Source organism: Chamaea fasciata, unplaced genomic scaffold, assembly GCF_029207755.1.
Source record: "Chamaea fasciata isolate MVZ Bird 193981 ecotype frontalis unplaced genomic scaffold, bChaFas1.0.hap1 SCAF_29, whole genome shotgun sequence".
Classification (NCBI taxonomy): domain Eukaryota; kingdom Metazoa; phylum Chordata; class Aves; order Passeriformes; family Sylviidae; genus Chamaea; species Chamaea fasciata.
Window position 1 is genome coordinate 2,676,158 of NW_027094114.1, and position 69,808 is coordinate 2,745,965.

General features: G+C 51.3%; 4 protein-coding genes and 2 pseudogenes across 4 annotated transcripts; 3 read left to right on the forward strand and 3 right to left on the reverse strand.

Annotated features, from left to right (window-relative positions):
* Positions 1-11,965: 11,965 nt before the first annotated feature.
* Positions 11,966-12,781, reverse strand: LOC136302595 (olfactory receptor 14J1-like). The gene has a single exon (XM_066206062.1). The coding sequence runs from the start codon at positions 12,779-12,781 to the stop codon at positions 11,966-11,968; it is 816 nt and encodes a 271-aa protein (XP_066062159.1).
* Positions 12,782-22,220: 9,439 nt separating this feature from the next.
* On the reverse strand, positions 22,221-26,184 carry LOC136302458 (olfactory receptor 6E1-like; the record flags this gene model as incomplete). Its single annotated transcript, XM_066205945.1, is given in 5 exon segments — positions 22,221-22,666; positions 22,669-22,699; positions 22,701-22,803; positions 22,805-23,161; positions 26,156-26,184. Coding segments are annotated over 5 exon segments (966 nt in total), but the record flags the coding sequence as incomplete, so codon positions are not given.
* Positions 26,185-36,697: 10,513 nt separating this feature from the next.
* Positions 36,698-43,219, forward strand: LOC136302459 (uncharacterized; annotated as a pseudogene).
* Positions 43,220-43,224: 5 nt separating this feature from the next.
* Positions 43,225-43,812, forward strand: LOC136302460 (olfactory receptor 14J1-like). The gene has a single exon (XM_066205946.1). It carries the CDS (start codon positions 43,225-43,227, stop codon positions 43,810-43,812), a length of 588 nt encoding a protein of 195 aa, XP_066062043.1.
* An 11,541-nt stretch (positions 43,813-55,353) lies between these two features.
* Positions 55,354-59,229, forward strand: LOC136302461 (serine/threonine-protein kinase pim-1-like). Its single transcript, XM_066205947.1, has 6 exons — positions 55,354-55,627; positions 55,695-55,807; positions 55,935-55,979; positions 56,185-56,551; positions 57,193-57,290; positions 59,134-59,229. The coding sequence occupies exons 1-6, from the start codon at positions 55,354-55,356 to the stop codon at positions 59,227-59,229; spliced, it is 993 nt and encodes a 330-aa protein (XP_066062044.1).
* A 6,523-nt stretch (positions 59,230-65,752) lies between these two features.
* On the reverse strand, positions 65,753-66,705 carry LOC136302462 (olfactory receptor 14C36-like; annotated as a pseudogene).
* Positions 66,706-69,808: the final 3,103 nt, after the last annotated feature.

Below are 69,808 nucleotides of genomic sequence, written 5' to 3' on the forward strand. Positions count from 1 at the left end.
ATGCCAGACCCCAAAACCCCAGACAGTAAAGGAACTGAGAACCTTTTTGGGCCTGACAGGCTGGTGTAGACTGTGGATTTACAATAATGGGCTGTTAGTCAACCCCCTGTATGTCTTGATTACACGAGGAAACAAAGACCTCCAATAAGTGGAAGAAGCAACATGAGCCTTCAACCAACTAAAGAAGGCCCTCATGTCAGCTCCAGCCCTGGGACTTCCAGATGTGAGTAAACCATTCTTTTTGTTTTCTCATGAAAAGCAGGGGATTGCTTTGGGAATACTGGCACAAGACCTGGGCCTGTATCACAGGGCAGTCACCTACTTTTCCAAGCAGCTGGATGCAGCAGCCAAGGGATGGCCAGGGTGCCTCAGAGCCACTGCTGCAGTGGTGATGAACATTCAGGAAGCACACAAGTTCACCCTAGGCCAGAAGATGACTGTGTCCCACAGTCATGCTAGAAGATGCTAGCAGATCTAGAAGATACTAGTGTCCCACACAGTGTCTGCAGTCCTGCAGGTAAAAGGCAGACATTGTCTTTCCCCACAGAGGTTCCAGAAATACCAAGCCATAATGGTAGAGCAAGATCATGTAGAAATTGTGGTAACTAATCTTGTGAACCCAGCTTTCTTTGTCAGTGGGGATACGGGAGAACCAGTGATCCATGATTGCCTGGAGACCATCAAAGCCACCTACTCCAGTCACCCAGATCTGAAGGACACCCCTCTCGAGGACCCTGAGACTTGATTTACTGATGGAAGCAGCTGTGTGATCAGTGGAAAAAGACATGCTGGGTATGCTGTTACCACGAGCAGAGAAGTAATAGAGTCTGGACCATTACCAACCAACACCACTGCACAGAAGGCTGAAATAATTGCCCTAACCTGGGCTTTAGAAAAGGCAAAAGGAAAGAAAATTATTATTTATACAGACTCAAAGTATGCATTTGGGATGGCTCATGCTCATGGAGCCATCTGGAAAGAAAGAGGACTGTTGAACTCACCAGGGAAAAGTATTAAACATTCCCAGGAGATAATAAAACTATTGGGGGCAGTCCTGCTACCTGAAAAAGTAGCCATCATGCACATCAAGGAAATGAGCAGGTGGACAGAAAGGCAAAAGAAGCAGCTAAAGGTGAGGTGATTATTGAGACAGTTGAGGCAGCCTTAATTCCAGATGGACAGATTTCTACTGAAGGTAAGTCAAGGTATAGCAAAAAAGAACAAGATGCTAACTGAGCAAGAAAATGGAAGTTATAACCAAGAAGGGCGGCCAATCACAGATGAAGGGAAAGGAAGACTTGTGATTCCCTATTACATGCCATGGTCGTTGGTGAAAGAGGAACATGAGAAAACACACTGGGGAATAGACACTCTGTATAACTATTTGAAGGACAGAATCATTTCCAGAATTTTGCAAACAACAGTAATTCCAGTGACTCGCCAATGTAGCCTTTGTCTCCAAACTAATCCCCAAACTATTCCTAAACCAAAGCTTGGACAAATCGGGACCATTCCAGGTGCTCCTCACCACCTTTACTGCAATCAAGATCTAAGAGCAAAATGCCTGCATTCATCACACTCGAGTGAAGAAGGCTCCTGAAGTGATCTGGAGAGCCACACCAGGTGACAATGAACTAAAACTGAAGCTTATTCGGGAAAGTGAATGGTGTGTGTGTAAAATGTTAGAATAGGTCAATAACTTTTGAAGAATAGAAAGATTTGTAGTTATGGAAAATCAAACAGGCATAGTTTGGAGAATTGTGGCCTTTGCAACCATCGTTATAGCCACCGCTGGGGTTAAGGCAACACCACGCACATATAATGTGACAGGTATATAGAGGTGTCAAGGAAAAGCCTATGATTTTCACTCCAGTAGGTTTTTGGGGCAGATGTTGAAGGTTACAAAGGCAATTTCTGGGAAAGGAAGAAACATTTGGGGATATGAATACATGTGCTCAGGACAGATTCCATTAGTCTTAGCAAGAACCCATGAAACACATCCAAATTGGTCCTGAATGTTGTGACAAATGTTCAGGCAATGGCAGCCTGGGCATCCCTGGGAGGGGGGGAGGGGGGGAGGGAGGGAACGACTACTACCCAAAAAGCTACTGGGCAAGATAATACTGGGCAAGAAACTAATCCCCAAGAAACTAGTCCCCAGGAAACTACTGACCAAGAAACTACTCCCCTAGGAAGTACTGGGCAACAAAGTGTTTGAAATGCAATCACTGTGCTGTATGGCAAGACTGAAGGAAAAAGAAAGAAGCAGAGAAGGAAGGATAGAAATGTTTGTCCAGACTGTGAAACTATCACCCTTGTTTTTGCCATGTTCCTGTCTCAGCACGAAGAGCTGGAATTCTGCACCAGAAAATGCAACAGCAGTTACTGAGTTCATCCTAGAGGGTTTCCCAGAGCATGATTCAAGACTGCAGCAGTTTTTCTCTCAAGTCCTCCTGCTCATGTACCTGACAACAGTGATGGGGAATGAAACCATCCTTTTCCTCCTGTGTGTGGATCACCACCTGCAAACCCCCAGGGACGTTTTCATCTGCAGCCTGGCCTTCCTGGAAATCTGGTTTACATCCTCCACAAGCATCAAATGGTTTGTGATGCTGAGTTCTGGTCAGAACACTCTCTCACTAAGCAGCTGCTTTGCCCAAAACTATTTTTATTTTGCCCTGGGCTGCACAGAGTTTGTCCGGCAGGTTGTCATGTCCTTTGACTGCTGTGTTGCCATCTGCCACCCTTTGCCCTATGCTGACATCACAAAGCCTCAGCTCTGTGTCCACCTGGGTGTTGCTGCTTGGGTCTTCGGCTTTGTCCTGCTGAGCTACCGCTGCTCTTCCTCTCTGAGCTGTCTTTCTGTGGCTTCAAGATCCCCCATTTCCTCTGGGACAACTCCCCCTTGTTCAAACTGTCCTGCTCTGACACCAGCCTGCTTTGGGAAACAGACTCTGTCTTCTTACCGTGTGTCGTGCTGGGCTCCTTATGTTTGACTCTGGCATTTGACATCTGCGTCCTTTTCTGTGTTCTGCATCTTCCAGCAGCCTCTGGGAGGAAGAAAGCTTTGACCACGTGTTCTTCCCATCCCGTCACCTTATCCATTGCCCGTGGGAGCTGCATTGCTCTCTGCACGTGTCCTGCAGAAGATGTTTCCTTGAGGACCAACAGAACTGGAGCTCTGCTGAACACAGTCCTGTTCCCATTCCTAAATCCATTCATCTGCAGCCTTGGGAACAAATCTGTGATCCTGGCCCTGAACAAATCCATTGCCAGGCCAAGAACAAAGCCTTTCCTCTAAGCATGGTGCATTTCTGGAAAGCCATCCCAAGGATCTGGTATCATCTGTTACACAAAACCAGTGCCTGTGTGTGCAGCCTCCAAACACGGCTGCCTCAGGAGATTGAAGCTCCTGCTGAGTTGTGTCAGGTTAAGAGAGAAGAGACTCATCTGCACACCCAGACAGGGCACCAACAATGGCAGCAGGACAAACTCAGTTCATTCTCTGCCCGGGCTGCTCCCGGGCCCATCTCAGGAGAGCCACCAGCTCATTAAGAGCCCATCTCTGGAACAGAGAAGAGCTCAGAGGAACAGTGTGGCAAGTGACAATCCAAATTACAGCTCCTGAGCGATGGACACCTTGTCCCAGCTCCTTTCCTGGGACAGCCATCAGCCCTGCTTTGAAACCCCAGAGTCTGAAACCCCAAAGTCACTGAGAGCAGGTCACCATTTGGACTAAGGGGATTGCCCTGGTGTGTAGGAAACATTATGGGATGGAGGGGAAGAGCAGTTTTGGATAGCACAGGACTTGTGGGAAGGTGAGGCGAGGAGCCCAACCAGAGCAGTCTGTCCTGTGCTCTCATTAAACTTAAATTCTCCCTCCTGTGTGAGAAAATCTCTGTTCTGCCTGAGCACAGAGCCTGGGGCTGTGAGGGCAGCAGCTGGAGGACGGCACCAAACAGCCCATCTGCCCATGGTGCCGCCACGGAGTGACCGGAGGGACTGGACTGAAGGGTTTGGGGCTGTGGGGTGTGTCTGGTCTGCACCAGCACCTGCAGTGGGGCTGTGGCCTCGGGGCTCAGATGTCCAAATGCCTCAGCTGCTGAGACTGGAATCCAGGGGAAGCTGCTGAGCAGACGAGTGTCTGAGCACAGCTGCTGCAGGGATCCATGTGCAGCTGTGACCGTGGAATGGGATGGGCTGGACCAGGATAGTGCCGTTGGGAATGATCTGCAGGTCAGAGCAGAATGATGGTCTGGTCCCACTGACCGACCCCTCCAGGGCTGACCAAAACTTCAAGCAGTCATTAAGGGCACTATCCAAATGTCTCTGAAACAGTGAAAGCCTGGGGCATCAACCACCTCTCCAGGGAGCCTGTTCAGTGTTTGAACACTCTCCCAGTAAAGAAAGACTTTCTCCTGTGCAGTCTAAACCATCCCTGGTACAGCTTTGAACCATTCTCACACGTTCCATCCCAGGATATCAGGGAGAAGAGAAAGGGAAATGCAGGGCAGAGCCAGGGGGGCAGCGAGATGGGAGTGTGCAGCCTGCAGGGACACAGCAGCAGCTGTGGGACAGCGCAGGACAAGCTGTGCTGGACGTGGCCAAGGGCCTGGCAGGGCTGGCAGTGCCCAGGAGAAGCCAAGTCTTGGTGCCCTGGGGCACAGCAGGGTCTGTGCCACCAAGGGCTGGGAGGGGACACCTTGTCCTGAGGCCCTGGGGCCTCCTGGCACAGCCCCAGCAAGGCTGGGCACTGTCACCCCCTTGTCCTGCCCTCAGCATCCCCCCACATCCCAGTGGCCCCAGGGATCTGCTGGGACCAGTCCCTGGGGAGCCTTGGTCAGGAATGGCCCTGGGAAGCTCCTCAGTGCTCCCAGGGACTGCAGGTTTTTCAAAGCACTTTGGGGTTTGCTTTTGCCTGGGAGTCTCTGAGGGGTTTGTGCAATCACGGCCTCCAATTGTCTGCTGTAATTAGTCCCTTGAGATGTTTTGTCACTAACAACACTCAGTGGGGCTCATTAATGCCTCAAGTTACTCAAGAGTCATTAAAGTACTACTTTCTGACACTGAATCACTCTGAGAGGTTTGTGCAGTCATGGCCTCCAATTATCTGCTGTAATTAGTCCCTAGAGAGGCTTTGTACTGACACTCAGTGGGGCTCATTAATGCTCTGAGATACTCAATGTCTTTTAAGGTACTTTGGGTTTTCCTTCCCACACTCCGTCTCTGAGAGGTTTTTGGGCACTCTTGGCCTCCAGTTCTCTCCTCCAAGGAGTCCAGGAGGAGCCTGTGTTGGGGATGGACCTCAGTGGGACCCAGGAATGCTTTGAGACACGTTGGGATTTTCCTCTGACTTGGACTCCTGGAAAGGTTTGTGCCATCTCCTCTCAGGCCCTGAGGGCTCAGCACCAAATGCACCACGGGGCTCTTTGGGATCAAGCAAGTCCTAACAAACCACGGCTCTGCCTTGATTTCCCTCTGCTCTGGTGCAGTTCATTAGGAAGGTTTTGTACTGCAGTTATGGAGAAAGATTTCAAAGAGCTTCTAAGAAATTCACATTCCTGTTATAAAGAGTGTGTTTTATTACTGTTCTCTTTAGAGGAGAGGTGATTGCAGCATTCTGTGATTGATATTGATACAGGGCCTCTCCTCAGAAGGCCTGGCCTGGTCAGAGAAGCTGTGCCTTGAGGTCTGACCCAGTATGGATAACATTCCCCAAGCCCATCCTGCCTGTCCTCACTCACCTGGGACCTGCTTTGCTCAGAGAGCTGCCTGCACTCAGGCAAAAAGGGCTTTTCTATTTTTGAAGCAACGTAAAACTTGTAATTTTCCCCACTGAAAACAGACACACTCCTCAAGTGTGTGCCAGCCCAAGGGGCCACCAAAACCACTCCAGCCCTGCCCTGGGCCGGCTGTGAGGGTGGATCAGCATCCCAACCTGCCCTGGGCCACTGCAAGGGGCTGTGGCCATGGACACACTGGGACAAACTAGGGACAATGGCAACAGTGTGAGGAAGACTGGGGGATATGGGGGCATGCTATGAAAGATATTGGGGGGAATTGGAAGGGAAAGGGAATGAACTCAGGGGTATTGGGAGGGACTGGGCTGTACTGGTGATGAAATGGGCTGTAAAGGGGGGGACTGAAGGGGCACTGGGGCAGAACTGGGCTGTACTGGGGATGAACTGGGCTGTACTGGGAAGGACTAGAGGGGTTGAATCGGCTGTTCCCGCCTCCGCAAACTCCCATTTGCCGAGGCTCCCGCCCGTCAAAGCCAGCACCCAATCAGTGCCAGGAAACCGGGGCCTCGGGGCGGTGCCTGGTGTCGGTGCCACGTTTCGGTTTTGCCTTCAACTCCCGTCATGCACCGCGGCCAAATTGAGCCCCATTGCACCCCGGACTACACTGCCCGTCATGCCCCGCGCTCCACAGAACCCCGCCCCCGTATCCCCCCTCCCCTCCCATGTGTCCCCTAAGTTTCCCCCAGACCCTCCAGGATCCCTAAGTGCCCCCTCAGTATTTATTTGGAACCCCCCAAAATCGTCCCCGACTCCCCTGAATGCTCCCAACCCCAGAGATGCCCGTTAGAGCCACTTCTGGGAATTCATCTCCGATCATCCCCCGTGCTCTCAGAGCTCTGCCGAACACAGTCTCGCGCCGAAAATTCCTGCTGTGCCCCGTGTCTTAAAGCGCCCGCTTCGAGCTCCCCAAGTTCCCCCCAATTCCTCCCGAACCGCACACGTTTCCCCCGAGGGCCTCAAATCGCGACTCGGACGCAGAAGTGTCCGCCAAGCGCCTTCCGGGACCCGCCACAGCTCGGCTTTATGCACTCCCGGGACTACAGCTCCCAGCATGCTCCGCGGCGCACACAGAGCCCTATTCCAGCCGTGACTCCATCTCCCATCATGCCCCGCGCCCCTCCGACAGCCATAGGAGCTGCGCCTCGAACTCCCGTGATGCTCCGCGGCCCAGTTACACCGTGTTCTACCCGCGCCTACAACTCCCATCACGCCCCGCGCCCCAGAGAGTCCCCTCAGGGCCCCCGAAGTGCCCGCCCGGACCCCGAAGGGCCCCAGATTCCCCTCCCTGACCTCCAAGTTCCCACCCGGCTCCCCCAGATGTCCTTCAGACCCCCAAATTTTCTTCAGATTCCATCCCCAGGTCCAGAACTGCCCCAAATGTGCCCCAGAAATGTCTCCGTGGACCCCAAAGTGGCCCCTTTTACTCTGTCTGAGAAAACGATAAAGAAGATGACAAAAGGAATAAAAATAGGACTAATTGGCATAAAGAGGGAGGAATCAATAGCCAGATATTGTCAATGAATTAATAAAGGGAATTGTATTACTTAGAACCAATGACCCATTATTTTTGGGGGGGTGTAAAAATGTAGCAATTTGAGTTTTTTTAAATAGATGTCAAACTTAGGTAAAAAACATATATAATAGTGTTCTATATATTTATAAATATTATTATGATTTCATTATAAATTTTATATTTAAAGAAAATTTGCTAATTTACAAAAATTATTTCAGATGTCAGTCCTTGGTGGATGATTTCAGACACGGTGAGGTTGGGGTGAGGAGCAGGTTGTCCAAACAAGGTCAGCCTGCAAGGGGCTCATTCTCCATGCCCAGACCTCCTAAGGAGACATTCAGCATTAAGATCAGTTGGAGAATACGTCTTTCATGTTGGCAATGATCTGAAAAATTAAAAAAAATGCACCCTGGATTAGAAAAAAAATCAGGAGGTGCACTTTGAAATCTTCCTCCATAAGAGAACTCCAAACTGGCTCCAAGCAGCTGCACAAGCCCTGGAGACTTGAAGACAAATGAAGGAAGACAAGGAGATCCTGAGACCTTTCTGGATTTTCATGAGCACCACGGTGGGTTTGGGGCTGAGTCCAGAAGCTCCAGGCACTGAGAGAAGGTTGAAGAAGCTGCTCAAGGAGGCAGAAGCAAAGCTCCAAGTCCCTTGGAGCATCCCTGGGCCCCACTGAGGGCAGGGAGTGCCAAAGGCTCCCCAGGGACTGCTGAGAGCAGATCCTTGAGGCCAGGATTGCAGGGAGCCGCAGGCTGTGAGCAGGGAACTGCAATGCTGAGCAAGGCCTGAGCTGGTTGGAGGGAGCAGAAAGGCCAAGCCCTGAGCCCAGGCCTGGCACAGCAGGGCCTGTCCCTCCCAGGTGGCTCGGGGCTGGTTGTGGGGCAGTGGGATGGGAGGGGCAGCAAGGACAAATGGCACAAAGCTGCAAGCCCTGCCAGCCTCCTCAGGGAGGGGCCGGGCAAGAGCAAAGTGCAGCCCCTGAAAGGAAAGTTCCTTCTGTGAGGCCTCCAGAGGCGCTGGCAGAGCCCAGGGGACAAAGGCCTGGGTGCCTGTGGCCCTGCCAGCCCTGCCCGGCCCTTGGCCATGTGTCCTGCAGGCTGTGCCCCCTGTGTGTGCTGCTGCTGTGCCCTGGCCGGCTGCACACGCCCATCTCGCTGTCCCCCCAGCATTTCTCAGCCCAGCATTTCTGTGCCCTCCCTGGGCTCCCTGCACCCAGCGCTGCCGGCTCCTGGCACACAGAGCCAGGCCATGGCCCGGCCTCACGCTGGGACACCTCCTGCACCAAAATTCTGCCCTGGAGGGACTTTTCTTTTTGCTCAGCTCCAGGCTGAACCTTTCAAGCTTTGGGGAGGTTTCCTTCTCTTCCCACTGCCAAGGAAAGCTCTGTCTCTTGCTGTTCAAAAACAGAGAAGGGCTGGTGGGAGATGTGGTGGTCAGAGGTACAGTGATGATGCAATTTTTGAGTTTTTAAATATTATGAAAAAAGGAGGGGCATCAACAAACTTCTACACTGGCCTGACAGAGAGCAGACTTCAGTCTATTCAGGATGCAAATTTGGGGAGTGCCAAATAAGGTAGCAATTTTTTTTTAAGGGAAACAGCCCTTAAAAACAAAGGATTCCCATAAAGATGGACACACTTCAAGACAGAAATCTGGAAGGAGCAGGAACAGCCTGTCCCTCTGTGCCAAAATATGAGCTAGAAAGGAAAATGACTGCCCTGGCTGGGCATAAGGTCTTTTGCAGGAAATCAGGGGAAAAAAGAGGGTACATCACCTTTGGACAGATGGGGAGGAAAGTCAGGAAATATTAAAGGATGTTGCTAGGTCATGCACAAAGAATATTAGAGAGGTGAAAGCTCAATTAGGACTTAAGCAGGCTGCTTCTGTAAATGGTAATACAAATGATTTTATCAATACATTAATGGCAAAAGGATGGGTAAGGAAAATCTCCATTCCTTATTGGGGGGGGGGGATATGGTTACCAAAAATGAGGAATAGGTTGAGGTACTTAACCCCTTCTTTGCCTCACTTTTCAACAATCAGTCAGGTTGTCTTTAGGACAAGTGTTCTCCTGAGCTGGTAGATGGGCACAGGGAGCAGAACAGCCCCCCTGTAATCCAGGAGGAAGCAGCTGCTGACCTGCTGAGCCACTCAGATGCTCACAGGTGTCTCTGGGACCAGATGGGATCCATCCTAGGGGGATGAGGGAGCTGGTGGATGAGCTCCCCAAGCTGCTCTCCATCATTTCTCATCAGTGCTGGCTCCCCAGGGAGGTCCCAGAGGACTGGAGGTGCCAATGTGAGCCCATCCCCAAGAAGGGCTGGCAGGAGGATCTGGGGAACTCCAGGCCTGTCAGCCTGACCTCGGTGCCCAGCAAGGTTATGGAACAGATCACCTTGAGTGCCATCACACGGCACCCACAGGATGGCCGAGGGATCAGACCCAGCCAGCGTGGATTTCAACATCTGCATTGATGATCTGGATGAGGGGATTGAGTCCACCATCAGCAAATTTGCAGCTGACACCAAGCTGGGTGTGAGTGTGGATCTGCTGGAGGGTAGGAGGGCTCTGCACAGGGCCCTGTACAGGCTAGACATGGTCTGGGTTACAAGGTGGTGTTGGGTCACTGGTTGGACTTCCTGATCTCAAACAGCTTTTCCCACCTGATTACTTCTGTGATTCTGTGATGATTTTGACACTGGAGGGCTCTGGGGAAGCAAGGGCTGTTGTGAGATTGCAAGATCTTTTGTAACCAGGGATCCATGGTGACACTGCACCACCAATGAGTCCATTGTGGCACTCTGGGCCTTCATGGAACCAAGGGGCCACTGTGACACTGTATGTGGCCTCATGGAACCATGGAGACCACTGTGACACTGCAGGACCTCATCTAACCAGGGTGCCATTGTTGCACTGAGGGGAGTCATTGAGTGAAGGAAAGTATTTTGACACTGTGGTGCCTCATGGGACCAAGAGGCCATTGTGACATTGCAGGGGCCGGGTAGCCAAGGGACCATTGTGGCACCAAGGGGCCCCTTGGAACGTGGAGGCCATTGTGAAACTGTAGAGCCTTTGGGACCAAAGGGACCATTGAGAAATTGCACAGCCTCACAGAACATGGAGACAATTTTGACTGTAAGGCCTCATGGAAAAAGGGTGACACCAAGCTGGGTGTGAGTGTGGATCTGCTGGGGGGTAGGCGGGCTCTGCACAGGGCCCTGGACAGGCTGGATCCAGGGCCCAAATCCCACAATGGGAGGTTTAACAAGACCAAGGGCCGGGTCCTGCACTTTGGCCATAACAACCCCTGCAGTGCTACAAGCTGGGGAAAGAGCGGCTGGACAGTGGCCAGGCAGAAAGGGACCTGGAGCACTGCTGGACAGCAGGCTGCACGAGTCAGCAGTGTACCCAGGTGGCCAAGAAGGCCAATGCCAGTTGGCCTGGATCAGGAATGGTGTGGCCAGCCGGAGCAGGGCAGTGATTCTTCCCCTGTACTTGGCACTGGTGACGCAGCACCTCGAGTGCTGTGTCCAGTTCTGGGCCCCCAGTTTAGGAAGGACATTGAAAGGCTGGAGCGTGTCCACAGAACGACAACAAGGCTGGTGAAGGGTCTGGAACACAAGTCCTATGAGGAATGGCTGAAGGGTCTGGGCATTTTATCGTGGAGAAGAAAAAGATCAGGGGAGGCAAGGTGGTGTCAGGGCACAGGTTGGACTTGATGATCTCCAAAGTCATTTCCAACCTTGCTGATTGTGTGATTCTCTGAAACCACCTTTGAAGCAGTTGCAGGATGAGCCCTGGGCCTCTTCTTCAGAAGGTCCAGGAGCCCAGGTCCCTCAGCTTCCCCACACAGCCAAGGGAGGCTCCCATGGTGGGATGCTGTTTGCCCCCCCCCTGTCCACAGCCATCCTGGGGCTGCTCACAGGCCTTTTCTCTGCTGAGCTTTGGCCTGGGCGTGTCCTGGAGAGAGCCTGGGCAAGGAGCCTGGAGCCCCCAGGCCCTGCACTGAGGCGTCAGCGCTGCCCCAGCGGTGCCCATGGCCTGTCCCTGCTGCAGCCCCAGCACTGCGACCCCCAGCCCTGTGCCCGATTCCCGAGAGCACTCAGGCCCTACAGCAACACCAGGGCCAGGAGGGCAGCGGGGCAGGGCCACGGGAGCAGCACTGGCAACACCAAGGGCTGCTGCTCCTGGGCACAGCTGCTGTGCCTGCCCTGATCTGCCCCCAGCTCTGCACACAGACATTGCTGCTGCACCTCCAGAGAAGAGAACAAAAGGGGGTTCTCCAGTGAAAACTTTACTGGGAGACCCTTTAGTTTGTTTAAAGCTACTGAGGCCACAGGTCCTCCTTGATACAGTCTATGGGTCGCAGCAAAGGTGGAGAGAAAAGAAACAAGAAAGGGCACAATCAATGACATTGCTTTGTGAACATCATTGAAAACGAAAATGAAGAATAAAAATCCAACAATCAAAAAAAGTGCTATCAAAAATGACTTTTATTACAAGTGATTGGATGAAATTGGCAACCAGTTTAATGTTTCTGAAATCGACCAGTGATCAGTGTCCACACTGCAGCCTTGAGCTCCTGGTTCCTCAGGCTGTAGATGACGGGGTTCAGAGCTGGAGGCACTACCAAGTACAGAACTGACTATGCCAGATCCAGGGATGGGGAGGAGATGGAGGGGGGCTTCAGGTATGCAAATGTGCCAATGCTGAGGAACAGGGAGACCACGGCCAGGTGAGGGAGGCAGGTGAAAAAGGCTTTGTGCCGTCCCTGCTCAGAGGCAATCCTCAGCACGGCCCTGAAGATCTGCACATACGAGAAAACAATGAACACAAAACAGCCAAGTCCTAATGAGGTAGTGAAAACAGAAACCCCAAATTCCCTGAGGTAGGATTTGGAGCAGGAGAGCTTGAAGATGTGTGGGATTTCACAGAAGAACTGGCGCAGGACATTGCCCTGGCACAGGGGCAACGAAAATGTATTGGCCATGTGCAGCAGAGCGTAGAGAAAGGCACTGGCCCAGGCAGCTGCTGCCATGTGGGCACAAGCTCTGCTGCCCAGGAAGGTCCCATAGTGCAGGGGTTTGCAGATGGACACGTAGCGGTCGTAGCACATGATGGGCAGGAGGAAATACTCTGCTGAAATGAAAAACACAAACAGAAAGAGCTGTGCAGCACATCCTATGTAGGAGATGGTCTTGGTGTCCCAGAGGGAATTGTGCACGGCTTTGGGGACAGTGGTGAGGATGGAGCCCAGGTCGGTGAGGGCCAGGTTGAGCAGGAAGAAGAACATGGGGCTGTGCAGGTGGTGGCCACAGGCTACGGCGCTGATGACGAGGCCATTGCCCAGGAGGGCAGCCAGGGAGATGCCCAGGAAGAGGCAGAAGTGCAGGAGCTGCAGCTGCCGCGTGTCTGCCAATGCCAGCAGGAGGAAGTGGCTGATGGAGCTGCTGTTGGACATTTGCTGACTCTGGACATGGGGGCCTGTTCAAGGAGAAAAGATCAGTGCCAAGTTAGGAGAAAGTTCTTTCAGTAAAATCAAAGCCTTTTCCCGCAGACCATTCTTCTGTATCACACTGACAGCCTTTTGATTTTCTAGCAGATTTTCCTTAACTCCAACTGGGGAGCCCTGGTTGGTGCTGGCTGAGTGGGTCTTCAGGTTCAGGGCAATTACATGCAGGGTTTTTACAATTCAGCCTTGCCGTGCAGACATGAGAGGGGGACAGGGAACCCGTCCTCGTGTTCCACTTTGAAACCCTGTTAATACAGAAGTCTCTGTCAGCTTGTACTCCCACTGCCAGTGACCAGGAATGGTAAAGTCTGTTTAAATGTTCTAGAGTTTTTTCAACAGCTTTTCTTCATCTCCACTTGACTATTTTTGATGTCAGAAACTCTCAGCATTTCTGCTGCTGCGCTCAGGGAGAACAGAGCAAGTTCTCTGAGGCAAGGTGGTGCATGGAGAATGAGGGGAGGAGGTCTGTCACCCTGTCCTGTTCCAGGATTCTCTGGGCTTTCACCTGTCCCCTACACAGGATGATCACCCTCCCATGTTTCCTTTAAAAACCATCCTGACACTGCTGAGAGCTGATGGATCCACCACAGTCCACCCAATGTCCATCCTCTTCTCAAGGGCTCAGCCCCACATTTGTACCCAAGGACACACGGGACTCATTCCACCAACCCAACAGCATTTTCTCCATCACAGAACTTGTGTGTCTCCCCGTGGGGCTTTCAGATAACACAAAGATGCTACAGGGCAGGTTTGCATTGTGGAGGGAAGCTGGAAGCTTGGAAGGAAATCTCAGGGAGACTTTCAAGTGTCCTAATGATGGCACTGGATTCAATGAGATGGAGCTCCTTCCCTGGCTGCACTGACAGCATTGCCCACAGCCGGGCACTGGGGACAGGGTCACCCTGAGCCAGCTGTTCCCCCTCCCAGAGCCCCCCAGTGCCAGGCAGCTGCTCCCAGCCCTGTGCTCTGCAGAGGGAACTGGGCCCAGGGCTGCAGAGCTGCCCCACGGCTCTGCTGCAGCTCTGCCTGCACAGGAGGGGGGCTTCATGCCTTGGACCCCCAGCCCTGAGGGCAGAGGCTTGGCTGGGGGACAAGAGGGAGGGGGCTTGTTCCGAGGGAGGGGCTGCACTGGAAAGGATCCTCTGGAGATCTCTCCCTGCCACAGCATTTCTGGGTTTTGTTTTCTCTCATTGCCTGATCTTCTCTCTGCTTCCTGGAGATTTTTCTCCTGGAGGTATTTCCCTGTTCCTGATCTCTCCCTGCCAGCACTCACAGACCCCAAATCTCTGTGCACTCTCCTTGGCCCTACAGAAACCTGCCTGTTTGCAGGGCACTGGCTGGGGGCAGGTTCTGTTTGGAGCTTGGAGAAAGGACTAAGCCTGATGGCTCCAGTGAAGGTGATGCTGGTGCTGTCCATGGGCAAAGGAGTGGATGAAAGCACTTTTGGGAACCCATGAATAGCACTGGAGGTATAGTTCAGATGCCTTAGGGACTTTTAAACATGAAGTTGTTTATTATTTATCCCCCCCGTTCACCAGGAGTAAGAAACTGAAAACAATGACTGAGTAAATTTTATCTTTATAAAAATTATTGTCCTGGAAATATTCCTGGAGTGAGCAGAAGCCCTGAGCATGTCCACATGCTTACAGCAGAGATAGTCTGAGTTATACTTACAGAATCCATAGTCAGTGGGATGTTCCTGCTTTAGGAGATCATTGCAGGAGCTGCAGCTGCATTGTCCTGCAGCCAGAGGCTTCCAGTGTCAAGGGCTGGAAATGATTCTCGCCCAGTCAGTCCTCAGCATCTTCCCAGCCCTGAGTGATTGAAGCTCTCTGTGCCTGTGTGCTGTGCCCAGGGTGGCTGCAAGCAGTGCCCCAGCCCTGCTGGGCTGTGCACAGGAGCCACTTTGATGGAGAAATGCCTTTTTGAAGCTCATCTTGGTTGCCAGGAGGTGCCTCTGTGTCAGGAGCCCGGCCCAGCTCAGCAGCACAGACACAGCACAAGGATGTTAATGAGCCTCTTGGGGATTTGCTGTTGTTTACATCAGATTCAGTCCCTGAGAGAGTGTTCAAAAAACTTCTCAAGGACTCAAAGTCAGATTAAAAACGCCAAAGTTTCTTGAAGTTTTAAATGGGTCCCATTGAGGGACACGCCTGAGAAAGTCTCCCCAGGTTCTAGTTAGAGCAGAAGACCGCAGGCACTGATGACAGGTAGGGACAAACAAGGCAAAGGTGTCTCTGATGCTGAGCAAACCTGCATGTGTTTCAGGAATGCAAAAGGCCAAGGCCTGAGCTCCAGCCCCTGGCAAGGCAGATGCTGTCCCTTCCTGTGGTGGTTTTATGTTTGCCGAATTTTGTTTACTAGCTGGGAGATAAGATTTTGGGAGAAAAAGCTCAAACAGGCTCAACTTAAAAGTAAAAACAGTTTTTTATTAGCATACACTAAGAAAAGAGAACAAGGAAAAATGAGACATTCAACCATCTTTCCACTTACCACAAACTGTTCACTTTCCCACTCAACAGAGAGAAAACTATTATTTTTAGCCAGTTGCAGCTATTTAAACACAATCCTGCATCACCTTGGGAGAGGAGCCTCTCTAGAGTTTATGGAGATACATGCCACAGGAAAAGGTCTGGTGGTTCTCATGGTCACAAATCTGCAACCACACGGAATTTTTGCAGATTCTGTGCAGTCCCACCCATACAACAGTTTCCCAAGCTGCTTATGGGCCTCTGCATGTTTGGGGTACCATTTTAAGAATGCTTTTCTAGTATAAAGCAAGGATTCTCTTCTTCTTTCTCTAAAATCATCACTATCTCAAAAGAAATAGAGACCTCCTTTTATGCCTAGGAGCCAGAACTTCAAAATTACTTCCTTTCTAGAAGCATCTTCGTCTCAAAGGCTGAGACTTCCTTATTTTTTCCCAGGAGCCGGGTATATTTTCTATTCAAAATCTTAAATTAAATCTCATTCATATCAGTACATACAACTGTTTGACTAGAACTTGCGTTCTCCCAAACAGCATTATAATAATCTATTTTTCTGTAATTCACATCCAGAGAAGTCTGGTCAGAAATATCCACTTCTTCCAATAGTCTTTATCAGTTCTTTTGCTAACTTTTGTCTCATACTCTCTCCTTACATTTCAAATCACTCTGTCTTCTATGAAGGAAAGAAAAAAGGTTAATGTCTTTGCCTAAAGTCTTTATTTTTTCTCCTTCTCCAACTGACTCCCAGAACTTCAAGGCTGAAAGTGATAGCAGGGAGAGCATGGAGAAGAATCATGCTCAAGAACACTGATGGATGACCCTCCTCCGGCCCTGGTCTGATCTAAAGCATCTCAAACTTGGATTAGCTCCCTGGAGCTCCAGAGAAGAATTTTCAAACTTCTCTCCTCCATCAGCCAGCACGGGTTTAGGATAGGTAAGTCATGTTTGAGCAACCTGATCTCCTTTTATGACCAGGCGACCCGCCTGGTGGATGTGGGAAAGGCTGTGGATGTTGTCTGTTGGGACTTCAGCAAGGCCTTAGACACTGTCTCCCACAGCACGCTCCTGGAAAAGCTGGCAGCCCACGGCTTGAACAGGAGCACTCTTTGCTGGGTTAACAACTGGCTGCATGGCCGGTCCCAGAGAGTGGTGGGGAAGGGTGCTGCATCCAGCTGGCAGCCAGTCACCAGGGGTGTTCCTCAGGGGTCTGTGATGGGGCCAGCTCTGTTCAACGTTTGTATTGACAACATGGATAACGGTATTGAGTCTTGCATTAGTAAATTTTTAAATGACACTAAGCTGGGAACATTTGTCGATCTGTTGGCAGGTAGGAGGGCTCTGCAGAGAGACCTGGAACAGTTGGATGGGTGGGCAGAGTGCAACAAGGTGAAGTTTATTAAGTCCAAGTGCTGAGTCTTGCATTTTGGCCACAATAACCCCTGCAGTGCTCTAGGCTGGGGACGGTGTGGCTGGACAGTGCCCAGGCAGAAAGGGCCCTGGGGGTTCTGGTCGACAGCCAACTGAACAGGAGCCAGCAGTGTGCCCAGGTGGCCAAGAAGGCCAATGGCACCTGGCCTGGATCAGGAATGGTGTGGCCAGCAGGAGCAGGGAGGTCATTCTTCTCCTGTACTCAGCACTGCTGAGGCCACACCTCGAGTGCTGTGTCCAGTTCTGAGCCCTCAGTTAAGAATAACCTTGAGATGCTTAAATGTGTCCAGAGGAGGCAACAAGGCTGGTGAGGGGCTTGGAACATAACTCCTGTGAGGAACGACTGAGGGAGCTGGGGTTGTTTAGCCTGGAGAAAAGGAGACTCAGAGGTGACCTTATCACTCTCTACAACTCCCTGAAAGGTGTTTGTAGTCAGGTGGGGCTTGGTCTCTTTCTCCAGGCAGCCACTGACAGAATGAGAGGACAGAGTCTTAAGGCTGCACAAAGGGAAATATAGGTTGGAAATTAGGAAAAAGATTTTTATGGAAAGGGTGATAAAGTTCTGGAATGATCTGACTGGAGAGGTGGTGGCATCACTATCTCTGGATGTGTTTTAAAAAAGACTGGATGTGGCACTAGGTGCCATGGCTTAGGTGAGGTGTTGGGACATGGGTTGAACTCAATGATCTTGGAGGTCTGTTCCAATCTAGTCCTTTTGTCATTCTGTAATTCTGTAAAGGTTTCCAGGTCAAACGGGCTAAGTCAATGAAGCTACTGCTATGATAAGAGTTTTATTTTGAGTTGGATGTTTTATTAAATGGTTTTCCAAGTTCCTTGATTTTCTATATTTTGCCAGTAGAGCTGTGTGTTGCTTTGACCTCTTAGCTCAGTTGGTTAATGTATGGTGCTAATATCACCGAGGTTTAGGGTTCCATCCCTCTATGGGCCATTAACTTCAGAATTGGACTTATGATCCTTGACTGTTCCTTGCAAATAAGAATATTCTGTGCATCTGTTCATCCTGGGACTATCTGGTTGGCATTTCTCCTTGTGCACCAAACACGAGTAAGAGAACCTTTGGGTACCCCCATTATTTATGTGTTCTGGGGTGTTACAGCCCCGCAGGCTCATTATGGCCTCTTGTTTCCATGAGGCCCTGCTGTGTCACACTGGCCCGCAGTGCCATGAGGATCGGGAGTGTCACACAGCTTTGTGCCATTTGTCCTTGCTGCCCCTCCCATCTCACTGCCCCACAACCAGCCCCGAGCCACCCGGGAGGGACAGGCCCTGCTGTGCCAGGCCTGGGCTCAGGGCTTGGCCTTTCTGCTCCCTCCAACCAGCCCAGGCCTTGCTCAGCATTGCAGTTCCCTGCTCACAGCCTGCGGCTCCCTGCAATCCTGGCCTCAAAGATCTGCTCTCAGCAGTCCCTGGGAAGCCTTTGGCACTCCCTGCCCTCAGTGGGGCCAAGGGATGCTCCAAGGGACATGAAGTTTTGCTTCTGCCTCCTTGAGCAGCTTCTTCAACCTTCTCTCAGTGCCTGGAGCTTCTGGACTCAGCCCCAAACCCACCGTGGTGCTCATGAAAATCCAGAAAGGTCTCAGGATCTCCTTGTCTTCCTTCATTTGTCTTCAAGTCTCCAGGGCTTGTGCAGCTGCTTGGAGCCAGTTTGGAGTTCTCTTATGGAGGAAGATTTCAAAGTGCACCTCCTGATTTTTTTTCTAATCCAGGGTGCATTTTTTTTAATTTTTCAGATCATTGCCAACATGAAAGACGTATTCTCCAACTGATCTTAATGCTGAATGTCTCCTTAGGAGGTCTGGGCATGGAGAATGAGCCCCTTGCAGGCTGACCTTGTTTGGACAACCTGCTCCTCACCCCAACCACACCGCGTCTGAAATCATCCACCAAGGACTGACATCTGAAATAATTTTTGTAAATTATGAATTTTTCTTTTTAAAAAAAAATTATTAGGAAATTATAATAATATTTATAAATATAAAAAATATTATTATATATGTTTTTACCTAAGTTTTACATTTATTTTAAAAATCGATACATTTTTACACCCCCCCAAAAATTATGGGTCATTGGTTCTAAGTAATACAATTCCCTTCATTAATTCATTGACAATATCTGGCTATTGATTCCTCCCTCTTTATGCCAATTAGTCCTATTTTTATTCCTTTTGTCATCTTCTTTATCGTTTTCTCAGACAGAGTAAAAGGGGCCACTTTGGGGTCCACGGAGAAATTTCTGGGGCACATTTGGGGCAGTTCTGGACCTGGGGATGGAATCTGAAGAAAATTTGGGGGTCTGAAAGACATCTGGGGGAGCCGAGTGGGCACTTGGAGGTCAGGGAGGGCAATCTGGGGCCCTTCGGGGTCCGGGCGGGCACTTGGGGGGCCCTGAGGGGACTCTCTCGGGCGCGGGGGGTGATGGGAGTTGTAGGCGCGGGTAGAACACGGTGTAACGAAGCCGCGGAGCATCACGGGAGTTCGAGGCGCAGCTCCTATGGCTGTCGGAGGGGCGAGGAGCATGACGGGAGATGGAGTCACGGCTGGAATAAGGCTCTGTGTGCGCCGCGGAGCATGCTGGGAGCTGTAGTCCCGAAAGTGCATAAAGCCGAGCTGTGGCGTGTCCGGGAAGGCGCTTGGCGGACACTTCTGCGTCCGAGTCGCGACTTGAGGCCCTCGGAGGAAACGTTTGCGGTTCGGGAGGAATTGGGGGGAACTTGGGGAGCTCGAACCGGGCGCTTTAGGACACGGGGCACAGCAGGAATTTTCGGCGCGAGACTGTGTTCGGCAGAGCTCTGAGAGCACGGGGGATGATCGGAGATGAATTCCCAGAAGTGGCTCTAACGGGCATCTCTGGGGTTGGGAGCATTCAGGGGAGTCGGGGACGATTTTGGGGGGTTCCAAATAAATACTGAGGGGGCACTTAGGGATCCTGGAGGGTCTGGGGGAAACTTAGGGGACACATGGGGGGGGAGGAGGGATACGGGGGCGGGGTTCTGTGGAGCGCGGGGCATGACGGGCAGTGTAGTCCGGGGTGCAATGGGGCTCAATTGGGCCGCGGTGCATGAAGGGAGTTGAAGGCAAAACCGAAACGTGGCACCGACACCAGGCACCGCCCCGAGGCCCCGGTTTCCTGGCACTGATTGGGTGCTGGTGGTGACGGGCGGGAGCCTCGGCAAATGGGAGTTTGCGGAGGCGGGAACAGCCGATTCAACCCCTCTAGTCCTTCCCAGTACAGCCCAGTTCATCCCCAGTACAGCCCAGTTCTGCCCCAGTGCCCCTTCAGTCCCCCCCTTTACAGCCCATTTCATCACCAGTACAGCCCAGTCCCTCCCAATACCCCTGAGTTCATTCCCTTTCCCTTCCAATTCCCCCCAATATCTTTCATAGCACGCCCCCATATCCCCCAGTCTTCCTCACACTGTTGCCATTGTCCCTAGTTTGTCCCAGTGTGTCCATGGCCACAGCCCCTTGCAGTGGCCCAGGGCAGGTTGGGATGCTGATCCACCCTCACAGCCGGCCCAGGGCAGGGCTGGAGTGGTTTTGGTGGCCCCTTGGACTGGCACACACTTGAGGAGTGTGTCTGTCTTCAGTGGGGAAAATTACGAGTTTTACGTTGCTTCAAAAATAGAAAAGCCCTTTTTGCCTGAGTGCAGGCAGCTCTCTGAGCAAAGCAGGTCCCAGGTGAGTGAGGACAGGCAGGATGGGCTTGGGGAATGTTATCCATACTGGGTCAGACCTCAAGGCACAGCTTCTCTGACCAGGCCTTCTGAGGAGAGGCCCTGGATCGACATCAATCACAGAATGCTTCAATCACCTCTGCTCCAAAGAGAACAGTAATAAAACACACCCTTATTACAGGAATGTGTATTTCTTAGAAGCTCTTTGAAATCTTTCTCCATAACTGCAGTACAAAACCTTCCTAATGAACTGCACCAGAGCAGAGGGAAATCAAGGCAGAGCCGTGGTTTGTTAGGACTTGCTTGATCCCAAAGAGCCCCGTGGTGCATTTGGTGCTGAGCCCTCAGGGCCTGAGAGGAGATGGCACAAACCTTTCCAGGAGTCCAAGTCAGAGGAAAATCCCAACGTGTCTCAAAGCATTCCTGGGTCCCACTGAGGTCCATCCCCAACACAGGCTCCTCCTGGACTCCTTGGAGGAGAGAACTGGAGGCCAAGAGTGCCCAAAAACCTCTCAGAGACGGAGTGTGGGAAGGAAAACCCAAAGTACCTTAAAAGACATTGAGTATCTCAGACCATTAATGAGCCCCATTGAGTGTCAGTACAAAGCCTCTCTAGGGTCTAATTACAGCAGATAATTGGAGGCCATGACTGCACAAACCTCTCAGAGTGATTCAGTGTCAGAAAGTAGTACTTTAATGACTCTTGAGTAACTTGAGGCATTAATGAGCCCCACTGAGTGTTGTTAGTGACAAAACATCTCAAGGGACTAATTACAGCAGACAATTGGAGGCCGTGATTGCACAAACCCCTCAGAGACTCCCAGGCAAAAGCAAACCCCAAAGTGCTTTGAAAAACCTGCAGTCCCTGGGAGCACTGAGGAGCCCCCCAGGGCCATTCCTGACCAAGGCTCCCCAGGGACTGGTCCCAGCAGATCCCTGGGGCCACTGGGATGTGGGGGGATGCTGAGGGCAGGACAAGGGGGTGACAGTGCCCAGCCTTGCTGGGGCTGTGCCAGGAGGCCCCAGGGCCTCAGGACAAGGTGTCCCCTCCCAGCCCTTGGTGGCACAGACCCTGCTGTGCCCCAGGGCACCAAGACTTGGCTTCTCCTGGGCACTGCCAGCCCTGCCAGGCCCTTGGCCACGTCCAGCACAGCTTGTCCTGCGCTGTCCCACAGCTGCTGCTGTGTCCCTGCAGGCTGCACACTCCCACCTCGCTGCCCCCCTGGCTCTGCCCTGCATTTCCCTTTCTCTTCTCCCTGATATCCTGGGATGGAACGTGTGAGAATGGTTCAAAGCTGTACCAGGGAGGGTTTAGACTGCACAGGAGAAAGTCTTTTTTTACTGGGAGGGTGACTTTGGGGTTTCAAACTTTGGGGTTTCAAAGCAGGGCTGATGGCTGTCCCAGGAAAGGAGCTGGGACAAGGTGTCCATCGCTCAGGAGCTGTAATTTGGATTGTCACTTGCCACTGTTCCTCTGAGCTCTTCTCTGTTCCAGAGATGGGCTCTTAATGAGCTGGTGGCTCTCCTGAGATGGGCCCGGGAGCAGCCCGGGCAGAGAATGAACTGAGTTTGTCCTGCTGCCATTGTTGGTGCCCTGTCTGGGAGTGCAGATGAGTCTCTTCTCTCTTAACCTGACACAACTCAGCAGGAGCATCAATCTCCTGAGGCAGCCGTGTTTGGAGGCTGCACACACAGGCACTGGTTTTGTGTAACAGATGATACCAGATCCTTGGGATGGCTTTCCAGAAATGCACCATGCTTAGAGGAAAGGCTTTGTTCTTGGCCTGGCAATGGATTTGTTCAGGGCCAGGATCACAGATTTGTTCCCAAGGCTGCAGATGAATGGATTTAGGAATGGGAACAGGACTGTGTTCAGCAGAGCTCCAGTTCTGTTGGTCCTCAAGGAAACATCTTCTGCAGGACACGTGCAGAGAGCAATGCAGCTCCCACGGGCAATGGATAAGGTGACGGGATGGGAAGAACACGTGGTCAAAGCTTTCTTCCTCCCAGAGGCTGCTGGATGATGCAGAACACAGAAAAGGACGCAGATGTCAAATGCCAGAGTCAAACATAAGGAGCCCAGCACGACACACTGTAAGAAGACAGAGTCTGTTTCCCAAAGCAGGCTGGTGTCAGAGCAGGACAGTTTGAACAAGGGGGAGTTGTCCCAGAGGAAATGGGGGATCTTGAAGCCACAGAAAGACAGCTCAGAGAGGAAGAGCAGCGGTAGCTCAGCAGGACAAAGCCGAGGACCCAAAGCAGCAACACCGAGGTGGACACAGGGCTGAGGCTTTGTGATGTCAGCATAGAGCAAAGGGTGGCAGATGGCAACACAGCAGTCAAAGGACATGACAACCAGGGAAAAACTCTGTGCAGCCCAGGGCAAAATAAAAATAGTTTTGGGCAAAGCAGCTGCCTAGTGAGAGAGTGTTCTGACCAGAACTCAGCATCACAAACCATTTGATGCTTGTGGAAGATGTAAACCAGATTTCCAGGAAGGCCAGGCTGCAGATGAAAACGTCCCTGGGGGGTTGCAGGTGGTGATCCACACACAGGAGGAAAAGGATGGTTTCATTTCCCATCACTGTTGTCAGGTACATGAGCAGAAGGACCTGAGATAAAAACATCCGCAGTCTTGGATCATTCTCTGGGAAACTCTCTAGGATGAACTCAGTAACTGCTGTTGCATTTTCTGGTGCAGAATTCCAGCTCTTCGTGCTGAGACAGGAACATGGCAAAAAGAAGGGCGATAATTTCACAGTCTGGACAAACATTTCTATCCTTCCTTCTCTGCTTCTTTCTTTTCCTGCAGTCTTGCCATAAAGCACAGTGATTGCACTTCAAACACTTTGTTGCCCAGTACTTTTTAGAGGAGTAGTTTCCTGCCCAATAGTTTCTTGGGGATTAGTTTTTTGCCCAATATTATCTTGCCCAGTAGTTTCTTGGGTAGTAGTCCCTTCGTCCCATTTATTTAATCTTCCTTTCTTTCTTTCTCTCTCTCTCTCTCTCTCCTTCCTTCCTTCCTTTCTTCCTTCCTCCCTTTCTGTAATGTGGTGCCCTTATCCTCCCCAAATCAGTGCCACGTAACCTCAGCCCTGCACAGCTTGGGACCTTTACCTCTGCCTTGCCAATTTCACTGTGATCTCCCAGAATGCACTTCTAGGCCCCAAAATTGCTACAAGCAACAGGAGCCTCCAAAAAGTGCCTCTTGCTTTCCCTTCCTCTAGACCTACTACTCCAAGAGCAAAAATTACCCAATACCTCATTGCAATCCCTACACCTGCCAAGTTTCTTACCACCCCCACAGTGCAATCCCCACATTTTACCGCTCCACACCACCCTACCCCACGGTACCCTACACCATCCCATCCCATTCCCTCCCATCCCATCCCATCCCATCCCATCCCATCCCATCCCATCCCATCCCATCCCATCCCATCCCATGACTTCTGGGCAGGAAGTCCCTTCCAACCAGGACTTAAAACCTCCCAGGGATTCGGGGGCAGCCACAGCCTCTCGGGCCAACCTGGGCCATGGCCTGACCGCCCTCCCAGGGTCCAAGTCCATGCCCACATCCCATCTCGGCCTGGCCCCGGCAGCACAAAGCCCTTCCCTGTGTCCTCTCCTTGCAGACCCTTGGCAAGAGTCTCTCTCAGCCAGCAATTACTGCTCCTCCCTGCTGTTGGTCACAAGCTGCAAGTTGATTTTCTCCCCGTGGCCCCGGCCCAGCCCAGAGCCAGGGCCAGGACCTTTCCCCACAGCTCTGCGGCCACTGCCTCCCTTCGGCCGCAGCCCAGCAGACGCAGCTCGGAGCTCCCCGGGGGCTGCGGCTCCTTGCCAGGGCCGGCGCTGGGGAAGCTCCACCTGGGCCCCGGGGAAGCAGGGACAGCAGCCCAGGGAACAGCTGGGGCTGGGCCAGGCTGGCTCCGGGCCAGAGAGCAGCAAAAGCTCCTTCCGCTACAGGGGGCTAGGACACTGTCCAGGCTCCCCAGGGAATGATCACAGCCTCGAGGCTGGCGCAGCTCCAGGAGCCTTTGGACACCCCTCCCAGGGATGCCCAGGCTGCCATTGCCTGCACTCCATCATTCCTCTGGGTCCCTCTCAGCTCAGCCTCTTCTGCCATTCTCACCTCTGGCTCAGCCTGTGTGTCCACTCCAGGGGCTGACAGAGCCCTTCAGAAGCTGGTGGGGTAGGCACAAAGAACTGGTTGAAGGGCTGGGAGAAAACTTCCCCTGCTGTCATTTCCTCACAGAAAGTACCATCCTTAAAGTAACCCCAAAAACATACACTTAGAATGTGATAGCCATGTATCTATGTGCTTAAACTTCAAGCAGAAGTTAAAAATCCATGAATTCCTCACCTTATCTGTTGGGTTTGGTCTCCTCACCTGAGCCTAAAGATGGTAAAAAGCCTTTTTTCCCTCTGAAAGCCCCGAGCCAGGTCACAAGAAAGAAGCGGAGTCCTCAAGGTCTTGTTCTCTTGATATTTCGTGTTGTTTATTGTTTCATATCTTAAAATGTTCTCCGTGCCCAGCCGAGATCTGAACAGCAGCTGGGACACGAGGCGACTCCCCCCACAGTGGGATGTCGCAGTCCCTTTATACAGAAAGTTACGTATCACCTGTTTACACTTATATTCCAATACCTATCACCTATAGTAAAACGGTCAACTTTACTCTGATCCAATCTCCTCAAACTACTTTGTGCCACCGTCACCAAAAGATGGAGGCCAGGGGAGAAGAAGGAAGAACTAAGGGCAACACCCTAAGTCCTCCATCTTGTCCCCCATGTTCCTATATTCTAAAAACTCAAAACTACATCATTTCTCATCCTATACCAAACTAAACTACTTTTTTCACATCTTTGTGGTTTATAATTCTTCCCTCAATGTTGGAAGCCGTTCCCATGGACTGAAGTCAAAGACAGTGTCTTCCTGAGCTCCGTGCCAGGGTCTCCAACCTCCCTGTACAGCTCCAAAACCCCCCTGTACCGATCTCAAACCCTCTTGCTCAGGTCTGTGGCCTCCCAGGGCATCCAGAGGAATGCCCTGGACTCCGACATTATCAACCCATAAAACAAACTAGATAACAGACCCAGTAGCCTTAGTTATAGTGCCCATGTTTTGATAAGGGCCTGCAAATGGGAGGAATACAGCCACAACCATGTGCCATCCAAACCAGGGTAAGCTAGACAACATGGTGTTACCTAATGAGGTTTCTATATCCAGCTCACAGAAAATTACAAGCTGGCCAGAAGGTGAAAACTTTGGTCTCACTGATGAAGAGGAGCAGAAACAAGTGACAAAGGCTGAAGAAGCTCCTCTGTCCAACCAACTGCCAGCAGAAGAAACACTCTGCGCTCTTTTCACTGACAGCTCTTGTTGCATCGTAGGGATGAACTGGAGGTGGAAGGCAGCTGTGTGGAGCCCCAGGAAGGGGAGTATGGAGACAGGCCGCTGAAGCTACTGAAGGAGAAGGTGGATCGAGTCAACTTGCTGAACTGAAAGCTGTTCAATTGGCCTTGGACATTGCTGAAAGAGAGAAGCTCTACCTCTACACTGATTTGTGGATGGCAGCCAATGCTCTGTGGGGCTGGCTGGAAAGGTGGAAAAAGGCCCGCTGGCAGCAGAGGGGAAAACCAATCTGGGCTGCTGATGAATGGAAAGACATTGCCACTAGAGAACAGTGAGATGTTACTTGGGCAGAGAAGCTACCTATGAAAGTCCGCCATGTAGATGCCCATGTCCCCAAGAGTCGGGCTAATGAGGAGCAGGTAGATCAGGCTGCAAAGATAGAGGTGTCAAAGATAGATTTAGATTGGCAAAACAAGGGAGAGTTGTACCTAGCTCGATGGGCCCGTGATGCCTCAGGTCATCAGGGCAGAGATGCCACCTGTAAGTGGGCACGAGACTGAGGGGTGAATTTAACCATGGACAGTATTTCTCAGGTTATCCATGACTGTGAGACGTGTGCTGCAGTCAAACAAGCCATGCGGGTGAAGCCCCTATGGTATGGTGGGCGGTGGTCCAAATATAAGCATGGGGAGGCCTGGCAGATTGACTACATCACCCTTCCCCAAACCCTCCAAGGAAGGTGCTATGTGCTGGCCATGGTGGAAGGCACCACTGGCTGGTTGGAGACCCACCCTGTGCCTCACGCTACTGCCCAGAACACCATCCTGGGCCTGGAAAAACAAGTCCTGTGGAGACATGGCACCCCTGAGAGAATCGAGTCTGACAATGGGACTCATTTCAAGAACAGCCTTACCAACACCTGGGCTAGAGAACATGGCATGGAGTGGGTGTACCATATTCCTTATCACGCACCTGTGGCCGGGAAAGTTGAATGGTGCAATGACCTGCTTACAACCATTTTGAAGGCACTGGATGGGGAGACTTTCAAGAACTGGGAGATTAATTAGCAAAGGCCACCTGGTTGGTGAACTCTTGAGGTTCCACCAACAGAGCAGCCCTGCCCAATCTGAGCCCCTGAGAACAATAGATGGAGATAAGGTTCCAGTGGCACACATGAGAGATATGCTGGGAAAAACTGGATTAATTCTGCCTTCAGCAAAGACAATCCCATCCGTGGGGTTGTCTTTGCTCAGGGACAAAGTTGCAGCTGGTGGGTGATGCAAAAGGATGGAGAGATCCGATGCATACCTCAAGGGACCCTTGTTTTAAGGGAGAACGACCCGTGACACTGTGTCTGTATCCATGTTTGCATGTATATATGTATATAATTAAGGTAGCGAATGTATGTATATTATTTAAAGGTTTACATTCAATGTAATATGTTGGTATGGGGAAAAAAAATTGGGGTGGATATCGTTGGGGGTTAGATTTGTTTCTTTTTTGCTTACGGAATTTTGTCCGATAAGTTGCTAGGAGACTAACTGCTGGGTACTTGTGGGTGCTTGACTAAAACAAAGCAGTAGCCAAAAGTCAGGAGAGTAAGTGTAGCATTGGACTACACTTCTTTTGTCTCTGGGAGTTTCCCTCGGAGGGGGAAGATAATCTGAGTTTTGGGGGCAGGTAGAGGATGGGGCTGGGGGCAGCTACGCTGTCTCTTGCCCTCATATTTAGGAGAGAGGATGGCCAGGCTGCTGCATGCTGTGGGAGGAATCCACTGACACTACCAAGTTCGGTCCTGGGAAATCTACCCTCTGCTCATGTTCCCAGGAATTCAGGGCTGCCTCCTCCTGCCCTGCTGGAGCTGGGCCGGCCCTGTCTCACCACTACCCCTTCTTCGGCACAGCCCTTTTTGCTACTCTGTGGGCCTGCACTCCCCTGTCCTGCCGGGACGTCCCTGCCAATGCAGCTACCACCGTGGAGCTTCTGATAGACCTTACCCACCAGCCCAGGATTTTTCACTGTTCCAGCTTGGTGCTCTCAGAGTCCCGCAGGGGCACCAAAATCAGACTGCCCCAAGCTTTCTGAAACAAAGACGCTCAAGGTTCCTGGTTCTGTTTTGTTGTTAATGCTGTTGTTCTTGTTGTTTGTTTGCCTTGTTATACATACTAGAAAAGAACTGTTTTTCCTATCCCCATATCTTTGCCTAAGAGCCCCCTCAAAATTCAAAATTATAGTAATTTGGAGGGAGGGGGTTTGAGTTCTCCCTGCCCCTCCCTAGTAAACACCTGTCTTTTCCAAACCAAGACACCCTTATAACCTGGAAACCGTTAAACAATAAAGATGTTAAATTTCCCAAAAAAGTTTCAGGTAATGAGGATTAGAAGGAGAAGAAAAAGAGAGATTGAGAAAGACAGAAGATCTATATCCAAAGACACACATATAGCTAGCAACTGCTTGGGTTCCAGTGTGGGTGAGACACAAACCCCAGGAGAAGGAGGGTCCACACCATGGGCTGAGCTTGTGATCCGTCTTTTAAGCTCCTGGGCCTTTGTGTGGCCACTGTGACACTGCAGAGCCAAGGAGACCATTGCTGACAGTACAGAACCCTACAGAACCAAGGGGCCATGGGGACACTGTGGTGCCTCATGGAATCAAGGGGACCATTGTGAAACTCAGGGGCCCCATGGAAGCAAGGGAACGTTGAATAGGCCTGGCTGGTTTGGCCTCCCAGGGGCTGATGGACAGGTCTGGCTGACCTTGGCATGTTGAGGGCTGCTGCTCATCTGCCCCGGAAGCTCTGGGGCTCTGTGTTCTCCTTCTGTGGAAAAGAGCTGTCCTTCTCCTCCAAGGGCCTGTGGCTAAATTTGGGATTCCTCCTCCAAATTTCCTCAAATGGAAAGATTGTTCCCAGATGACATCTGCCAGGAGAGACTGATCTGGCTGGCCTGGAAACCTGGGGTCCATCTCACATCTGCCATTCAAGCACTGGGACCATGTGCTTCTTTTTTCTATGGGAAAAATGCACCTTTCACTTCAAGGTGCCCATAGCCAAAGTTGGGGATCCACCTCCAGAATTCCCTATATCCAAGGATAGCTCCCAGACCAAAACTGACAGGAGAGACAAGTCTGGCTGTCCTTGGCTTCCACAGATCTGGTTCTCATCTGCCTTTGAAATACTGGGGCTCTGTGCTTTCCTTCCTAATATAAAGTATTCTTCTTCCTGCCCCAGCAGCTTTGGCCAAAATTGAGATTCCACCTCCAAAATTCCCTATGTCCAAGGATTGCCCCAAAAAGGTGACAAAAAGACAAAACGTGCCAAGGGGAGACAAGTCTGACTGGCCTGGCCTATGGGTGGCCACCTGTCATTTTCTTCCAAAACACTTGGACTTCGTGCTTTTCCTTCCTACAGATAAAACCATCCATCTCCACCAGGCACCCATGGCCAAAACTGGGATTCCACCTCCAAAACTCCGTACATCCAAGGATTACTCCCAAGGGAAAGCTGCCAGGACAGACAGGTCAGGCTGCCCTTGGCCTCTTGGGGGCTGCTTCTCACCTGCTTCTGAAACACTGGGGCTCAGTGCTTTCCATCCAATGGAAAAGAACCATCATTCTTGTCAAGGTGTCCATGGCTAAAATTGAGATTCCTCTTCTCAAATTCTGTATGTCCAAGAATTCCTCCCAGGAAAAAGCTGCCAGGACGAACAGCTCTGGCTGTCTTGGCATCCCAGGATCCACCTCTCTCCTCTTCTGCCTTTGAAACACTTGTGCTCTGTGCTTTCCTTCCAATGGAAAAGAACCATCCTACTTATCAACGCAGAAATGTCCGAATGTGGGATTCCACCTCCAAAATTCCCTATATCCAGGGGTTGCTTTCAGACAAAAGCTACCAGGACAGAGAGGTCTGGCTGGCCTTGGCCTCTGATGGTCACCTTTCATCTGCCCCTCAGACATTGGTGTTCCATGCTTTCCTTCCTATGGAAAAGAGCCATCCTTCTCCTCTAGGTGGTAATGTACAAACTTGGTATTCCGCCTATAAAATTCCCTATATCCAAGGATTACTCCCAGACAAAATGTGCCAGCACCATCTCATCTGGCTGCCCTTGGCCTCTGGTGACTGCTGCTCATCTGCCCCTGAGATACTGGGGCTCGGTTGTTTCATTCCTATGGAGACCATTGTGACACGATGGGGACCCCATGGAACCAAGGGGCCACAGTGACATTGCAGGGTACCAGGGATCCCAGGGGCCATTGTGACACCTCAGAGTCTCATGGAACCAATGGGATCATTGTGGCACTGCTGGGCCCCATGGGACCAAGGGGCCAGTGTGAAGCAGCAGGGCTTTGTGGAACCAAGAGGCAATTGTTGCATTACAGGGCCTGGTGGAACCAAAGGTGAACCATTGTGATCCTGCAGGGCACTGTGGATCCATGGAGACCATTGTGACATTGCAAGGCCACATGGAATCATGGAGACCATGGTGACACTGCAGGGTCCCACAGAACCAAAGGGCCACTATGACCATGCTGGGCCTCATGGAAGCCAGAGGCCATTGTGACACCTCAGAAGGAAGAAGAACATTGTGACACCACAGGCCGCGGGCCTCATGGAACCAAGGGAACATGGAACAGATCTGGCTGGTTTGGCCCCTTGGGGCCCTCCTGACCAGTCCAGATGTATGTAGAGGGCTGCTACTCATCTGCCACAGAAGCACTGGGGCCCTGTGCTTTCCTTCCTATGGAAAAGAACCATCCCTATTTCCAGGTGCCCATGGCTGAAATTCGAAACCCCTGAAAAGTTCCCTATATCCATGGGTTTGCTCCGAGCCAAAAGCTGCCAGGAGAGACAAGTCTGGATGGCCTTGGCCTCCCAAGGGCTGTCTCTCATCTACTACCAAACACTGGGGCTCAGTGCTTTCCTTCCAGTAGATTAAAACTGCCTTTCTCATCTAGGTGCCAATGGCCAAAATTGGAATTCTACATCCAAACTTCTGTCTACCCAACGATTCCTCCCAGACAAAAGCTGCCATTACAGACAGGTCTGTCTGGCCTTAGCCTCTGGTAATTTTCTTAAACTATTAGCAGAACATTTTAAGTTCTCAAAAACTTGGAGAGGGCCCAGAGCTCTCCCAACATCGGTTTTGGAGGCCTCAACCACATGACCACAATAGAGGGACAAAGGAGCTCTGTGCTCACTGGAGTGGAGACTGAGGACAGCAGTGGAGAGCCCTGGGAGGGATTGAAGGGTGGATTAAGAGATGGTGGATCCTTTTCACATACGAGAGAACAGCCAGACAAAGAAAAAGTTAATGCCAAGGACACCTGGGGAGGCCTAGACTGAAAACAAAGAGAAAGGAATTGCACTCCCAGGGCAGGGCTGTGGTGCAACATGTCCCCCCCGAAGGAGTCTGGAGCAGCCTAAGGCTCTGTGTGGCCAGGCAGAGGCAGGCAGGATGCACAGCTGTCAGCAAAGAAAGGGCCCAGCCAGGCGGGGCAGCCGGGGGATGACAACAGCCTGCAGGGACAGAGGCGCAGGGCACGGACACCGTAGGACAGCCTGGGCTGCACAGGGCACAGGGATGGGCAGCAGCTGCAAGGCCCTGACAGAGCCAACTCCTGCAGCACTTTGGCCATGGCTGCTGGGCCTGGGCCTGAGCCATGAGGAGGAGACAAGTGACCCTTGCAGGCCTGGGGCCTCATTGCCTTTTTGTCCCTGCTCAGCAGCCTGGCAGGGGCCGCCCCATGCTGCTGCCCTTGGCATTGCACATCCCCACATCCCAGTGGGCCGGGAAGAGCCCTGAGCACTGAGGGAATATGGTGGTTTAGCATGAATGTGAAGGTTGTTTTTTTTTTTTAAGAAGGAATAGTATTGACAGCTTGGTTGACAAATAAGAGTGTTGTACATGTCTCTTGGGACCCAGTCTTGAATCAAAGGTACCAAGTGACTCAGTCGTCTTTCTATTTCTGGATGGCAAGGAGTTAAGACCACTTCATAAGTCAGAGGTTCAGGCTAGGCCTCCCCAGAGCCAGGCCCGGCAAGGCCTTGGGAGGGCCACTGCCTGTAGGAGAGCTGCCTGGGCCGGCACTGTCCCCTTTTTCTTCCAGCTCCTCTGATGGGGAGAGGAGGATTGCAGATTGGCAGTGCTGGCCCTGTGCCAGAGGCCGCGGTGGCCGGTGGCCGTGCTCTGGGCTTGACTGCTGGAACCTCTTGTCTCACAAAATCACAGAATGTGTAGGCTGGAAGAGACCTTCAAGGTCATCGAGTCCAACCCAGCACTAACACCTCAACTAGATCATGGCATCAAGTGCCACATCCAGTCTCTTTCTCAACACATCCAGGGATGGTGATGCCACCACCTCCCTGGGCAGACTATTCCACTTTTTAATCACTCGTTCAGTGAAAAACTTCTTCCTAATTTCCAACCTGGATTTCCCTTGATGCAGCTTAAGACTGTGTCCTCTCGTTCTGTCAGTTGCTGCCTGGAGAAAGAGACCAACTCCCCCCGACTACAAACACCTTTCAGGGAGTTGTAGAGAGTGATAAGGTCACCTCTGCGTCTCCTTTTCTCCAGGCTAAAGAAGCCCAGCTTGCTCAGTCGTTCCTCACAGGAGTTGTGTTCCAAGCCCCTCACCAGCCTTGTTGCCTCCTCTGGACAGGTTCAAGCATCTCAACATCCTTCCTAAACTGAGGGCCCAGAATTGGACACAGCACTCGAGGTGTGGCCTCAGCAGTGCTGAGTACAGGGGAAGAATGACTTCCCTGCTCCTGCTGGCCACACCATTCCTGATCCAGGCCAGGTGCCATTGGCCTTCTTGGCCAGCTGGGCACACTGCTGGCTCCTGTTCCGCTGACTGCTGACTAGAACCCCCAGGACTCATTCCGCCTGGGCACTTTCCAGCCATGCCGTGCCCAGCCTATAATGCTGCAGGGGGTTACTGTGGCCAAAATGCAGGAATCAACACTTGGACTCATTAAACTTCATTTTGTTAGACTCTGCCCACCCATCCAACTGTTCCAGGTCTCTCTGCAGAGCCATCCTATCTTCTAAGCGGTCGACACACACTCCCAGCTTAGTGTCGTCCACAAATTTACTAATGAAATATTCGATACCCTCATCAATGGCATCAATACAAACATTGAACAGAGCTGGCCCCAGCACAGACCCCTGAGGAACACCCCTGGTGACTGGCTGCCAGCTGGATGCAGCACCCTTCCCCACCACTCTCTGGGACCGGCCATGCAGCCAGTTGTTAACCCAGCAAAGAGTGCTCCTGTTCAAGCCGTGGGCTGCCAGCTTTTCCAGGAGCGTGCTGTGGGAGACAGTGTCTAAGGCCTTGCTGAAGTCCCAACAGACAACATCCACAGCCTTTCCCACATCCACCAGGCGGGTCGCCTGGTCATAAAAGGAGATCAGGTTGCTCAAACATGACTTACCTATCCTAAACCCGTGCTGGCTGATGGAGGAGAGAAGTTTGAAAATTCTTCTCTGGAGCTCCAGGGAGCTAATCCAAGTTTGAGTTGCTTTGGATCAGACCAGGGCCGGAGGAGGGTCATCCATCAGTGTTCTTGAGCATGATTCTTCTCCATGCTCCCCCTGCTATCACTTTCAGCCTTGAAGTTCTGGGAGTCAGCTGGAGAAAAAAAAAAAAAAAGACTTTAGGCAAAGACATTAACCTTTTTCCTTCCTTCATAGAAGACAGCGTGATTTGAAATGTAAGGAGAGAGTATGAGACAAAAGTTAGCAAAAGAACTGATAAAGACTATTGGAAGAAGTGGATATTTCTGACCAGACTTCTCTGGATGTGAATTACAGAAAAATAGATTATTATAATGCTGTTTGGGAGAACGCAAGTTCTAGTCAAACAGTTGTATGTACTGATATGAATGAGATATAATTTAGGATTTTGAATAGAAAATATACCCGGCTCCTGGGAAAAAATAAGGAAGTCTCAGCCTTTGAGACGAAGATGCTTCTAGAAAGGAAGTAATTTTGAAGTTCTGGCTCCTAGGCATAAAAGGAGGTCTCTATTTCTTTTGAGATAGTGATGATTTTAGAGAAAAAAGAAGAGAATCCTTGCTTTATACTAGAAAAGCATTCTTAAAATGGTACCCCAAACATGCAGAGGCCCATAAGCAGCTTGGGAAACTGTTGTATGGGTGGGACTGCACAGAATCTGCAAAAATTCCGTGTGGTTGCAGATTTGTGACCATGAGAACCACCAGACCTTTTCCTGTGGCATGTATCTCCATAAACTCTAGAGAGGCTCCTCTCCCAAGGTGACGCAGGATTGTGTTTAAATAGTTGCAACTGGCTAAAAATCATAGTTTTCTCTCTGTTGAGTGGGAAAGTGAACGGTTTGTGGTAAGTGGAAAGATGGTTGAATGTCTCATTTTTCCTTGTTCTCTTCTCTTAGTGTATGCTAATAAAATCTATCTGTTTTTACTTTTAAGTTGAGCCTGTTTGAGCTTTTTCTCCCAAAATCTTATCTCCCAGCTAGTAAACAAAATTCAGCAAACATAAAACCACCACAGGAAGGGACAGCATCTGCCTTGCCAGGGGCTGGAGCTCAGGCCTTGGCCTTTTGCATTCCTGAAACACATGCAGGTTTGCTCAGCATCAGAGACACCTTTGCCTTGTTTGTCCCCACCTGTCATCAGTGCCTGCGGTGTTCTTCTCTAACTAGAACCCGGGTACACTTTCTCAGGCGTGTCCCTCAATGGGACCCATTTAAAACTTCAAGAAACTTTGGCATTTTTTATCTGACTTTGAGTCCTTGAGAAGTTTTTTGAACACTCTCTCAGGGACTGAGTCTGATGTAAACAACAGCAAATCCCCAAGAGGCTCATTAACATCCTTGTGCTGTGTCTGTGCTGCTGAGCTGGGCCGGGCTCCTGACACAGAGGCACCTCCTGGCAACCAAGATGAGCTTCAAAAAGGCATTTCTCCATCAAAGTGGCTCCTGTGCACAGCCCAGCAGGGCTGGGGCACTGCTTGCAGCCACCCTGGGCAAAGCACACAGGCACAGAGAGCTTCAATCACTCAGGGCTGGGAAGATGCTGAGGACTGACTGGGCGAGAATCATTTCCAGCCCTTGACACTGGAAGCCTCTGGCTGCAGGACAATGCAGCTGCAGCTCCTGCAATGATCTCCTAGAGCAGGAACATCCCATTATGGATTCTGTAAGCACAACTCAGACTATCTCTGCTGTAAGCATGTGGACATGCTCAGGGCTTCTGCTCACTCCAGGAATATTTCCAGGACAATAATTTTTATAAAGATAAAATTTACTCAGTCATTGTTTTCAGTTTCTTACTCCTGGTGAACGGGGGGGATAAATAATAAACAACTTCATGTTTAAAAGTCCCTAAGGCATCTGAACTATACCTCCAGTGCTATTCATGGGTTCCCAAAAGTGCTTTCATCCACTCCTTTGCCCATGGACAGCACCAGCATCACCTTCACTGGAGCCATCAGGCTTAGTCTGACCTGTCCTTTCTCCAAGCTCCAAACTGAACCTGCCCCCAGCCAGTGCCCTGCAAACAGGCAGGTTTCTGTAGGGCCAAGGAGAGTGCACAGAGATTTGGGGTCTGTGAGTGCTGGCAGGGAGAGATCAGGAACAGGGAAATACCTCCAGGAGAAAAATCTCCAGGAAGCAGAGAGAAGATCAGGCAATGAGAGAAAACAAAACCCAGAAATGCTGTGGCAGGGAGAGATCTCCAGAGGATCCTTTCCAGTGCAGCCCCTCCCTCGGAACAAGCCCCCTCCCTCTTGTCCCCCAGCCAAGCGTCTGCCCTCAGGGCTGGGGGTCTGTAAGAGACGGTCTGAAGATCCCTCATCTGCCTCACGACCATCGTCAAGGACAGAGACTGAAACCCCTAAAAGGGACTTTAAAATCTCAGTACAGGAGTTCTGGCCTGGCTGAGGTGGGATGTTGGCCAAGTGCTGCCTGCAGGTGTGTTCGATGGAAAAACCCAGCACCCATATCGGAACATCAGAACCTGAGCAGAAACAATGGGCAAGTCACGGTGAAGTGACCGCGCCTGCTGACTTGTACTGGTTGACACTGTACCTGCTGACGACCGACTTGTTCTGAGTTCTCTGAATGGACACACTGCAATGATTTCCCCCACCGGTTTGGCCAACTGCCTGTCGCTTCGGAGAGGACTATAAAAACCCTGGAGACCCCCGCTCACTTTTGTGATCACCCCACTGGAGAAACTCGTGTCTATAGGCATCTTCAAAAGCCTCGAGGACTCGACCCTCCATGTTGGTAGCTATAATCCCCTTCCCCTCTTTTCTGTCTTTCTTACTATTCTCTTTTTTCTCTCCCTACTATCGCATTTGTTGGCACTAAATAAAGGTGCATTTGTGATTGAGTAAACTGAGTTTGTCCCCCGCTGTGTCTTTCGTGCTCTGAGATCCCTAAAACGAACCATCACGAACTCCGCTTGTGTGAGCGGATTGTGACATTAAATTGGCGTCACGGACAGGATCTTGATGGACAGAGGGGTTGCAGGTTTTATATAGTTTGTAACAGGGGAAGGACCCTCGTCTCAGCCGCACCTAGCACGCCACTTCGGTGAGTGCTGTTAGAAAGCAAGGGGGGCGAGGGAAAATTCCCACAAACTGTATACACCCAGACGTATAGCACTCCCTGTCATCAGGATTTCACAAAGAGATCTCATTGTGCAAAAGATGGGACTGTAGTTAGGTTTTGTTTTTGTGTTTTGGGCTGCTTGGTGTAGTTGAGGAGACAACCATTTGTAACTAAGGTGAACCTCCCAGGCAGTTTTTGTCTCCTCGCCCATTCCAGGGAAGCGAAGGGAAACACAGTTTTAGCTGTGCCTTTGGTGTAACTTTAAGCGTACCTCCCTGAGAGTGGTTTTGGTCCCTTCACAAAATGAGTGGAAAACATAAGAATGCATTTTATGCTTTGCTAGCTAAACATAGTGCTAGACCTTCTCCAGACGGAGAAAGGTGGGCACAGAATAATTGGTTTAACTTTGAAAACATTGTAGATAGAATATATTCTTTGCAACATGATGCTAGATACAAACTGGGCAGAAATAAAACCATTCTTTGCTCAGTTTTGGGGGCCTGTCTTTCGGCAGCCATAAAGACCTGTTCGGAACGGGTAAGTGAAGAAAAAGCAGTAATAGAATCCCTGCAAAATTTGGTAGAAGCTTTGCAAAAACATTTAGAATAGGAAAGAAATCAGATTTATTTGCTTCAAATTTCTCTTGCAGAAGAGCGAAGCAAAAACTTAAAATCTGTAGATTCACCCACAGAAATAGAAGGAAAGGAGACATACAACATTAAACAAATCTACCCTCAGAAAGAATTAGAACACATGCAAAATTGTGGGGAACACTGTTGCTCCAACTTGAGACCTCTCATCAAAACAGAATATAATTCTATAAATGAAGAGGATCATGATCCCCACATAACCACCAAAGAAATACCATACACAGCCACTGAATTAGCTAAATTAAAGAAAGAATACTTCCGCCTCCCTAGTGAATCAGAGACGGAGTATGTTTTTAGAGTTTCCCTCACTGGGGGTGACCAAATTCAATTAAGTGAACAAGAAGCAAGTGGCTATTGGGGACATGGAGTTTTCTTAACAACAGGAAACACACATGCTCCATGGTCCCTGACACAGCATGCAGCCTACTGGGCAGGGGGGTTAAACCCCCTTGAGAGGGTCGACCCTCTGGCAATAGTCAGCACTCCAGACCAACTCCTAGAAAACATACACAAAGCTGCATGCTTGCAAATGATACATGAAAGAAAATTAATCTCTGGCTGTGAGTCACCAATGCAACAGCCTGTCAAACCTGAGATTATGACCCCTCTAATTCGAGGTTTGCCAGAGTCTCTTAAACCAACAGCAATTCTTCAAAAAACAATAGCATCTATCTCTCCGGTAGATAGACTTGAAAGATTTCTTGGCCATACAAGAGATCAAACTGACTCCACTGACTCCTCACCTTTTACAACTCCTAGCACACAATATAACAGCAGTCATAAACTTTGGACATGGAGTGAGGTAGCAGAGGAGTTAATAAGTTACAGTAGAAAATATGGACCAGTGAAGTACTCAGAGGACAAACAAGAAAAACCCAGAGGAGTCAGGCACATTGCTTCTCCTAATGAAAAATCAGAAAAGGGAGAACAAATTTCCAACCGGCAGCAACTGTGGACACTAGGACTGAAAAGAGGAGTGCCGCGAGAAATAATGGATAAATTGCCTTATGATAAATTGGCTAAAGTAATTTCTAATTGGCCCTGTCCCAAACCCATTGTGTTGGAATCATCCAACCGACAACTCAGCGCACCTCCTCTTCCACAAACCTTGGGCAACAAGCCACAGCACTCCCTAGCACAAGTTTTAAACAATGAGACACAGCAAGTGGGGGGTGTTCAACAGAAAATAACTTCCCACTTAGAAAGCCTTGGTTTGCAGATCTCCTCAGAGAAAATACAAAAACCTTCTCAAGAAGTAAAATTTTTGGGTATCTGGTGGAAAGGAGGTATGACATGCATGCCACCTGACACCCTAACCTCCTTAGATCAAATTAAAGTGCCTGAGTCCAGGAAAGATCTACAGCATGCCTTGGGATTATTAGTGTTTTGGGGAAAACACATTGCAGATTTTTCAATTTTTGCCAAGCCTCTTTATGATTTGTTGAGAAAGGGAGTAAAATGGGACTGGAGCCCTTCTCAGGAAGAAGCATTACAATTGTTGATTTTTGGAGCCAAAGCTCATCAGGCCCTAGGCCCTATCCACCCAACAGATCCTTTTCAGGTAGAATGGGGATTTGCTTCCTCAGGGTTGTCAGTACACATATGGCAGTGGGGTCCTGAGGGTCCGACATGGCCTGTTGGTTTTTATTCCTGTGGTTTCAGAGATGCTGAAAAGAGGTATACTACCTGGGGAAAAGGCTTGTTTGTGGTTAGCCTAGCTCTCATAGAAGTAGAGAAGATTGTACAACAACATCCAGTTGTTTGGAGAGGGCCTTTCCAAGTTTTTAAGTCAGTCACTACTGGGACTCCCCCCCCCGACGGAGTGGCCCAAACAGCCTCAGTAAGAAAGTGGTATGCTCAGATTGAACATTATTGTAACATCTTCTCAATAACTGAAGGAGCTGTGAAAAAACTGGCAGTACAAGAAGCAGAAAACTTGGATGGCATCCAAGACAAACCTGCCTCAGTCATTACCCCTCCCTTTTCCCCCGAACAGTCAGCAATTCCTTGGTTTACTGATGCTTTTCCTTTTGGCCCAACAGCTCCAAGCATAGTTCCCTCACTACGGGGACCAAGTGATTCCAAGAATCCAGCACATTACCCTGGACAACCTGTTTTGGTGGACCTCCCCACGGTGGGGGAGGTACCACTAGTGCTAAAACCCCCTCTGAATAAATACACATGGGTAACCTTTGATGCTCTAGGGAAAGAGTATTGACTAAATGCACACTGGAGAATTTCCATCATTCTAACTTTCTGCCTTCTGGTGGCAGATTCTGTTGTGCTTCCTTTTCACAGGAGAACTCCGAGGGACATGAAGGCCATATAAACCATGATAAATATTTTAAATTGGGAATTTTTAAAAGTATTAATAAAAAAAAATTGGCTGCCAAAACTAGGTATTTGACCAAATTACAACAACCATTGCAGTTATCCTTATTGGCTTTGGGGACACATCAGTGGTTGCTATCAAACATACTACCAAATTGGGAAAAGGTAAATGTGAATGATCACAAAATGATAATTGATGCTCTTGGTGCTACACAAAACAATGTTTCTTTGGCTCTTAGCTGCATCCAGACACAGCTTTGGATGCAGACAGTTGTTGCCTCAACCATAAGGGAAGGAGAAGAAGGCACTTTTCCGACTGAAATTCAGAAAATAATTTGGGACAATGCAAATGATTTTGAAAAGGAATTCCAATCCTGGTGGAAATTAGTAAACTTTACCTATAACCCCAATACCAACACAGTTACAGCTTTTGTGTTAACCATATGTAATGCCTCTGTACACTCGATATTTCCTATCATTGCATTAGACTGAATCATGATGGAGCTATTCTCTATGCTTTTGAGCACAGAGAATGGGCCCGTCAAAATGGCGAGAGATGGCAAACTGTTAATTTAGAATCATGTATTGTTCAGGAACAGTAAGGTTTCATCTGTGAGAGTAATGCAATCATAGCTCAAGACATTTGTCTGGACACTGAACAAAATATCTGCCACTTTGAAATTCACCCTAACCAGACTTCTGAAACAGTGCTAATATATATAGGCAATGGGTGTGCATGCTTTAAAACTGCTTGTGATGTAGTGTTTGTAGAAGAAATTCTAGTGAATCTTAAGAATCACTCAAATTTTTGTATTTGTAACTTTACCACAATTACAAGATGTGACTTTTCTTACTCAGCCCCAGTTACCTTTTATCACCTTTTACAATCTGATTATACAGTGATGCACAAATTATTGCCTCCCCCTATTGGGATGAATCTTACTTTGGTGAAGCAATTGTTGCTTCATCAAGATTTAATTGAGATTTTGGAAAAGATCAAGAAAAACAGACAGAAAGCCCTGGTAACTATTCATTACAAAGTGAGAAAAATACAGCATGTCATGGAAAGGGTAAGAAAAGATGCTGAACACAGGTGGTGGGATACCCTTTTTGGGTAGTCACCTACTGCCACAGGTATCCTGAACAAAGTGTGTTATCCCATTGTTGTTCTTTTGATTTTGGTTTTGATTGGTTTTGTCTTATCAGTCATTTTATACATCCTAAATTGGAAAATGATGAAGAAGTTGACACACTTGGCATCTATAATGCAAGCACACAGTTTAGTCAAGACCCCTTTTGCAAGAGACACTCCCAAAGTTCTTGACACGAGACGTACTACCCAAACAGCGAAAATTAGACCTCCAATAGCAGATTAATTTGAAATTGTTGGTTGCTTGTTTTGATTATTGTTGTTGTTTTAATTATGTTATATTGTAATCAAAATTAAGCTGTTGTTTGAAAATTGTTATAACTTTGAGAAATCTTATGATCTGTTTTAATTATTTTGATGAAATTGTTTTAATCAATACTGATTGATTTTGTTTTGTTTCTATTTCCTTTTCCTATTTCTCTCTCTCTCTCTCTCTCCCTCTCTCTCTCTTTCACACACACTCTCGACTGTCCCTGTTTTTTCCGGGATATGCTACTGACATGGACGAGTCCTGAAGACTTCGCAAGACTACGGAACCCTGCAGAAGGAGCTCTCTTGACGACAATCGTGAGTCACGGGGTGGTGTAAGAGACGGTCTGAAGATCCCTCATCTGCCTCACGACCATCGTCAAGGACAGAGACTGAAACCCCTAAAAGGGACTTTAAAATCTCAGTACAGGAGTTCTGGCCTGGCTGAGGTGGGATGTTGGCCAAGTGCTGCCTGCAGGTGTGTTCGATGGAAAAACCCAGCACCCATATCGGAACATCAGAACCTGAGCAGAAACAATGGGCAAGTCACGGTGAAGTGACCGCGCCTGCTGACTTGTACTGGTTGACACTGTACCTGCTGACGACCGACTTGTTCTGAGTTCTCTGAATGAACACACTGCAATGATTTCCCCCACCGGTTTGGCCAACTGCCTGTCGCTTCGGAGAGGACTATAAAAACCCTGGAGACCCCCGCTCACTTTTGTGATCACCCCACTGGAGAAACTCGCGTCTATAGGCATCTTCAAAAGCCTCGAGGACTTGACCCTCCATGTTGGTAGCTATAATCCCCTTCCCCTCTTTTCGGTTTTTCTAACTATTCTCTTTTTTCTCTCCCTACTATCGCATTTGTTGGCACTAAATAAAGGTGCATTTGTGATTGAGTAAACTGAGTTTGTCCCCCGCTGTGTCTTTCGTGCTCTGAGATCCCTAAAACGAACCATCACGAACTCCGCTTGTGTGAGCGGATCGTGACAGGGTCCAAGGCATGAAGCCCCCCTCCTGTGCAGGCAGAGCTGCAGCAGAGCCGTGGGGCAGCTCTGCAGCCCTGGGCCTAGTTCCCTTTGCAGAGCACAGGGCTGGGAGCAGCTGCCTGGCACTGGGGGGCTCAGGGAGGGGGTACAGCTGGCTCAGGGTGACTCTGTCCCCAGTGCCCGGCTGTGGGCAAGCTGTCAGTGCAGCCAGGGAAGGAGCTCCATCTCATTGAATCCAGTGCCATCATTAGGACACTTGAAAGTCTCCCTGAGATTTCCTTCCAAGCTTCCAGCTTCCCTCCACAATGCAAACCTGCCCTGTAGCATCTTTGTGTTATCTGAAAGCCCCACGGGGAGACACACAAGTTCTGTGATGGAGAAAATGCTGTTGGGTTGGTGGAATGAGTCCCGTGTGTCCTTGGGTACAAATGTGGGGCTGAGCCCTTGAGAAGAGGATGGACATTGGGTGGACTGTGGTGGATCCATCAGCTCTCAGCAGTGTCAGGATGGTTTTTAAAGGAAACATGGGAGGGTGATCATCCTGTGTAGGGGACAGGTGAAAGCCCAGAGAATCCTGGAACAGGACAGGGTGACAGACCTCCTCCCCTCATTCTCCATGCACCACCTTTCCTCAGAGAACTTGCTCTGTTCTCCCTGAGCGCAGCAGCAGAAATGCTGAGAGTTTCTGACATCAAAAATAGTCAAGTGGAGATGAAGAAAAGCTGTTGAAAAAACTCTAGAACATTTAAACAGACTTTACCATTCCTGGTCACTGGCAGTGGGAGTACAAGCTGACAGAGACTTCTGTATTAACAGGGTTTCAAAGTGGAACATGAGGACGGGTTCCCTGTCCCCCTCTCACGTCTGCACGGCAAGGCTGAATTGTAAAAACCCTGCATGTAATTGCCCTGAACCTGAAGACCCACTCAGCCAGCACCAACCAGGGCTCCCCAGTTGGAGTTTAAGGAAAATCTGCTAGAAAATCAAAAGGCTGTCAGTGTGATACAGAAGAATGGTCTGTGGGAAAAGGCTTTGATTTTACTGAAAGAACTTTCTCCTAACCTGTCACTGAACTTTTCTCCTTGAACAGGCCCCCATGTCCAGAGTCAGCAAATGTCCAACAGCAGCTCCATCAGCCACTTCCTCCTGCTGGCATTGGCAGACACGCGGCAGCTGCAGCTCCTGCACTTCTGCCTCTTCCTGGGCATCTCCCTGGCTGCCCTCCTGGGCAATGGCCTTGTCATCAGCGCCGTAGCCTGCGGCCACCACCTGCACAGCCCCATGTTCTTCTTCCTGCTCAACCTGGCCCTCACCGACCTGGGCTCCATCCTCACCACTGTCCCCAAAGCCATGCACAATTCCCTCTGGGACACCAGGACCATCTCCTATGAAGGATGTGCTGCACAGCTCTTTCTGTTTGTGTTTTTCATTTCAGTAGAGGTTACCCTCCTGACCATCATGTGCTACGACCGCTACGTGTCCATCTGCAAAAACCTGCACTACGGGACCCTCCTGGGCAGCAGAGTTTGTGCCCACATGGCAGCAGCTGCCTGGGCCAGTGCCTTTCTCAATGCTCTGCTGCACATGGCCAATACATTTTCCCTGCCCCTGTGCCATGGCAATGCCCTGGGCCAGTTCTTCTGTGAAATCCCACACATCCTCAAGCTCTCCTGCTCACACTCCAAACTCAGGGACCATGGGCTCATTGTGCTAAGTGCTTCTCTATATTTTGGATGTTTTGTGTTCATGGTTTTTTCCTATGTGCAGATCTTCAGGGCTCTACTGAGGATCTTCTCTGAGCGGAGTCGGCACAAAGCCTTTTCCACCTGCCTCCCCTACCTGGCCGTGCTCTCTCTGTTCTTCAGCACTGGCACATTTGCCTACCTGAAGCCTTCCTCCATCTCCTCCCCATCCCTGGGTCTGGCCTTGTCAATTCTGTACTCGGTGATGCCTCCAGCCCTGAACCTCGTCATCTACAGCCTGAGGAACCAGGAGCTCAAGGCTGCAGTGTGGAAACTGATGACTAGGCAAGTTCAGAAACATTAATCTGCTGCCCAGTTCTTGCAAATCATTTGTAATAAAGGTCATCTTTGATAGATCTTGTTGCTTTGCTTGCAGTTTTTTTTTTTTTTTTTATTTCCTATGATTAATTTTCAATTATGTTCACAAAGCAAGGCCATTGTTTGTGCCCTGACTTGTTTTGTTTCACTCCATATTTTCTGTGGTCAAAAGACTGTGTCAATGAGGAGCTGTGCACTCAGTGGCTTTAAAGGAACTAAAGGATCTCCCAGAAAAGTTTTCACTGGAGATCCCTTGTTTTGTTCCCTTCCTTTGCAGCTGCAGCAGCAATGTCTGTGTGCAGGGCTGGGGACAGATAAGTGCTGGCACAGCAGCTCTGGCCTGCTGGCCACACCATTCCTGATCCAGGCCAGGAGCCATTGGCCTTCTTGGCCACCTGGGCACACTTCTGCCTCATGTCCAGCCTGCTGTCCAGCAGTCCCCTCAGGTCCGTTTCTGCCTGGCTACTGTCCAGCCACTCTGTCCCCAGCCTGTAGCACTGCAGGGGTTGTTGTGGCCAAAGTTCAGGACCCAGCCCTTGGTCTTGTTAAACCTTCCATTGCTGGATTTGGGCCCTGGATCCAGCCTGTCCAGGACCCTGTGCAGAGCCCTCCTACCTTCCAGCAGATCCACACTCACACCCAGCTTGGTGTCAGCTGCAAATTTGCTGTTAGTGGACTCAATCCCCACATCCAGACCATCAATGCAAATATTGAAATCCACGCTGGCTGGGTCTGATCCCTCGGCCATCCTGTGGGTGCCGTGTGATGGCACTCAAGGTGATCTGTTCCATAACCTTGCTGGGCACCGAGGTCAGGCTGACAGGCCTGGAGTTCCCTAGATCCTCCTGCCAGCCCTTCTTGGGGATGGGCTCACGTTGGCACCTCCAGTCCTCTGGGACCTCCCTGGGGAGCCAGCACTGATGAGAAATGATGGAGAGCAGCTTGGGGAGCTCATCCACCAGCTCCCTCATCCCCCTAGGAGGGGTCCCATCTGGTCCCAGAGACACCTGTGAGCATCTGAGTGGCTCAGCAGGTCAGCAGCTGCTTCCTCCTGGACTACAGGGGGGCTGTTCTGCTCCCTGTGCCCATCTACCAGCTCAGGAGAACACTTGTCCTGAGGACAATCTGTCTTAATTGTTGGAAACTGAGGCAAAGAAGGGGTTAACTACCTCAGCCTTTTCCTTATCTTTAGTTGCTATATTCCCTCCACCATATCTAATAAAGAATGGATGTTGTCCTGACCTCTCCTTTTCTCCTTTTGCCATTTATGTATTTATAAGAACATTTTTATTGTGTATCACCGAAGTGGCCTGGTTAAGCTCAAATTGAGCTTTCACCTCTCTAATTTTCTTTGTGCATTGACCTAAGAACATCTTTAAACATTTCCTGAGTGTCCTGCTCATCTGTCCAAAGGAGATGCACCGTCTTTTTCTCCCATGAGTTCCTGCAAAGGCCCCATGCCCAGCCAGGCCAGTCATTTTCCTTGCTAGCTCATATTTTGGCACAGAGGGACATGCTGTTCCTGCTCCTTCCAGATTTCTTTCTTGAAGTGTGTCCATCCTTCTTGGAATCCTTTGTTTTTAAGGGGTGTTTCTCTTAAAAATATCAGTACCTGATTTGGCACTCCCCAAATCTGCATCCTGATTAGACTGAAGACTGCTCTCTGTCAGGCCAGTGTACAAGTTTTTTTGATGCCCCTCCTTCTTTCACACACTATTTAAAACTCAATAATTTCATGGTCACTTTGCCACAAAATGCCTCTGACCACCATTTATCTCCCACCAGCCCTTTTCTGTTTTTGAACAGCAAGAGACAGAGCTTTCCTTGGCAGTGGGTAGAGAAGGAAACCTCCCCAAAGCTTGAAAGGTTCAGCCTGGAGCTGAGCAAAAAGAAAAGTCCCTCCAGGGCAGAATTTTGGTGCAGGAGGTGTCCCAGAGTGAGGCTGGGCCATGGCCTGGCTCTGTGTGCCAGGAGCCGGAAGCGCTGGGTGGAGGGAGCCCAAGGAGGCCACAGAAATGCTGGGCTGAGAAATGCTGGGGGGACAGCGAGATGGGCGTGTGCAGCCGGCCAGGGCACAGCAGCAGCACGCACAGGGGGCACAGCCTGCAAGACACATGGCCAAGGGCCGGGCAGGGCTGGCAGGGCCACAGGCACCCAGGCCTTTGTCCCCTGGGCTCTGCCAGCGCCTCTGGAGGCCCCACAGAAGGAACTTTCCTTTCAGGGGCTGCACTTTGCTCCTGCCCGGCCCCTCCCTGAGGAGGCTGGCAGGGCTTGCAGCTTTGTGCCATTTGTCCTTGCTGCCCCTCCCATCCCACTGCCCCACAGCCAGCCCCGAGCCACCCGGGAGGGACAGGCCCTGCTGTGCCAGGCCTGGGCTCAGGGCTTGGCCTTTCTGCTCCCTCCAACCAGCCCAGGCCTTGCTCAGCATTGCAGTTCCCTGCTCACAGCCTGCGGCTCCCTGCAATCCTGGCCTCAAGGATCTGCTCTCAGCAGTCCCTGGGGAGCCTTTGGCACTCCCTGCCCTCAGTGGGGCCCAGGGATGCTCCAAGGGACTTGGAGTTTTGCTTCTGCCTCCTTGAGCAGCTTCTTCAACCCTCTCTCCATGCCTAAGCGTGCTGGACTCAGCCCCAAATCCAGTGTGGGGCTCATGAAAATACAGAATACCTTCACGAGCTCTTTCTCTCTCTTCAGTTGTCTTCATGTCTCCAGGGCTTGTGCAGCTGCTTGGAGCCAGTTTGGAGTTCTCTTATGGAGGAAGATTTCAAAGTGCATCTCATGATTTTGTTGGTTTTGTTTTTTTTTTTTTTTTTTTTTTTTTATTAATCAAGGGCACATTTTTAATATTTCAGTTCATTGAAGAAGTGACTGAAGCATTCTCCAAGTGATCTTAATTTGAATGTCTCCTTAGGAGGTCTGGTCATGGTGAAGATTGAGCCCCTTGCAGGCTGACCTTGTTTGGACAACCTGCTCCTCACCCCAACCTCACCATATCTAACCTCACCCACCAAGGACTGACATCCCAAAACATAAAAAAATTATGTTTTTTAAAAAATAAAATGTAATTTTTTTTTAAATATAATTATATTTTCTAGATTCATAATGTTATTACTGTTCTTTACATACCTACTTTTATATTATATTGAAAAAGATATACATTTTTAGCAACTAAAAAAATATTGGTCATTTGTTCTAAGTAACATAATTCCCTTCAATTATTCATTGACCTCTATTGGCTATTGATTTGTCCTTTCTTATGCTAATTAGTCCTGTTTTTAGTCCTTTTGTAATCGTATTCATCATTTTCTCAGAGAGGGTAAAAGGGGCTACTTTGGGGTCCACGGAGACGTTTCTGGGGCACATTTGGGGATGTTTTGGAGCTGGGGAAGGAATTTCTAGAGAACTTAAGGGTCTGGAGGACACTTGGGGGAGCCGCGTGGTCCCTTGGCGGGGCACTAAAGGATTCTGTCGGATAATTCGGGGTCCGGGCGGGCACTTGGGGGGCCCTGAAGGGACTCTCTGGGGCGCGGGGGATGATGGGAGTTGTAGCCGTGGGTAGAACACGGTGTAACGGGGCCGCAGAGCATCACAGGAGTTCGAGGCGCAGCTCCTATGGCTGTCGGTGGGGCGCGGGGCATGACGGGAGATGGAGTCACGGCTGGAATAGGGCTCTGTGTGCGCCGCAGAGCATGCTGGGAGCTGTAGTCCTGGAAGTGGCTCGAACGGGGCGTTTGGGGTCCGGGAAGGCGCTTGGGGGTCACTTTTGTGTCCGAACCGTGACTTGAGGTCCTCGTGGGGAACGTGTACGGTTCGGGAGCACTTGGGGGGAACTTGGGGAGCTGTAAACGGGCTCTTTAGGCCGCGGGGCATGGCAGGATTTTTAGGCGCAGAACCGTGTTATGAGGGGCTCCGAGGCCAGGGGAGATGATTGGAGATGAATTCCCTGAATTTGCTCCAAGGGGAATCTGTGCGGTTGGAGCATTTAGGGGATCCAGGGATGCTTTGGGGGGGAGGGAGGGGTGCTAAATGGATGCTGAGGGAACAGTTAGGGATCCTGGAGCGTCTGGGGGACAATTGTTCACTTCAACGTGTTTCTTTGCTCGTGAAACAAACATATTGTATTTAAAACTTAATATTCCATAGGCATAGGTTCCATAGGCATAGATCTCAATAGGTCTAAGTTCAAAAGCAAATGTTCCATGTAACAGAATGATGTTCTCTACTTTTAAAAGCAAAATTAACCAAAACAAACAAAAAAGAGTGTGTTAACAATTGATGAGAAAGGAACAGAAAAGGTTGTTTGACACTGTAAACTTTCACTCTGAGTCTACATTTCAAATAACAAAGGTGACCCATCTGAAGGAGGATTTCTCCTCAGGAGAAATGTCTTTCTAGAAGTTTTCTTTGTTGCAAGGAGCTGCCTCTGTGGCAGGAGCTCAGCCCAGCTCAGCAGCAAAGACACAGCACAAGGACTTGAATAACTCTCCCGTGGATTTGGTGTTTACATTCAACTCTCTCCCTGAGAGAGTGTTCAAAAAACTTCTCAAGAACTCAGTTAAATTGAAACACTGAAGTTTCTTGAAGTTTTAATGGGACCCACAGAGAGACCAAATGGAGAAAGTGTCACCAGGTTCCATCACTGCAGGCACTGATGACAGGTGGGGACAAAAAAGGCAAAGGTGTCTGTGATGCTGAGCAAACCTGCATGTGTTTCAGGAATGCAAAGGTCCAAGGCCCAAGCCCATCCTGCCTGTCCTCACTCACCTGGGACCTGCTTTGCTCAGAGAGCTGCCTGGACTCAGGCAAAAAGGGCTTTTCTATTTTTCAAGCAACGTAAAACTTGTAATTTTCCCCACTGAAAACAGATACACTCCTCAAGTGTGTGCCAGTCCAAGGGGCCACCAAAACCACTCCAGCCCTGCCCTGGGCCGGCTGTGAGGGTGGATCAGCATCCCAACCTGCCCTGGGCCACTGCAAGGGGCTGTGGCCATGGACACACTGGGACAAACTGGGGACAATGGCAACAGTGTGGGGAAGACTGGGGAATACTGGGGCGTGCTATGGAAGATACTGGGGGGAATTGGAAGGGAATGGGAGTGAACTCAGGTGTATTGGGAGGGACTGGGCTGTACTGGTGATGAAATGGGCTGTAAAGGGGGGGACTGAAGGGGCACTGGGATAGAACTGGGCTGTACTGGGGATGAACTGGGCTGTACTGGGAAGGACTAGAGGGGTTGAATCGGCTGTTCCCGCCTCCGCAAACTCCCATTTGCCGAGGCTCCTGCCCGTCACCACCAGCACCCAATCAGTGCCAGGAAACCGGGGCCTCGGGGCGGTGCCTGGTGTCGGTGCCACGTTTCGGTTTTGCCTTCAACTCCCGTCATGCACCGCGGCCCAATTGAGCCCCATTGCACCCCGGACTACACTGCCCGTCATGCCCTGCGCTCCACAGAACCCCGCCCCCGTATCCCCCCTCCCCCCCATGTGTACCCTACCTTTCCCCCAGACCCTCCAGGATCCCTAAGTGCCCCCTCAGTATTTATTTGGAACCCCCCAAAATCGTCCCCGACTCCCCTGAATGCTCCCAACCCCAGAGATGCCCGTTAGAGCCACTTCTGGGAATTCATCTCCGATCATCCCCCGTGCTCTCAGAGCTCTGCCGAACACAGTCTCGCGCCGAAAATTCCTGCTGTGCCCCGTGTCCTAAAGCGCCCGGTTCGAGCTCCCCAAGTTCCCCCCAATTCCTCCCGAACCGCACACGTTTCCTCCGAGGGCCTCAAGTCGCGACTCGGACACAGAAGTGTCAGCCAAGCACCTTCCCGGACCGCACGCAGCTCTGCTTTACGCACTCCCGGGACTACAGCTCCCATCATGCTCCGCGCCCCAGAGAGTCCCCTCAGGGCCCCCCAAGTGCCCGCCCGGACCCCGAAGGGCCCCAGATTCCCCTCCCTGACCTCCAAGTGCCCACCCGGCTTCCCCAGGTGTCCTTCAGACCCCCAAATTTTCTTCAAATTCCATCCCCAGGTTTAGAACTGCCCCAAATGTGCCCCAGAAATGTCTCCATGGTCCCCAAAGTGGCCCCTTTTACCCTGTCTGAGAAAACGATAAAGAAGATGACAAAAGGAGTAAAAATAGGACTAATTAGCATAAAGAGGGAGGAATCAATAGCCAGATGTTTTCAATGAATTAATGAAGGGAATTCTGTTTTTTAGAACCAATCACCAATAAGTTTTTGGGTTGCTAAAAATGTATCGATTTTTTAAAATACATGTAAAATTTAGGTTAAAACATATATAATAATATTTTATATATTTATAAATATTATTACAATTTCCTGATAATTTTTTTAAAAAAGAAAAATTCATAATTTAGAAAAATTATTTCAGATGTCAGTTTTTGGTGGATGATTTCAGACACGGTGAGGTTGGGGTGAGGAGCAGGTTGTCCAAACAGGGTCAGCCTGCAAGGGGCTCATTCTCCATGCCCAGACCTCCTAAGGAGACACTCAGCATTAAGATCACTTGGGGAATGTTTCTTTCACCTCTTTAATGGATGGAAAAATAAAAAAAAATGCAGCCTTGATTAGAAAAGCAGATCAGGCGATGCACTTTGAAATTTTCCTCCATAAGAGTACTCCAAACTGGCTCCAAGCAGCTGCACAAGCCCTGGAGATGAAGACAATTGAAGGAAGAAAAGGAGGTCGTGACTGCTTTCTGGATTTGAATCAGCCCTATGCTGGATTTGGGGCTGAGTCCACAAGCTCCAGGCACTGAGAGAAGGTTGAAGAAGCTGCTCAAGGAGGCAGAAGCAAAACCCCAAGTCCCTTGGAGCATCCCTGGGCCCCACTGAGGGCAGGGAGTGCCAAAGGCTTCCCAGGGACTGCTGAGAGCAGATCTTTGAGGCCAGGATTGCAGGGAGCCGCAGGCTGTGAGCAGGGAACTGCAATGCTGAGCAAGGCCTGGGCTGGTTGGAGGGAGCAGAAAGGCCAAGCCCTGAGCCCAGGCCTGGCACAGCAGGGCCTGTCCCTCCCGGGTGGCTCGGGGCTGGCTGTGGGGCAGTGGGATGGGAGGGGCAGCAAGGACAAATGGCACAAAGCTGTGTGACACTCCCGATCCTCATGGCACTGAGGGCCAGTGTGACACAGCAGGGCCTCATGGAAACAAGAGGCCATAATGAGCCTGCGGGGCTGTAACACCCCAGAACACTGAAATAATGGGGGTACCCAAAGGTTCTCTTACTCGAGTTTAGTGCACAAGGAGAAATGCCAACCAGATAGTCCCAGGATGAACAGATGCACAGAATATTCTTATTTGCAAGGAACAGTCAAGGATCATAAGTCCAATTCTGAAGTTAATGGCCCATAGAGGGATGGAACCCTAAACCTCGGTGATATTAGCACCATACATTAACCAACTGAGCTAAGAGGTCAAAGCAACACACAGCTCTACTGGCAAAATATAGAAAATCAAGGAACTTGGAAAACCATTTAATAAAACATCCAACTCAAAATAAAACTCTTATCATAGCAGTAGCTTCATTGACTTAGCCCATTTGACCTGGAAACCTTTACAGAATTACAGAATGACAAAATGACTAGATTGGAAGAGACCTCCAAGATCACTGAGTTCAACCCATGTCCCAACACCTCACCTAAGCCATGGCACCTAGTGCCACATCCAGTCTTTTTTAAAACACATCCAGAGATAGTGATGCCACCACCTCTCCAGTCAGATCGTTCCAGAACTTTATCACCCTTTCCGTAAAAATTTTTTCCTAATTTCCAACCTATATTTCCCTTTGTTCAGCCTTAAGACTCTGTCCTCTCATTCTGTCAGTGGCTGCCTGGAGAAAGAGACCAAGCCCCACCTGACTACAAACACCTTTCAGGGAGTTGTAGAGAGTGATAAGGTCACCTCTGAGTCTCATTTTCTGCAGGTGTCCTGGGTTAAAGTATATTCTATCACCATCTTCAAGAACTGTTGAAACCAGGTGAGGCAGTGCTCCCTGCCTCCTCCACTCTGGCTTATCTTCTGTTAATGGGCCCATCAGCACCTTTGCTACACAGCTCACAGATAACCCCCTCCTGGACTACCCCATGTTAATGGGCCCATCAGGCCTTATCACATGACTCACCATCCCATTGTGAGATGCTCCGCCCAGAGGGAGAAACCAAGCATTCCAGCCTGGATATAAGCTGAGACTCTGAACACCAGAGGGGCGCTTACCCACTGGATTCCCAGAGGACCCGAGCTACACGACCTTTCTACAGGATCACTGCTTCAGGAAGACCACCTCATCTGGACTGCTTCCATCACTACGCTCAGGTTGTATTCTGACTCTGTCAGTGGTCTTTTGTATTATTGCATCTATTTTATTTTACTTTCTTTCCTTTTTTCCTATTAAATTGTATCTCTGACTTGGAGCCTCTCATTCGTTTTGCCTTCAAAATACTACACCAGGCTAAACAACCCCAGCTCCCTCAGTCGTTCCTCACAGGAGTTATGTTCCAAGCCCCTCATCAGCTTGTTGCCTCCTCTGGACACATTTAAGCATCTCAAGGTTGTTCTTAACTGAGGGCTCAGAACTGGACACAGCACTTGAGGTGTGGCCTCACCAGTGCCGAGTACAGGAGAAGAATGACCTCCCTGCTCTTGCTGGCCACACCATTCCTGATCCAGGCAGGTGCCATTGGCCTTCTTGGCCACCTGGGCACACTGCTGTCTCATGTTCAGTTGGCTGTCGACCAGAACCCCCAGGGCCCTTTCTGCCTGGGCACTGTCCAGCCACACCATCCCCAGCCTAGAGCACTGCAGGGGTTATTGTGGCCAAAATGCAGGACTCAGCACTTGGACTTAATAAACTTCACCTTGTTGCACTCTGCCCACCCATCCAACTGTTCCAGGTCTCTCTGCAGAGCCCTCCTACCTGCCAACAGATCGACAAATGTTCCCAGCTTAGTGTCATCTAAAAATTTACTAATAAGAGATTCAATAGCCCCATCCATGTCGTCAATACAAATGTTGAACAGAGCTGGCCCCAGCACAGACCCCTGAGGAACACCCCTGGTGACTGGCTGCCAGCTGGATGCAGCACTCTTCCCCACCACTCTTTGGGCCCGGCCATGCAGAAAGTCGCTAACCCAGCAAAGAGTGCTCCTGTCCAAGCCGTGGGCTGCCAGCTTTTCCAGGAGCGTGCTGTGGGAGACAGTGTCTAAGGCCTTGCTGAAGTCCCAACAGACAACATCCACAGCGTTTCCCACATCCCCCACACAGGTCACCTGGCCATGAAAGGAGACGTAAAAACTGGTCAAACATGACCTACCGCTCCTAAACCCATGCTGGCTGGCTCTGATACCCTGGCCATGACACAATATAAACGGCTCCATGACCTTTACCAGGTACTGAGGTCAGGCTAACTGGCCTATAATTACCAGGATCCTCCTTCCCACCCTTCTTCTGAATGGGTGTCACATTGCCCAGCTTCCAGTCATCTGGAATCTCACCAGTGGGCCAGGACTGTTGGTAAATGATGGAGAGCGGCTTCACAAGCTCATCTGCCCGCTCCCTCATCACCCTGGGGTGGATCCCACCTGGGCCCATTGATCTATGAACATCCAAGCAGCTCAGCAGTTCTCTGACTGCCTCCTCCTGGATACTAAGTTCCCTCCCACATCCAGTACAGAACAAAGGTTGGCCTTCCTATTGCAGTTAATATATTTGAAAAACTTTTTTTAATATCCTGTACAAAATTGCCAAATTAAGTTTGAATTGAGCGTTGGACTCCCAAACACTTTTCCTACATGCCCTAGCAATCCCCTTAAATACTCCTTGACCTGACCCTCCTTCCAAAGATGATACATCCTCTTTTTATTCCTAAGTTCCTTCAAAACCTCCTTGCCCATCCAGGCTGGACGTTTGCCTTGTCAGCTCATCTTTTGGCATACAGGGAAAGCCTGTTCCTCTGCCCTCAAGATCTCTGCTTTGAAGCACGCCCACCTTTCCTGGACTCCTTTGTTTTTAAGGGCTGCTTCCCTAGCAACTCCCTGAAAAAGTCTCGTAAATAGGCCAAAGTCTGCTGATTGGAAGTCCAGTGTAAAAGTCTTCTTGATGTTCTTCCTGATTTCACCAAATATCGAGAACTCTATTATTTCATCATCACTGTGTCCCAAGGAGCCTCCAACCACCACATCTCCCACCAGCCCTTCTCTATTTGCAAACAACAGGTCGAACATAGGCCCTCCCCTGGTGGGGCTCACTCACCAGCTGCAACAAAAAGTTGTCGTCCATACACTCCAAAACCTTCCTGGACTGCCTCCTTCCTGCGGTATTAAGTTCCCAGCAGATATCCGGCAGCTTAAAGTCACCTACAAGAACAAGGGTTGGTGATCCTGAAACATTCTCCAGCTGCTTATAGATTAAGTTGTCCACCTCTTCTTCCTGGCTGGGTGGATGATAACAGACTCCCAGTAGGTTCCCCTGGTACCCCGTCCTGTTTTCTTAGGGTACAACGGTAACAATGAAAACCTTACCAAGGGCACAACTCCCAAGTCCACAAGGAAAAGAACAGACAAGCTGTCAAGTTCTTCAAATATTTGTCCTGCTTTGCTGCAAGACTCCTACTGCACACACGGTGTGGAAAGCCAAGGGAAGCTGCAGTTGGTGGCACGTCTTGTGACAGAAGCTGCACCTCATTCTCCAGGAAGTGTTCTTGGAAACAGCAGACGGGACTGTGGAGAAGATTCTGGGAAAACTGAAAGAGCTTTTAAGAAATGAAATGAAAATGTAAAGAAGCAATCAAAGATGTCCTTGTCAAATGATTTTGATGCTCCCCTTTTCCATCTTGCACTACTTCTCCATCCCATGAACTACAAATGGATCTCACCTCTAAGATCCATGATTTGGCAAGTTGGAGATGCTGTAAAATACCATGAGCTACACACAATTTGCCTTCCCCTGTTTTTCTTGGAAAGCAATGCTGGAGACACAAGTGCAGTGCTTGGGCCAGGTACGAATTCTGCATTCAGGGAACGTGCTCTGACAGTGTCTGACCCTCAGCAGGGACAATGCACAGCAGCAACCAAGGGGATTGCTCTGCCACAGTGCAGGAGTCAAGACTCTGGGTCTTGGCTCCTGTGGGCAAAGTTCCTGTGTTTGGACCGACTTGGGGCTGCCCCCGGGGAGCGCGGGGCTCGGCGTGGGGCTGAGCGGGCATCAGACAAACGGACCCGGCTTCAGTTGCTACGGCAGCAGCGGCAGCAGCGGCAGCAGTGGCAGCAGCCGCGGCAGCAGCAGCAGAAAAAGCAACTTTTGGCGACTTCCTCCTGCTTTTCCTCTCCCTCTCCCGCAGTCCCGCACCCTCTCCCGATCTCCCTGTCCCGGTGTCCCCATCCTCTCACAGTCTCCCTCTCCCCTGCAGGGCCGGGCCATGCCCCGGCCCGCCCCCGGCCCCGGGCAGGGCTGCCCCGTCCCCGCCCCCGGCCCCGGGCCTCCCGCCGCGGTCTCGCCTCCGCCGGTCTCTGGCTGTCCTGGCGATGGCGGTGCCGGACGGGGATCAGTGCCTGGGGCTGTGGCGGCATTGCCGCCCATTGCCTCCGCCTGTGCCGAGCCCGGCCCCGGACTTGGCCCCGGCCACGGCCCCGGCCCCTCCCGGGCCCCGCAGAGGGCACACGCGGCGCAGCCGCTCCCACAGCCTCCGCTGCGGCTTCCCCGGCCTGAGCTCCGCCGCTCGGCAGCGTGGCCGCCGGCCCCGAGCTGCCGCTGTCGTGTTGCCAGGATCGAACGCCTGGGGATTCCCAACCCGGGGCGGTTGAGGGGCGCTCGGGGGCCGTTCCTGGCCCTGGGCCAAGCACTGACAGCTACGTCTCGCCGGCAGGGAACGCGCAGCAGGGCCTCCAGGAGCAGTACCGGCTGGGTTCGCTGCTGGGGCGCGGCGGCTTCGGAAGAGTCTTCGCAGGGACGCGGCTCTCGGACGGCGCACCGGTGAGCGACGGGGCTGGCAGCGGGCGCAGGAGGAAGAGGAGGAGGGCGGAGGAGGAAGACCATGGGGCTGGGCAGCGTGGGCAGCGTGGGCAGCGAGCTCAGCCCGCTGCTCCCTCTGGCTTGCAGGTGGCAAATCAAAAGGGTGCCACAGAACCGTGTCCGGCACTGGGGAGAGCTGGTGAGTGAGTGGGGGCCAGCGGGAGAAGCCGGGGCGTGCCAGGTAAGGACGAGCCGAGGCCCGGCAGGGTGGAAGCCGCCAGGACGCCTCGAGGGAGAGCAGGCGTGGGGCCAGCGGAGGGTGCAGAACATCCCGGGCTGGGTGAGGGCTTCCCCACCCCTGGCACGGCCTCAGCCCCACTGACGGCATCGTGGTCCTCCCACAGCCCAACGACACCAGTGCACCGCTGGAGATCGTGCTGCTGGACAGGGTCTCCACTGGCTTCCCTGGTGTCGTCCAGCTGCTGGAGTGGCTTGAGCTCCCCAGTGAAATCGTGATGGTGCTGGAGCGCCCGCAGCGGTGTCAGGACCTCCAGCATTTCATTCGGGCATGGAGGTTCCTGTCCGAGGAGGTGGCGCGGGAGCTGTTCCGCCAGGTGCTGGAGGCCGTGCGGCACTGCACCAGCTGCGGGGTCCTGCACAGAGACAACAAACCAGAGAACATCCTGGTTGACTTGACCACCGGGCAGGCCAAATTGATCGATTTTGGCTGTGGCACCTACCTTCAAGACACGGCATACACTCAATTTGCAGGTGAGCCCACGCAAGGATGTGCTCCCAGTTGCTGACATCTCATGGCCCAACATCTCACAGCCCAACCTTGGTGTGGCAGTGGGGATTCTCCTTTTTGCTGCCAGTCATGGCACTGAGACTTCAGGTGAGTTACTTTTGAGCAGGGGTGGGTTGGGGCCCAGCTTCCAGCCCTGCTGGCAGCCTTTGCCAGCCACTCTGCCCAGGACTGGGGCTGGGGCAGCCAGCCCGACAGAAACACCCGTGGGTGGGGGTATCAGAGAGCGTGGAGTCAGAACCTGTGTACCAGCCAGTTTGGTGTGCAGGTGAGAAAGGGCTTGGACTGCTCCTCTGGCCTTCTTTGTCTTGTGTTCATAATGTTATTTGGGGCAATGCAGGCAGGGAGGAGGAAGGCATGGTTTTCCTCCTGCTCTGAGTGGGTTTTTTCTTGTTCTGGTCAGGCCTTTCCAGGGCTTCTGCTGCCCTTTTCCTACACCAGTGGTTTCTTTTCCAATGCCAGTTTTTCACACAAGTCCCAGGTCCTGGTGGGAGGGCAGCGGGTCACACCATGTGCCACTGGGGCAGTCCCCACATGCCCAGGGATGCTGGGGCCAGGCTCTGGGAGCAGCAGCATCCCCCTGATGAACTCCATCTGTATTCCATAGGAACACCAGCATACAGCCTGCCAGAATGGACCGACTTTGGCTGGTACTATGGCGAGCCAGCTACCATCTGGTCCCTGGGCATGCTCCTGCACCAGATGGTCTGCGGGCAGCACCCTTTCAGGAGTGGCTGGAACATCAGCTGGGGCCAGCTCCCGCTGCCACAATGGCTCTCTCAAGGTGGATCCTCATCTCTGGGCACGGGGGGAATACCAGTGCTGGGAGACAGCAGTTGGCTCGTGAGCATCCTGCTCTGGCAGCTGCTGAGGAGGTGGCACATGTCCTGCTCTCCTGCTCTCCTCCAAAACAGGGAATTGATGGGAAAGTTTAGGCCCAGCTCTGAGCACATCTAGCATGGCCTGGGCATGGGAATATGGGGCAAAGCAGCCAGGGGCCTTCTCCAACTGACTGGCAGTTTCTGGTTTCTCTTCCCAGAGTGCAAGGATCTCATCAGGTGCTGTTTATCCGTGGATGACATGGAAAGGCCTTCATTAGAACACCTTTTTGGTGATCCTTGGATGCAGGAGATTCATCTGGAGTAGAAGAAGGGAGAGAGCCAGAGGCTCATTTTGATGCAGGGCCCTGGTAAGTTCCAGCTGCACACATGCCTTGGCAATCAGAAGCAAAGAAACCCAGAGTTTTTTGTGCTGCTTGTGTCACTGCACAGGGGTCATCAGGTGGGCACAGGCAGCCCTTGTGCTGGAGCTGAGCTGCTCTGCCCACCACTGGTGGCTGCCATGCGAGTTGTTTTGGCTTGTGCTGGTTCACTGACAGCTGGGGCCCTGGGCAGAACACTGACAGCCTGGTCTCACCCCCAGGGAAGGAGAAGGAGCCCCTGGAGAAGCTGGACCAGGTGGGGCTGCTGCTGCTGGAGACAGCGAGGACGACAACAAGGATGACAACCTTTTCCTGAACCTGGCCACCAGCAATTGATGGTGATGGACTTCAATTCTGGCACCTTCTTCAAAGCCAGGCTCCACAGCCAATTTGCAGATGAGTTCACACACAGGGGGATGCTCCCAGATTTGGGCATTGCACAGCCTGGCCAGGAACCAAAGGTTCCCCCGTTTACGGGGGCTGATGCAACTGATTGTTCAGTGGGCTGCCAAGCTGCTTTTTGGCAGGGCTGGGGTGGTTCTGAAATGGGAGTCGGCTCCTGGCCCTGTCAACAGCCACCACCCCCCACCATGCCCTGGGCTGGGGCAGCCAGCCCGACACAAACCAACCCCCAAGTTGGGAGCAGAGGTGGGACTCCAGAACGTGTGCTCATCTGCTTTGCTTTGCCGGCAAGGAAGGACTTGGGCTGCTCCACTCCCTTTGTTTTCTTTGGGATCACCATTATTTTGGGGGGCAGTGTAGGGGGGGAAGAGTGAAAGCATGGGCTTCCCTCACTGGTGGGTGGGTTTTTCCCTAGCATGCAGGGCATGGGGGCTTCCTCAACCTCTGACAGAGATAGGATCTTTTACCTTTTCCCTTTTTTCCCTTTTTTGTCTGTAATCTCTTTTTGTTAATTTGATGTTTGTTTTTCTAAAGGAAGCCTTCTAGGTGGTGTCCAGTCTTGACTGGGAAGTGCTTGGGACCAGCTGTGGAGTGGATGAAGGAGAAGGCTGAGGACGTGGTTTAGGAGCAGCTTTTCTTCTCGCGGCGGATGGCGTGAGGTGTGTCCCCGTCTTGTTGGCACGGGTGGGGTAAGAGCTTTTGGGAGATGGCAGCCAGCACAGGAGCATCCTGCTCTGGGCAGCTGCTGGGGAGGTGGATCTGCCCTGGCTGGCTGCAGGCTGGGCACGTGTCCTGCCCTCCTGCTCTGCTGCCAAAGGCAGCAATGATGGGCAGCTTTGGGCCCCGCTCTGAGCACGGCCAGCATGGCCTGGGCACCGCAGGCGGCTGGGACAAGGGCACAGGAGCCTTCAGCTGACGGGCGGTTTCTGGTTTCTGTCCTTGCAGCCGGGCTCTGCGGATGCTGAGGCTGCTCTGGGCTCTGCCAGGGCTCTGCTGGAGCTCAGTACCAGGCCGGGATCAGCCAAAGAAGAAACGGTGTGACCTGCAGCAGACTTGCCTTGAGCATTTTGGCAATGCAGCCCAAGTTTGCAGAGGGTGCATCTCCAAGGGAAAACATGACACCCCCCCAAAATAAACTTCTTTAATACCTTCTGAAATGAAATCAATCTGGGGTGACGCCAAATGACATTTTTCAGCTTGCTCAAGCTGTAGCTCAGCCCTTCTCTGAACAGTTCTGTCCCCCACCTGCATTTTCCTTCACAACTGCTCCCTATTTTCCCCCAGTGAGTGCCCAGCTGATTGCAGTCTCCATCACACTATTGCCATTTTTGGTGCCCGTCACCATGAGGAAGACCGAGCCCCAGGCTTAGGGACTCATCCTGTCACTGGCTGAGGGGCAGCAATGCCTCAGAGGTCTGGTGCCATTTTAGTGTCATTCAGAGCTGCTCTCTTGCCCTCAGCTCTCCTCACTGCTGAGTTCCCACTCCCTTTTCCTCATCCTTCCAGCAGGATGAGCTCTGTGAAGTCCCGTGAGCCACCCCACTCTTCCCGGCCCACCCACCCATCTCAGTTAGGCTGAAGCTGAAGCTTCTTTGTCTCCTCTGGCACACCAGTGCAGTCCCCTCTGCGGGGAGCCCAGAGCACAGCACACAGCAGTGCAGTCCGGGCTGGACCAGCTGCCCTCCACCCCTGGCTTGGCTGTTTGTGGCAGCCAAATGCTCCCTGTTTGCAGCTGTCCCTGCAGGATGGCCCCAGGGCAGAGCCCAGCCGGGCTCCCACTGCATCCCCTGGAGCTTGGGGCAGATAGTGGTGCCAGAGCTGAGGTTCATGGGGAGCAGCCAGAGCTGTGGCTTGCAGTCAGTGTTTGCAAGTGTTGTGTTCTCACCTCCTGCAGCTCGTGGGGAAGACAACGAGTGTTGCCAGGCCAGCAGTGGCCCTCTGTGCAGGGCCAAGGCTGAAGGGCTTTCCCATTCCAGAGGAGCCGGCACTGAGCCTTGGCAGGGCTGGAGCAGAGTCTCGCCTGCTGTGCGGGACTCGCTGCCCACCAACCGCTCCCACCCGCAGCACTCCATCCTACAGGGACAGAAGGGTCTGTGTGTGCCAGGGGCTCTGGGATGTCTCTGTACCCCTGGACAGAAGGGTCTGTGTGTGCCAGGGGCTCTGGGATGTCTCTGTACCCATGGACAGAAGGGTCTGTGTGTGCCAGGGGCTCTGGGATGTCTCTGTACCCCTGGACAGATGGGTCTGTGTGTGACAGGGGCTCTGGGATGTCTCTGTACCCATGGACAGAAGGGTCTGTGTGTGCCAGGGGCTCTGGGATGTCTCTGTACCCATGGACAGAAGGGTCTGTGTGTGCCAGGGGCTCTGGGATGTCTCTGTACCCATGGACAGAAGGGTCTGTGTGTGACAGGGGCTCTGGGATGTCTCTGTACCCATGGACAGAAGGGTCTGTGTGTGACAGGGGCTCTGGGATGTCTCTGTACCCCTGGACAGATGGGTCTGTGTGTGCCAGGGGCTCTGGCATGTCTCTGTATCCATGGACAGAAGGGTCTGTGTGTCCCAGGGGCTCTGGCTTGTCTCTGTACCCATGGACAGAAGGGTCTGTGTGTGCCAGGGGCTCTGGGATGTCTCTGTACTCATGGACAGAAGGGTCTGTGTGTGCCAGGGGCTCTGGGATGTCTCTGTATCAATGGACAGAAGGGTCTGTGTGTGCCAGGGGCTCTGGCTTGTCTCTGTACCCATGGACAGAAGGGTCTGTGTGTGCCAGGGGCTCTGGGATGTCTCTGAATCCATGGACAGAAGGGTCTATCTATACAAGGGTTTCCATAACATCTTTGTTCCCTTGGGTATGGAATGAACACAGAGTGAAGGTGTCAGTCATGTTCCTTGTGCACTCCTTCCTTTCCATACAAGACACATCTATGCACACCCCCACATACAGATATTTTAAAAGGATAGGGATGGATAGAGATTTCCCTTAGAGCTCTAACTTTGGCACAACTCACTTGTTTGCTGATGGTCAGGGAATTTTTTTCCCAGCTCTTTGTGAGTAGGTTTCCAAGAGCTGAGGGGAGCAGCATTCAGAAGCAGTTTCAGGATTTCTAGGCAGGAAATGGAGCTGACAACCATCAGTGTAACTCGCCCTATTCATCAGGATGGGCTGCTGGTTGTTTAGGAATATGGCACGATGGAGCCACTATACTTGGAAAAATCCCAGCTCTCTGTGGATCTGTGGAAAGGGGAGAGCAGCAGGAAAACTTTGTATCTGCTTTGGGGGACACAAGGTCCAAGGAGCTGTGGTGGCAGAGGGTGACCAGGGCTGGTGGCAGGTGAAGTCCCATTTCATGACATTCATGAATGGAACAGGACGAAGCTCCAAGCACCCCCAGTCCCACTGATGAAGTCTCTGTGATGCTGCACATGCTCAAGGGAAAGCTGCTGTTCCACAATCTACTGAGATTTATATATCTTTTTGTTTGCAATACTTTATGTTTACGTTTCAAACTGCAAAATTTTTACACTCACGATGCAGTCATGCACAATCCATCTTTCAATTTCCTATTGCTTCAAACCACTATTTAAATTAACTTAATATTGGTTAAAAAGCCCAAAATCTGCCAAAGGAATTCAGCTGACAGATTTTTTCCACCAGCACATTAACAAAGTAAGTCACTGAGTTGTCTGTTCAAAAAATCAGTTACCTCTTTCCTAATCCAAAGTTACAGAAGACTTTTCACTAAACATTTGGGGTAGTTTTTATCTTTTATATATTTTCTAATCTTTTCTTTTTCTTTTTTCTTTTTTTTTTTCAAAACATAAACCACATCCTATAAAAGGCATTTCCTTTGCTCCTGGTTCCCCTGTGGAACTGCTCCCTTCCTGGTGGCCAAGCTGCTCAGGCAGAGCCCGGCAGCTCCTGGCCCTGCAGGGCTGAGGCTTTTCCCCGTTGCTGGGCACAGACTGATGGAGCAGCACTGCTGAACACGGGGATACACAGAGGGAGCAGAAGCAGCTGCCTTTGTCCACCTGAAGCTCCAAGGCCCAAACTCTGAGCAGACAGGGCTGGAAGAGACTGGCAGGCTCCCTGTTTGCTGTGCTGCCCCACTTGTGCCCGGCCCAGCTCTGCGGGAGGCAGAGGGAGAACAAGGGGCAGCTCCTGCCAGCCCCCAGCCCCGGGACCCCTCCGGCCCCGGGCCCTGGGGCACTGTCAGCACCCGCTGCTCCAGCCACGGCTTCTACTGGCCCTGACAGCAACAACCAAATTGTGCCTGATCCCCAGGGAGCAGCAGCAGGGCCTGCATCTGATCCCTTAGTCTGGGGCAGGGCTGGACAAACGACCCCCACAGCAGCAGCAGCAGCAGCAGCAGCACATGGAGCTGACTTTGAGCACAGGCCCTGCCACTGTTCCCTCCCGTGTGCAGGGGTGTCACAGCAGCCTGAGGCACCCGGGAGCCCTCAGGGCCAGCAGGGACTTGAGATGGCAGCCCTGGGCTCCTGGGGGTTGTGAAAGGAAGAGAGGTGGGGACTCCTTCTCCACGTAGAGCTTCCCAGATGGAAAAGGCTGCTGTGAGCAGGCAGCTGCAAGGGCAGAGAAAGGAGGGTCTCCACCACTGGATCTGTGCCAGTTCCACAGTCCTGGGCAGCAGCCACCGAGCACAGGGGGAACAGAGGGCACAGCAAGAGGGACAAAACCAGGCAAGGTCAGAGACTGGGAAGAGCCAGACCTGGGAGCAGGAGCAGCTGCTTCATTGCACTCTTGAAGAAAGCTCTTGGCTGCTTCAAAGTGCTGAAAGGCATGAGGAGCAGAGAGGAGGCCACACCAAACAGTGCTCCTGTTTTCACACCCTCCCTTCTCAGTGTCCCAGAAGGAATTGGATGAACTGTATTCTTCTCTCCGAGTCGTCTCGTTCAGTGTGAGCAGCTTAGCAGCAGGAGCTGAAGGAGCTGAAGCCTTAGGCCACAAGCACTGACCAAGAGGAAATTCTTGAGTCAAGTAATGCTGCTAACATGGACCTAACTGAATCCAGCTGATAGAAATCCTAGAATTATAGAATTCTTTCTGTTGGGAAAGACCTCTGAGCACATCAAGTCCAGCCGTTCACCCAGCAGTGTCAAGCCCAACACTAAACCTGGTACCTGAAGTACCAAGGCCTGGAGAACAGGCCGTGAGCCAAGGTGTCCTCTGGATGCAACTTCCAACCAAAGATTATCTTTGTATGTGCTCATTAATGAAATATGCATGGTCATTAGTGCTGTGATAGATGTATCCCCTCATCAGTGAAACATGGATTGATCTTTTTGTATTTAGAAACTGGCCAAGGCCATGAAATCAGACATCTGGCCTTGTTTGGGGGTGGATGGTATTGGTTATTGGTTATATTTGAGCTCTGACCAGGCTTTGGAACAAACCCAAGAGGAGAATGAAACCAGATGTTCCCGCACCAGAAGTGCTGTCAGTTTGTTTATTCAGCGCTATCAGAGCTGGGCCCTCTCACAGCCGGGTTGGAGCCTCACCTGTGGCTGGAGGCACCTGCAGGAATTCCCAGTGTCCGGGAGTGGCTCTGCAGTCCTTGGCTGTGACAGCTTCCCCCAGCTGATGTGTGGATCTGGTTGATGGGAAAGTCTGAGAGTAACTGGTACATCTTTTTTCATAATCACTGCAGGCAATCTTTGGTAGTTACGATTGGGTGCATTGCTGAGCTTCTCCTTTTGTCATTCTTTGCAGTTTTGTGTTATAATAAATCACACCATACCTGAACCTTGTGTCTGTGTTTTTGGTGCTGACCCTGCTCACTGGCAGAACAGACACTGCAGCCTCACAGAACCAAGGGTACATTGTGACACTGCGGGGCCTGGTGTGACCAAGGAGACCAGAGTGACACCGTGGGGCCGCATGGAACCAAGGGACCGGTGTGAAACTGCGGGGACTCTTATAATCAAGGGCCCATTGTTTTCCTCTCCCTGCCCCAGCCATGCAGAGCAGCCCAGTCCAGTCTGGCCCAGCAGCAGGAACTGGAGGCACTGGAGGTCATGGACAGCCACTCTGTGTCTGCAATGCTCAGGAGATGCTCAGCTCAGGCAGCTCCTGCAGCCCCAGGGCCAGCCCCGCTGCCCAGCACAGCAGCAGAGAGTTGGCCCTGGGGCTCCTCAGGCTGCTCCTGCTGCCCCAGGGACAGGGCAGCCTCTTGCCAGGGCTCCTCTGCACACCCACGGGCTCCTGCTCTGCTCCTGGCACACGGCAGCTTCCCACAGAGCCTTTCCCAGGGGAACACGTCTGTGCTGGCCTGAGCAGCCATTGCTGCAGCCCCTGCCCTGCTGCCCACAGCCCCGAGCTGGGGCTGCTGCTGTGCAGAGCACGGGGGCTGTGCTGCCCGGGGCCCTGGGCTGCCTCTGCTGGGCTCTGCTGCTCAGCCCGGGAGACAGAGGCAGCTGATGGTGCTCCCTGCACTGACCCCCTCCCACACAGGCTCTGCTGGGGCCATGGAGGCTGCTCAGAGCTGCCTGCCTTGTTCCAGGGCTGCCACATGGCCTTGGGGCTGCCCTGGATCCTCCTAGGGAAGTTCCCTGAGGGTCAGAGCAGTCAGTGCCCAGACTCCTCTCCCTGTGCCTGCTGTGTCCCCTGGGGCTGCAGAGCTCTCCTGGCTCACAGCAGACATTCAGTCCTTGATCTCGGGGTGACCCCACCCTGGCCAGGCCTGTGCCCAGGGAGCTCCACTCCTTGCTAATCCCTGGCACATGCTGTCCCTGCAGCTCCCCTGTGTTCTCCTGGCAGCTCCCAAGGCCCTCCAGACAAACATTCCCCTGCCATCAGCCCTGGCACAAGCTGCAGAGCCCCAGGAAGGTTCAGCACAGGCCATTCACCATCTGATGGGCCCTGGCCACCAACAAGCAGAACCTGAGGCAGCCCTGAGTCCCCTGAAGGCCACGCTGGGACCCTGATGTCATCCCACTGAGCCCTGGGAGAAAAAGGAGCACAAGGAGCCTCTTCAGAGTCTGTTCCTTTGGCCTGTTCCTGAGAGTGACTCTGCAGGGAGAGCAAAGCCTTCCTGCCCTGCCCTCCCTGTGCTGCTGGAGCTGCTGTGCTGGAGCCCAGCTGTGTCCCAGCAGTGCCCATGGCCAGTCCCTGCCTGTGGTCACAGCAGGGACACGCAGCAGGACAGTGACCAATGTGCCAGAGCACTGCAGCCTTACAGCCACAGAAGGGCTGGGAAGGAGAGGCTGGAGCTGGGAAGAGCAGCACTGAAAGGACCAAGGGCTGCTGCTCCCTGGCAGTGTAGCTGTGCTGGGACTCTTTTCCCCTTCTCCCCTCTAACTTCATGCAGGTTACAAAGATGGGATCCCAGGAAAAACAAGCACTGCAAGCTGGTTTATTTTCTTGAAATGTAGCAATACAGTAAATCCTGGTTTACAGAGCTTCTGGGTCAAATTAAAGAGGCAGACAGTGAATTAGATGGGGGTGATTAAAAAATTTTACTGGGGATAATTTTCTGACAGAAAAACCAATTGAACACTACCAAAGACCTGGGAAGGCCTTTTGAGCCGTTCATGAGTTCCATTCTGAAAATTAGGGCCAAGAAAACAGGCAGTTTGTTGCTCCTGAAAAGCATCTACTCATCATTTTCCTCAGGGCATCCTTGAGCTCCTGGTTCCTCAGGCTGTAGATGAGGGGGTTCAGGGCTGGAGGCACCACCGAGTACAGAACTGACAATGCCAGATCCAGGGATGGCGAGGAGATGGAGGGGGGCTTCAGGTACGCAAATGTGCCAGTGCTGAGGAACAGGGACAGCACAACCAAGTGGGGGAGGCAGGTGGAAAAGGCTTTGTGCCGTCCCTGCTCAGAGGAGATCCTCAGCACAGCCCTGAAGATCTGCACATAGGAGAAAACCATGAACACAAAAAACCAAGATATAAACAGATGGAAAAGAAAAGAAGTATAAGTTCCCTGAGGTAGGATTTGGAGCAGGAAAGTTTGAGGATCTGTGGGATTTCACAGAACTGGTCCAGAGCATTGCCATGGCACAGGGGGAGGGAAAATATATTGGCCGTGTGCAGCAGAGCGTAGAGAAAGGCACTGGCCCAGGCAGCTGCTGCCATGTGGGCACAAGCTCTGCTGCCCAGGAGGATCCCGTAGTGCAGGGGTTTGCAGATGGACACGTAGCGGTCATAGCACATGATGGTCAGGAGGGCAAGCTCTGACCCAAGGAAGAAAACAATAAGAAAGACCTGCGCAGCACATACTGCATAGGAGATGGTCCTGGTGTCCCAGAGGGAATTGTGCATGGCTTTGGGGACAGTGGTGAGGATGGAGCCCAGGTCGGTGAGGGCCAGGTTGAGCAGGAAGAAGAACATGGGGCTGTGCAGGTGGTGGCCGCAGGCTACGGCGCTGATGACGAGGCCGTTGCCCAGGAGGGCAGCCAGGGAGATGCCCAGGAAGAGGCAGAAGTTCTGGAGCTGCAGCTGCCGCGTGTCTGCCAATGCCAGCAGGAGGAAGTGGCTGATGGAGCTGCTGTTGGACATTTGCTGACTCTGGCCATGGGGGCCTGTTCAAGGAGAAAAGTTCAGTGACAGGTTAGGAGAAAGTTCTTTCAGTAAAATCAAAGCCTTTTCCCACAGACCATTCTTCTGTATCACACTGACAGCCTTTTGATTTTCTAGCAGATTTTCCTTAAACTCCAACTGGGGAGCCCTGGTTGGTGCTGGCTGAGTGGGTCTTCAGGTTCAGGGCAATTACATGCAGGGTTTTTACAATTCAGCCTTGCCGTGCAGACGTGAGAGGGGGACAGGGAACCCGTCCTCATGTTCCACTTTGAAACCCTGTTAATACAGAAGTCTCTGTCAGCTTGTACTCCCACTGCCAGTGACCAGGAATGGTAAAGTCTGTTTAAATGTTCTAGAGTTTTTTCAACAGCTTTTCTTCATCTCCACTTGACTATTTTTGATGTCAGAAACTCTCAGCATTTCTGCTGCTGCGCTCAGGGAGAACAGAGCAAGTTCTCTGAGGAAAGGTGGTGCATGGAGAATGAGGGGAGGAGGTCTGTCACCCTGTCCTGTTCCAGGATTCTCTGGGCTTTCACCTGTCCCCTACACAGGATGATCACCCTCCCATGTTTCCTTTAAAAACCATCCTGACACTGCTGAGAGCTGATGGATCCACCACAGTCCACCCAATGTCCATCCTCTTCTCAAGGGCTCAGCCCCACATTTGTACCCAAGGACACACGGGACTCATTCCACCAACCCAACAGCATTTTCTCCATCACAGAACTTGTGTGTCTCCCCGTGGGGCTTTCAGATAACACAAAGATGCTACAGGGCAGGTTTGCATTGTGGAGGGAAGCTGGAAGCTTGGAAGGAAATCTCAGGGAGACTTTCAAGTGTCCTAATGATGGCACTGGATTCAATGAGATGGAGCTCCTTCCCTGGCTGCACTGACAGCATTGCCCACAGCCGGGCACTGGGGACAGGGTCACCCTGAGCCAGCTGTGCCCCCTCCCAGAGCCCCCCAGTGCCAGGCAGCTGCTCCCAGCCCTGTGCTCTGCAGAGGGAACTGGGCCCAGGGCTGCAGAGCTGCCCCACGGCTCTGCTGCAGCTCTGCCTGCACAGGAGGGGGGCTTCATGCCTTGGACCCCCAGCCCTGAGGGCAGAGGCTTGGCTGGGGGACAAGAGGGAGGGGGCTTGTTCCGAGGGAGGGGCTGCACTGGAAAGGATCCTCTGGAGATCTCTCCCTGCCACAGCATTTCTGGGTTTTGTTTTCTCTCATTGCCTGATCTTCTCTCTGCTTCCTGGAGATTTTTCTCCTGGAGGTATTTCCCTGTTCCTGATCTCTCCCTGCCAGCACTCACAGACCCCAAATCTCTGTGCACTCTCCTTGGCCCTACAGAAACCTGCCTGTTTGCAGGGCACTGGCTGGGGGCAGGTTCTGTTTGGAGCTTGGAGAAAGGACAGGTCAGACTAAGCCTGATGGCTCCAGTGAAGGTGATGCTGGTGCTGTCCATGGGCAAAGGAGTGGATGAAAGCACTTTTGGGAACCCATGAATAGCACTGGAGGTATAGTTCAGATGCCTTAGGGACTTTTAAACATGAAGTTGTTTATTATTTATCCCCCCCGTTCACCAGGAGTAAGAAACTGAAAACAATGACTGAGTAAATTTTATCTTTATAAAAATTATTGTCCTGGAAATATTCCTGGAGTGAGCAGAAGCCCTGAGCATGTCCACATGCTTACAGCAGAGATAGTCTGAGTTGTACTTACAGAATCCATAATGGGATGTTCCTGCTTTAGGAGATCATTGCAGGAGCTGCAGCTGCATTGTCCTGCAGCCAGAGGCTTCCAGTGTCAAGGGCTGGAAATGATTCTCGCCCAGTCAGTCCTCAGCATCTTCCCAGCCCTGAGTGATTGAAGCTCTCTGTGCCTGTGTGCTTTGCCCAGGGTGGCTGCAAGCAGGGCCCCAGCCCTGCTGGGCTGTGCACAGGAGCCACTTTGATGGAGAAATGCCTTTTTGAAGCTCATCTTGGTTGCCAGGAGGTGCCTCTGTGTCAGGAGCCCGGCCCAGCTCAGCAGCACAGACACAGCACAAGGATGTTAATGAGCCTCTTGGGGATTTGCTGTTGTTTACATCAGACTCAGTCCCTGAGAGAGTGTTCAAAAAACTTCTCAAGGACTCAAAGTCAGATAAAAAATGCCAAAGTTTCTTGAAGTTTTAAATGGGTCCCATTGAGGGACACGCCTGAGAAAGTGTACCCGGGTTCTAGTTAGAGAAGAACACCGCAGGCACTGATGACAGGTGGGGACAAACAAGGCAAAGGTGTCTCTGATGCTGAGCAAACCTGCATGTGTTTCAGGAATGCAAAAGGCCAAGGCCTGAGCTCCAGCCCCTGGCAAGGCAGATGCTGTCCCTTCCTGTGGTGGTTTTATGTTTGCTGAATTTTGTTTATGAGCTGGGAGATAAGATTTTGGGAGAAAAAGCTGAAACAGGCTCAACTTAAAAGTAAAAACAGATAAGATTTTATTAGCATACACTAAGAAAAGAGAACAAGGAAAAATGAGACATTCAAACATCTTTCCACTTACCACAAACCATTCACTTTCCCACTCAACAGAGAGAAAACTATGATTTTTAGCCAGTTGCAACTATTTAAACACAATCCTGCGTCACCTTGGGAGAGGAGCCTCTCTAGAGTTTATGGAGATACATGCCACAGGAAAAGGTCTGGTGGTTCTCATGGTCACAAATCTGCAACCACACGGAATTTTTGCAGATTCTGTGCAGTCCCACCCATACAACAGTTTCCCAAGCTGCTTATGGGCCTCTGCATGTTTGGGGTACCATTTTAAGAATGCTTTTCTAGTATAAAGCGAGGATTCTCTTCTTCTTTCTCTAAAATCATCACTATCTCAAAAGAAATAGAGACCTCCTTTTATGCCTAGGAGCCAGAATTTCAAAATTACTTCCTTTCTAGAAGCATCTTCGTCTCAAAGGCTGAGACTTCCTTATTTTTTCCCAGGAGCCGGGTATATTTTCTATTCAAAATCCTAAATTAAATCTCATTCATATCAGTACATACAACTGTTTGACTAGAACTTGCGTTCTCCCAAACAGCATTATAATAATCTATTTTT

Coding starts and splice junctions, on each gene's coding strand:
- LOC136302595 (XM_066206062.1), bottom strand. CDS start 12,781: ATGTCCAACAGCAGCTCCATCAGCCACTTCCTCCTGCTGGCATTGGCA.
- LOC136302460 (XM_066205946.1), top strand. CDS start 43,225: ATGTGCTACGACCGCTACGTGTCCATCTGCAAAAACCTGCACTACGGG.
- LOC136302461 (XM_066205947.1), top strand. CDS start 55,354: ATGGCGGTGCCGGACGGGGATCAGTGCCTGGGGCTGTGGCGGCATTGC. Junction 55,628..55,694: donor GGGATTCCCAACCCGGGGCG/GTTGAGGGGCGC, acceptor TCTCGCCGGCAG/GGAACGCGCAGCAGGGCCTC. Junction 55,980..56,184: donor TCCGGCACTGGGGAGAGCTG/GTGAGTGAGTGG, acceptor GTCCTCCCACAG/CCCAACGACACCAGTGCACC.